At 39.2% G+C, this 72,089-nt stretch overlaps 2 protein-coding genes across 2 annotated transcripts; both read right to left on the reverse strand.

Annotated features, from left to right (window-relative positions):
• Positions 1–16,715: 16,715 nt before the first annotated feature.
• Positions 16,716–22,779, reverse strand: LOC103175294 (transmembrane protein 179). The gene is made up of 4 exons (XM_042338074.1): positions 22,397–22,779; positions 19,741–19,878; positions 19,388–19,466; positions 16,716–18,003 (listed from the first exon to the last, which is right to left on the reverse strand). Exons 1-4 carry the CDS (start codon positions 22,738–22,740, stop codon positions 17,824–17,826), a joined length of 741 nt encoding a protein of 246 aa, XP_042194008.1. The 5' UTR covers positions 22,741–22,779; the 3' UTR covers positions 16,716–17,823.
• Positions 22,780–27,082: 4,303 nt separating this feature from the next.
• LOC103175378 (kinesin-like protein KIF28P) lies at positions 27,083–53,004 on the reverse strand. The gene is made up of 24 exons (XM_042338111.1): positions 52,884–53,004; positions 52,078–52,160; positions 50,897–51,088; positions 50,459–50,665; positions 50,321–50,356; positions 49,288–49,509; positions 47,439–47,593; positions 47,115–47,226; positions 45,545–45,612; positions 44,523–44,613; positions 42,341–42,425; positions 41,845–41,905; positions 39,451–39,574; positions 38,231–38,321; positions 37,067–37,185; positions 36,233–36,340; positions 35,484–35,629; positions 35,089–35,217; positions 31,308–31,442; positions 29,873–30,039; positions 29,423–29,529; positions 29,030–29,192; positions 28,483–28,643; positions 27,083–27,393 (listed from the first exon to the last, which is right to left on the reverse strand). The coding sequence occupies exons 1-24, from the start codon at positions 53,002–53,004 to the stop codon at positions 27,226–27,228; spliced, it is 3,051 nt and encodes a 1,016-aa protein (XP_042194045.1). The 3' UTR covers positions 27,083–27,225.
• Between the last annotated feature and the right edge of the window lie 19,085 nt (positions 53,005–72,089).

Genomic DNA, 72,089 nt, shown 5'->3' on the forward strand with positions numbered 1-72,089 from the left:
TTGAGACGTCTCGAAGATGTGATGAGGCACTATATCAAATGCAAGGATTATTATTATTATGGGAACTTTGGGCTATTCATTTCAGATCCTCAGTTCATTTAGAGAGATAGTGAGAGGGTAGAAAAAACATTAACCTACGGGAGGACTGTATGCTTGCCAAAGTTTTAGATAAACCCTGCAATAGAATGTATCCTATTTTGATTATATAAATGCCAGCCATTTCTCTGTTGTACATTTTGGTCTTCAATATTTTTAACTCCTTTTGTGTCTGGAGATGTGTAACAAAGAATAGGAAGTTACGTGCAGGTGTTTATTGATTGGAGGATGGAATGAGAAGGGATAAGTCGCACATTTGTACCAGAATACGTTTGTATGAGATTTGGTCACAAAATAGCAATTCAGATTTTAAATAAAGGAAACCTTTTATTATGTACTTGCAGCAGGAGTTTCCTGACTGATGTCTCTGTAAGCAAGACAGAAAGCCTAGTATTCTACAATTTTCAAATGCACCTTGGACTTCCCTCAAATCTCAGTTCTATGGCTATTCATAAAATACATGGAACATTTCTGTAGTCAAACACTAATGTTCCATCTAAGTGGTTTGCAAATTCCTCCATTTCGAGAGAGTAAAGTGACAAGAATTTCAAGGGATGTGGGCCAATTTCTATAACACTCAAACCAACAAATTGGAATTGCAGAACTGCGTCAGCAAATAGTTCCTGCAATTTAAACAAACCCTTATACTGCATTTTCTGTGGCAATATAAGTACAGGGTGACCAAAAAGGCATGATAACAATTCAATGTCTAATAGGTCTTAAAGAAATGATTTTTTTAGACAATCAGATAGCTGAAAAATCAGACTTTTTGGTCACCCTGTATTAAACCAAAGCTAATCATACTATTCCCATGCTCCTAAGATCAGTGTGAGGAACCGTTTGATTGGCACTAGTTGTTGCAGGGTAAATGCAACAGATGTAAACCAACAGTAGTTCCTCAATACTTCATCAAAGGATCTTAGATGGTTCAATGCATGACCCAGAAGAATTCAGGGGCTTAACTACTACATTCAAGAGGTGAACAGTTGTTGAATATTGCTCAGAAGTACAAACATACTGTTTTAGTTCTTGCACTGTGGATTCCACTATGAATTTTTTTGTGGAAGAGTTTCAAATAATTGTGTATTGAAAGTCCAATAATAAGAACAAAGAGCTTGTAATTGTTCATGAAACAGAGAGAAAGAGAGACCTTTAACTGTTTCTTTTAGCTGATGTTTATCTCAAGTGGCACAATGCCAATCTTTGGGATTTTGTTTCCTTACCAGCTGAGAATATAATTCAATGACATCTTGGTTTTACAGAATCTCTGGCAACTAAACGTGGAGACAGTTGGAATTCTACCAAAGCGTCTTTGAGAGAAAGCCTGCTTTCTGAGGATTATGAGAAGATACCCACGCTTTGCATCATGAACAACAGGTAGGGGGTGGGGGGAGTATTGGCAGTCAATCTTCCATCCTGGTTGTATAGAGTGGATGTAGTACTTAATAGAGGTAGGAATACATCCTAAGGTTTAAGCTTTCTCTCTCTGATTTTTTGTTGAACTTCAGTCAAACTATTTTTACTTTTGAATATTAATATATTTACTTCTGGGTTTGTTGGATTACTGTGAAATACAGACTATTTATGCACAATTGCAAGTGAACTTGTACATATTAAAACACACACAAAATGTAGCATTACGTTTAGTTTTGATCATTTTTAAAAAATGCATTTTTAAAAAAAGTACGATAACACATTTTGCTCTCTCCTCTTGACTGATGTGTTGATTTCAGTTGCATTTTTGTCTCTGAGGAAAGTAAACTCCCTTCACATAAATAAACAAACAATCTGACAGAAGGATCTTAAAGTTCTGGGGTCTGTAATGTGTTAGCAACACTACTTAGTAGTTTTACAAATTGAAAACCAGAAGATGTTAACAGTACATAGATTCGGTCTGTCAAACCTTTGGTTAAGCCCACTGTTTAATCATATTTTCAGGGCTGAAAGGTTTTCTGAGAAGCACTTTCAAACCACAGTAATACCGTCTGTTAATCCACTTTAGCTAGCATCTCCCTGATTTTATAGTTATAAATAACCATAGAAAACTCCTACTCTTTCGCAAAGTTGATGCTTATGTGTTTTTTGGTCCTTGTCCAACCAACCCTTTAGAATAACCAGTCTCAATGTGTAGTACTTCAATTTTATTTTCTTGGGAAAGGATTTGTGCGAGACAGTGGCCAACCAAAGCACTTCACTATTCTCAAGTTGCCTTTTAAAGAATAAGCAGCATCATTGATTCAAATTGTTCAGCTTTATTAGGCATTGATGCAGCCTGACTGAGGTTTATAATTGGCATCAACTTTTCACAAATACCTTTTATGCGGTCATGAATTTTCAGCACAGGAGGAGTTCATGTGCAAACTATTTTAACCTTTTCATTGCCAAACACAGTTTTTCGCACATTTTCAAAAGCAACTTCTGTAACTTTGTAAGCAATGATAAAATACAGTCAGAAGGAAACATGGAAATGCTTGAATGTTGCTCTAACTCAAGAGTTTCATGTGAATAAATGTGACCCTAATCTCAAACAATAATAGATTGCAAATGTGACATTTGCGAAAAGAACATTCACAACCTTTCTAGTAGATCTTGTTTCAAAGTGATTTAATCTGCAATAGATTGCTGTACCACGTGCTAGTTAGTTGTTACATATATAAAATAATCGTATATTCACATAGTTGTGCACTAAATAATTTGTTTATTTAACATTGAACATTATTTAACATTCATTGCAAAAACATTTTTTGTATTAATGGCAACAATATGGATTTGTTGCGTGCATCAAGTATAGCAAACAAATGACTGATGGTACTTTCTGCAAGGCTGTTAATAGTGTGAGCGTACATTGGAATTCAGTGTTGTGCAATGCAAATGTAGTATAAGAAAATGTTTGGGGCTGATCAGAATCATGCCTCAGAGGAAATTTGCCAGCATGATTTCTGATGAGCCAGTCTTATGAGGGCAAATGATGTGAGAAAGCCCGGCATCTAAGAAAGCAACAAGATACAAAGAGAATGAGGGTCCAGGAAACCGCTGGGCTGGGCTGACTGGATTTGATGATTTGATATCACACGCTGTGATCCTGAATTAAACATTAGTTTTAGGGTAATAAATGTCAGTAACCATTACTGTAATATTGACCATGTGGACACAATTACAAATAAAAGTTAAATACTTCTCACACTCCCTCTCTTTTCTCTTTTATTACTTTATCTGCTTTTGAATAAAATCCATTTAATCGCTCCTAAATTACTTATAAATACACGGACACCACACTTGAGATGTTTTGACATTAAAGGCACTATATAAACGCAAGGATTTTTTTCTTCTCCCTGAATTGTTCAAGATTCAACCATTTAATTTACTTTACTTTTATTTCCTCCATTTCTACTCCACCCAAGTCAAGTTTAAAACATCAAAAGTCAAGGGATAACAGGTTAAAACGGGACAGAAAGAGGGAAAAAGAAAGTTCCCAGATAAATGAATTAAAGGTTTAACTCTAAACTCAAATTGTCTTTTTTATATATTCACTTTCCTAATCTGCAAGCAATTCACAACTAAGAGAAATGTTTATTTGCACTTACTTGTTCAATTTAGGTGAAATGCACACAGTGTAAACATGAAATATATGTTTATTTTGATAGTGGAAAGAATCATCTTGTAACTAAATTGTGCTACAAAAAACCCAAGGTGATATTCTGCTACATCATGTTGAAAGTGTATGCAATACATTGTTTAAATAACTGAAGATCTCTATCAGCTCGCCAGTCATCACCAGCCAGCGGTCTGACTACATTGGGGACATATGTTCAATATTGCAGAGGCTTCACTCCGCTGATACTTTAACCCCACTGAGAAGGATTCAATCTTTTATGCAGTGCAATTGCTGTTGGCTAGACACCAAGTGTCAGGTGTAGGAAAGAATGCTCTGGTATTATAAATAATTTACACAGTGCTATCACATTAAATCCTACCGACTTTCCAATGTAGAAACTAGAAATGAAATCAGAATGTTCTCGAGATCGAGAAGCCAAAGAGTTAGAACTACAGATTGCTTACACAGGAACATCAACAAGATAAACGGGCGTTGTATCTAACTCAGATTAAACTGGTTTCACGTTCACAAAACCACAGTAATTGCTACGCAGATACAACAATCAAATAAAGCTCAGAATGCCTAGCGGCTCAGTTGTAGAGCGATAGCCCAGTGTGAAACTGATGAGGAAGGTGTGTGCTTAGTTAGCGGAAATGAACCAGAGGGGCAGTCAGAAGCCTTACTAACTAGGAATACAGGCGGTGGTGGGGGGATGGAGCAGTGAGGGTTCCTTAATGGGGTGGGGGGGCAGTTTGGGTTCTCTGTCCTGGTCACTATTTAATGATCTCTTGTGTGTGTGGGGGTTGGATGAGGAGAGGATGGGGTTCACTGTTTTGGAGGCTGCCAAAAACTCTTAGAGTCACACGTGAGGAATTCTCTCTTGGGCTCATATACCAATGCGAGTCATTGCTTTAAGGAGAGTCGTTTCCAGCTTCAGTTCTGCTCTGGACACTTAGCCAACAAGAGTGCAAACCAGATTTTAATGATTAGAAAGTTAAAACGAGGCTGAATGGCTGAGTAAAACAAAACCACTGGGCTTCAGGGCTATTTATTTAAGTCCACCCTATAGCTATCAAACTATCTTACAGAGTTCAAATACTAAACCATGATGTAAAAGGATTTTTTTGGGGAAAAAAATATATCATATTTTCTCATTGTTCACCGATTTACTGGATAACCTTTTGCAAAGCACCTTATCACGTCGTCGAGACATCTCAAAACACTTCATAGCCCGCACTGTTGTGACTGTGTATTTTGTGGGTGAAACACGGCAGCCAATTGCGCACAGAGCTGGTGACATACCAGCGCTTTCCATAAGGTTTGTGGGATGGATCATGTTAAAAACATGAAGAGGACAATTTACAACTACACTGGATGGGGTTTTCGGTTCCAGTCAGCTTTTGTAGCCTCCGGCAAGTATTAATGTGGCAAGTGGGAGGTTCTGGTGCAAACGAGTGCTTCCTAGTTGAGCTGCTTATCCTCATGAAATATGTGCAGAGTCACTGAAATCTCTCAGCCGCCTCATTCACAGATATTTTGAGAAGAATGATGGTAAAACTTGCAGTAAATTAGAAACCACTGAGTGATTCTCTCGCTGGTTACTAGGATACATTATTGTAAGCAACGTGGGTAAATATTGTAATATGCTTGCACAGCTGATTTTTTTTAAAAAAGGAAAAGCTCATCGATACCATATATGGTGTATTTGCACAGTCTTTAAATGTCTTTTGAACCCACAGTTTCAAGGCGGAATTCCATTCAGTGCAGATTTAAAATGATGGAACTTGCTTAAGGTGCTGACAGAAATTGAACCAACTTAAAAAGACACCCCAGGTCACAGTATTTTTATCAACTCTGACAGGTTAAGCTCCCACTGTTCTGGAACTGGCAGTTTATTTTTTTATGTAACAACAACTTGCATTTATATAGTGCCCTTCATGCAGGGTAGCGTCCTAGAGCCCTTGACAAGCTGGCGGGCGTGGGGAGGTGACCGTAGGCATGGTCAAAGAGAGAGGTCTTCGAGCTATAAAATACAGATATATATACGACGAGGTCATTATATACCAACTGGTGACCTCGGAACTCACTGGGAACTAAAAATAGAGCACAGTAATTATTTACATCTGAGTCACAGACTGTGTGCATTCCAATGTTTTTTTTTGAAACATGGGATGGGGGATTTACCATACCAGTCATAGCTTTTGTGGCCTTTCCTCAGTCTACTGCCCTGAAGGCCTAATTGCAAGGTCACAAGCAATACTGCGACTGCACTGTATGTGCTGGCCACAGTCTCTGGAGCACACAGTTGTCAGGGACAGGAGGAATGTGTGGTATGGACCAAGCGCAGTGAACAATCGTAAATTGACCATCACATATGTTGCTGCTTGTGGCCGTTCTTTGATTTCATACTTCGCTCCCATTATCCGGTGGCCTACATCGTGCCCCTGGATCCCTTTTAGATTCTCTGCATTGTCAGGAGTTGGGTAAACATATTTTGAGCTGGTTTCCCCACTCTCTGCATTGTCAGCTGCTGTAATTAGGTCTACTTTGTGGAAGCTAATATTTGGTATTGTTTCAAACTGACCTGAAGATGGTTGTGCTTTCATGGAGGAACCCATTTTAGTGAGCTTATTTTAAGTTGCAAATTGTCATTTCATTATCATGTATTAGATTGGGTTCTTGCAGCCTTGTGTGAACGTTCTGCTGAGATTTCAAATCTATTAATAGTTTTATTTGTACTCTCATTTCAAATCATCTTACCCTTTAGGCAATACACTGTTTTGGAATACAGCAGAAAGGTACACCTGGAGTTTTGTTCACCTCTCAGCTCGGGAACAGGTAAGGAGATACTTAGCAGAACCTTTCTGCAGGGTATTGAATGCTTGGATAGAATCACTGATAGAGATTGTGTGTTGTGTGGAGAATGGACTGAGTCGTGGATTGAATTGAAATTTTCTGAGGCCTTCATCCTTTGAGAACGGCGATGTACAAGTACAAGTTGGTGTTATTATTGAATGCCCTTTTTTCAATTTTATTTTCTTGTTGGATCAGACATTGTATGCCAGTGAACAGTCAGACACGACAAAGAGCTTTGAACGTTTCACCAATGTATACAGAGAAATCAACAGAGCAAAGTATTCAGGTAAGTTTCTTTGCATCTTACTGGCTATGACAAGGCCATAAGATTCATATTAAAATATGACTTACACTTAGGACCAATATTTTCAGTTATATTTCAGTTGCAATGAAAGATGAAAGTGGTTAAGCAATGTTTTGCTTAACTCTGGTAACAGAAATTGTTCCTATATTTCCTGTACACTTATTGATCTTAAAAGCCACATCACAAATTGAAACAGTACTTTCAGGCTCAGTTGAACAGTTGCTCAATTATGTGGTAGTGAGCAGGTTACAACATTCTTTTCTTTACAATTTTTTTTAATGAGTATGTTTAAGTAATTCCAATTAATGGTGTATGATAAAAAGTAACTATAGCATTTGTGAGCATCTCACAGGATTTACAAGAATTTAGTCATTTCAAAGCACATATTACATTTACGCACTGCTATTGTTTGCTGACACTTTGTGGAATTCTCTTCAGGCTTTTATTTGAGGTTTAAAATGACTATTGGATAGTGCAGCAAGTGACATGATTTCCAGCAGTAGGGCAGTGCGGATGGGTGAATAAAGTTCCAATATATTGAATGAATCTAATGCATGTACTGGCCACGACCGGCTTAATGTGATACAAACTTGTTACAAAAGACATTTGTCTTGACAGGTTTAAAGAATGAATTAATTTTGAAATATCTGTGGGTTGTTTTTGCAAAGTAGATCTATTTGATTTGAAACAACACAAACTTGTATGTGCGCTTCACCTAAACTTCATTCAGACTATATATCTCTGCTCTCTCACAGGATTCTGCAGCTGATCAACCGCTGGACGTTTCGAATGAGATTTTGCCACAGAGGCTTGGAAACAATCCAGGTGTCAGCGTTCATAAAACACACATGTTCTCTGCAGAAACGTGCAGCACACAGGAGGTACCAGGCTTTAAAATGTCATTGCATTTTTTCTGTAATTTTTTAAAAAAAACTGTACTTGGATCAGTATCACATAACCATTATAAATTATTCTACAGTTACAGGGTTATTTCATATTTGTAGATCACTAAATAGGGATTGAACTAAATTTCTCTAGCCTGTAAGAACTTCCAAAATCTAAAAATTAGTCGAGTGAAGAGGTCACCAGAGCTTTTGTTTATTCTTAATGGACAAATGCTATTTTAGCTCCTTTTCTATACAGTAATTTCTTCCTTATTTTCTCTTCCCTGGTTTCTGTTTTCATTCTATTTCGCTGTGTTATTTTTTCCCCCTCCTTCCTGTTGTGTTTCTACTCCAAGCATTAAATTATGCGTAGGGTGAATGCTCTAGCAGATCTTTAATTGTGTGGAAAATTAGGTGCGAACGCAGTGTCATTTGTCTTTGCCTTTGTCAAATCCAAAGAAATAAATATGTATAAAACTCCATTTAACATATATATGAAACCACCATAGGATATCAGTGCCCGCAAACGTTTCATAATTCAATGCATTGGGAGGTCATAATTGCAAACAAATTGCAGTGAGAGCAAGAGGCACCTCAGTGGCACTCATCTGCAAAGCAATAGAATCCACACTTAACCCTTCGAGTTCACTTGCCCGGGCTCCACTGGACCTCAGAGCCAGATTTGCTCATTCATGACCTTTCTTCCCCCCACTCGTCCCCCACCCCCCACTCTCTCTGCAACAGACACAATTACTATCACATCTGAGATTGGCCTGGGCACATCTGCCATTATAGCCTTTGATCTTCCATTTTTTTTTAGCTTTTCATTTGTCACCACAGGGCCCTCAGTTTCCAGCTAATGAAAATCACTATCAAACGAAATTCAACTGTAACCTTCCAAAATGAATGAAGGGATCAGCAAGATAGCAGAAGGATAAAAGGATTGGTTAAGAAAACAAAACAAAAGCCAGAGAATAGGTAAAAAATAACAGTATTATTCAATAAATAAAAGTGAAATTATAAAAACTACACAGAAAATAGGGGAAAAGTGACATCGTTTTTTTAAAAAAAAAGGATCTTGAGGGCGAAAAAAAATAGGCATCAAGTGGTGTCAATTGGAGCATCAAAGTCCAAAATCGTTTGCTTGAAACTTTATGAAAACATGAAATTGGCTAAACTAGACTTGGAGAAGCTGAGCTATATGTCTGTATAAGAGAGTTAGTCGAGTGTCAGATCGCTTTTCCGGGGAAAATAATTCCTTCAAAAAAATAAATGATAATTGGTCACTCAATCCACGACTGTTTGTGGGACACTGCTGTGCACAATTGGCTGCCGCGTTTCACCCACAAAATATAGTCAGTTCACTGTACAGTGTCTTCTGTGAAGCGCTTTGGGACGTCCTCCCGACGTGAAAAGCGCTATATAAAATGCAAGGATTATTATTATTATTATTATTCTGTGAAGCGCTTTGAGATGTCTCAAAACATGCAAAGATTGTTATTATCTGTCTGGTTTTGAAACCCAGCAGCCAATTGGACTAAAATGGCCAATATCCATTCTGAGGAAAAGATCCAGCAGAACATTGTTCGAAGGGAACTGTGCATCTCTCAAGAGGAGATCTGAAAGGAGGGTTCGTTTTCGAGAATCAGATGAGATTATTTTGCCCAGTAAGTTTTGACACATTATTACCTAATTGATACATTTGGTTACGGTGTTTAGATTAAAATGTAAGAAAACAGTAATTTACTGCAGTTGAAGAACACACTTGTTATAAATAGGTCATCGTCATGATGCGCAGTAAGTAGTAACCCAGTTGTTAGTCGATTGGCAGATCGCTTTTCCAGGGATAATAATTCCTTCAAAAAAAATAAGTAATAATCGGTCACTCAATCCACGACTGTTTGTGGGACACTGCTGTGCGCAATTGGCTGCCGCATTTGGCCCACAAAATATACAGTCAGTTTGCTGTACAGTATATTGTGCGAAGCACTTTGCAAGGATTATCATCATTATTATTATTCAGAGCCCCTGTAGCGGGGATGTTGACAATATTCCAGTAAATCTTTCTTAATATTAAGGATAAAATTCTGTAACTCAATTTATCAAATGCTCAGTGCTATGGTTTCACTGATGATTACTTTAAAGAAAATGTTCCAAAATGGACAGAAAAATCCAAAACAATGCAAAAGTTAGCGTTAATTTCTTTACAACTATTTTGTTAAAGTGCCGATAAGATTCAGTACTGTTGCCCAATCAAATGAAATACTGTCTGTCTGTGTGAAAAAAAATCGCAGGGAACATAGCTCTTTATGCTTGTTCACAAGAAAGAAACGCTTCATAGCTCTAATCTTAGTTTGATTATACTATGTGCAAATTTCTAAATGGTGCAGAATTAAAGTCCATTAAATAACTTAAATTCTTTCAAATGAAATGGAGAGGAAAGAAGTTCCATCGCAATTACAGACTTCAGAAACATCTTACAGTGAGTGGCTTCACTGGCTTAGTTGATTTTCATTTGAAACAGCATCCTCGTATGGTAATCCCAAACCAATTTACTACAAAATTGTTACAAGGCAGCAAGGATTTTTGCCACGTTGAGATAGATTGTAAAATATGGGGTCAGAATATACAATCACTAAATAATAGTAAAAATAATGGTTCAAAGGAGGAAAAAAAAATCATTTTTGATTTGCGTCAGTCAACTGTTCATTGCGATAAGAATTGTTTCTGCTATGAGAATGTTACGACTCATTTCAAACTCCCCAGCTGTGTTAGTGCCCATCTCAGGCCGCTTTTCAATCTAATTTTTCACACACCCGTGGTGTGAGCTCAAGCCAGGGTAAGTGGAATCCTATCCAAATTTCTCAACCTTGCTTCCAAGGTATTGAATAGACCAAATTCTAACTTCTTGTTGCACGCGAAAGTAATGAGAATATAGATTTGTTTTGAATTGAAATAAAAATTGCAATGGCACAACAGACAATGAATGGGTGAGCATTTCTGAAGCGGGGTGTGTGTAGCCTGGCAGAATGATATTCAAATGTAAGAATAAGGAAACATTTCTGTTGTGAGATAACATTTAGAGAGATACAGTATTCGGATTATTGATTTTAATTTGGTATTTACTGATCCACAGGGGAAATTTCTACAAATTAATCTATTTCTTTGCTCCCAAGGCGAACATTATTCTTCCCTTGTCATTTTATTTTCCAATTCTTTCTCTCTCTCTTTCTTAAAAGGCTCTCCGATGCAGGCACCCAATGCATGAATCTATCTGCCTGGTCAACCCCATATCTTTCTGCTGTTAATTTTTGTCTGTAACGATGTCCGTGACTCTGCAATGCTTAAAAAAACAAACTCGCTTTCATTATGGGAGCCAGTCCAGATGGCCCAGAGCTAATATCAGAGCCAATAATCACTGCAAACTGAACAGTGTCTGCACAGTGTCATTATGCATGCAAAATAAACTGCTGAGCAGAACACTTATTTTCTCTCTGTCCCTAGAATTGCTCTGGTAGCTGCATTTGCTGGACAATCTTTCCTTTTTTGGTTCCAGCAGAATTATTTTTATGCGTTGGTGCATTTTAAACAAGCTCAATGCTTCCTACGAAGAATTTTTTAATATTCAACTCAATTCCTCATTGCTGCAGTTCAGCAAAATGTAGCGCTAATGGGTTTTATATCAGTTTAAAAATGTTTTTGAAACACTAGCCTGTCATTCAGTAGGGCCAGCTCAAGCCAAAATTGTAATTAAACCAGTTTACAATATGTAGTATCTCTTTCAGCACATTGATTAATCTACATGTTTTTGCATTTTCTCCAGTAGCTGCTAAACACATGTCTATTAAACATTTTCCAGTTTTCTGCAGGATTTACAATCAAGTGAAGGCAAGGTGGTGCTTATAATTTGCCCATTTTTACTTTTAATTTGGAGATTCACTCCTGAATTCAACAAGAATGAGTGCAGTGCAATCCAATATAGCACCTCTCACATCAGGTGCTATCCAATATAGTACCTTTCACATCAGGACTGCTTGACAGTCCTGAATTTGGGGTGGGAGTCAATGAGGGAGAGAGGCGGGTCAAAAAGGTATGTTTTGAGACGTGCATTGAATGAGGGGAGGGAGGCCATTTAAGCCCAGTTCACCAGAGAGATAAAGAATTCTCATAAAATAATAATTTTTGCATTTGACCCCTAAAAGCACGTTACAAGAATTACTGCCAAGTGCAGGATTGTGCCACCTATTGGCAAATAAGGCAGCCAATTTGCACACTCCACTGTCCTACTAAGTGAAAAAGTGCATGACCAATTTTATCTGAGGTTGGTTGGCGAGGTTACCGGAAGAATTCTTTTTGAATAATGCCATCTTTAATGTCCACCTGAACAGGCCAACAGAATTCAGTTTGTCTCAAACCCCCCAGCACTACACTGAAGAGTCAGCCTGGACTATGTAAAGGGAAGAGTAAAGAGGAATTTATTGATTATAGCATTTCAATGGGAGCTCTTTATCTTTCTACTCCCATACCCTACTTCCATTTCACATAGAACTCTGCTTTGCTGGAGGAGGCACTTGCTCAGTTACTGACCTGTGATTCTTCACTTCCAGTGTCTGTTTTTCTTTCGGGTCCTCACTTCCGACACCATGTTACCACTTTGTTTCTTACATTGTTTTCAAGACTCCAAGTCCACTCCTCCAAATAAAATATAGTGAATCTGTTCAAAACTCCTACTTGTGAGTAGCCAAGGTATGGCCAGTAGATCTTCCAATTTGCCTTACAGGCCACTCCAAACTGCTTTACTTCAATTGAAATAGTGACTCTATTAAGGGATGATCTAAAAACTCCCTAATTTGTAAGGCTTGCAAAATCACCAGGGGATTATCACCAAATCTTTAAAGGATATTTCTCCATGGAGCATGAAGAGTAGGGATTGGCACCTATTCACCTCAGACCACTCTTCATAGGACGGTGGTTAGACAGTGACAAAAGTTGTTGGATTGTCATACAAACTCAAATGCATCTCTGATGTCTCTCTGGGAAGAAAGGAAATCTGCCCACCCACCCCTGTCTGACCTGCAGTTTCTTCATGCTATGGGTTAATCTGAAACACCCTCTGAAATGGCCTAACAAGCTACTCTTGAGAGAAGATGACTAGGAGGGGAATCTCATAGAGATGTACAAGATTTTAAATGAGATTGAAAAAGTAAAACCAAATCAATACTTTAGGATGTATCAAGATAGTAGAAAAAAGGGACATAGGCTTAGAGTTTGCAAAGAGCAATTTCAGGAGAGACAGCAGGAATGTTTTCTTTACACAGAGGGTACTCAACATCTGCAACAGGTTGCCAAGAGTGGCTGTCAAGGCCAGGACACTGGACTCATTTAAAAAAACAATTGATGCAGAATGGTAGAGTGGGTGTTCTGGAGGGATGAGATCAGATGAGCCTTCTTCATCCTGACCATTCTTATGATCTGGATGAAAAGCCGTGACAGATGGCCAGTCTAAAGAGAAGGCCCATCATCTCCTTCTCAGGGTAATAAATGCGGCTCCTGCCAGTGCCACCCACACCCTGAGATGAATAATAAAATGAACATTTATACTTTATTTTAAAAAAAGGACAGAAAGATCATTTATAAAATAAAACTAAAACAGTTTCCTTCACAGGATGACAGGTGAGATTTTAAACAAGCGTGAACAGAGTAGAACTAGACTCCAGTGGTAATAAAAGGTAATTCTGTTTAAGTCATCCTTTGACATTAAACAACAAATATGTTGCATCCCATAAGTGTTGCATAAAAGGAGCTGTACTAAATACTTAACTAAGACTGCTGCATTGAACAGATACTGTGAAAATTATTCTAATATATCTTTTAAATTCCAATTCTGGATGAATCACCATGAAAAGCAAGATAATTTATCACATTGCCCTATTCCAGACAGCTCAGCATTTTTCTATTGAGTCTACGTGTAGCTGGGATATATGTCTGCATATAATGTGCAACTTTTAAGATTGTAGATCCAATTTAACTTTTAATTGTACAGTATTTTGCAATAGTTTTGTCACAACGTACAAATTCAGGCTCAATTCACTTGAAGTCTTGATCAAATAATCAATCTGCTCATGCACTCACAGAAAGCAGGCTAGCACTTTACACAAATGGCTGCAGTGCTAAACGGTTAACAGTTTTGAAGAATACAGAAGTATTTTATAGACTTCTTTCATATGACAAGAGAGGTGATTAGCAACGTTCAAATAACCAAGTCCAGATTAGTGACCAATATTAATATTTATAATGTAATTAAATTTTTCATCACAATGTTGTATTTTTTCAGCTCATGAATACTGTTCCCCCACACCATCACCATTACAGCTGTTTGTGTTCATCGTTTTGCTGAGTCTGCTGATTGTGTTACTGTATTGCAATAAGTATCCTTCCAGATCTGTGAACAACTTGGGTCAAAACTTTTTAGCTCCTATCTGGACATCAAGCATATTGCAATCAGATGCTGGAACCGATGGATGAAAAAGTAAGAGATCCACAAATATTGGGACCATCAGAACACAACTTCATTTGAATGATCCCTTTCAGCGGAGCAATCTTGGGTGATTGATGGTTACAAAGCCAAGTTGTTCAAGATCACTTAGCCACAGTCGGTGGTTAGAAACTGATTGAACAAAAGACAAAATGACAATGAACACACTGAATTTACTGCAAAGTCGTGGTTCAATTTTCCTCTACGATGTTTTTGAAACCTCTGACTTCACTCTGTTATTTTAAGATGGAATGTCAACAAAATGTTTATTCCAAATATCGGTTGCAGCATCTGACTGCAAATATTGTGGAATTTAATACTGGCTCAATTGTAGATCCACTGGCAGTGAAGACTGCAATCCAACTCCCATTTCTAATCATCAAAATCAGAATCTAATCAATCAACTGACTGGTACCATACACAAAGGATGGTACCTTCCATCTCCAGATCCTATGTTAATTCCACCCCTCCCACGCTTTACACAATATCTTTGTCCCAATCCCTTGGCTTTAATCAATTAATCACTGGTCCATATGTCTGAGGGGTATGGGACTCAAGAAAACCTGCAATCTGAACCAGGCTTGTATGGATGGCCCAATTGGGATTCACAGCTGGCTTGAGACATCAAATGCTCTACACTTCTTTTGGAGATCATTGCGATTCGCATGATCGGGAAGGAATCACTTCCTAGAACATTTCACTTTAAAAATTCAAACTAAATTCCAATGCAATATGTTGCAAACCGAATGCCACCAGTCACCAAAGGGGGTGATCATGAGTAACTGCACTATAGTAAGGTATTCTTGAAGCAAACTAACTCTGAAAGAAATGTATGTGAATCAGACTGCAGTACTTACACCAGCCTGTTTGAATGTGTAGCATTTCTGGGAGCCAACAGCCGCATGCAGTCTACATAGGAGTATTGTAATGCTATGTTAATGCTATTTGACCTATGCCCCTTATGTCCTGGTTTCAGGCAGATGTTAATATAATCAGTGATTCAGTTTCTTACTATTAACCTCAGTAGATTAGTTTTCTCACCGGATAATTGTTTTATAGAAGGCTTTCTTGCTGAAGTTGATGGGTTCAAAGAGAATCTAGATTATAGGCAGTAATTGTTGAATGGCAGGTATGGGATTGAATGCAATAAAAAGGCCAAATTAATTGTAAATCCAACATTCCTGCAATTTCCCCATACTAGTAGTCTTTCACAGCATTAACAGTTATATTAACTGCAGAATTCTTGATAACACTTACCACCTAAATTAATAATGTTAAGAAGCAATACAGTGTAACCTTTTCATTAATCTGTTGCCGCATTTTAGCTACTTGTGGAGTCCTGTAACTCAGTGGTTAGAGCACTCGCCTCACAAGCGAGAGATCTGAGTTTGATTCCCAGAAAGGTTCCTTACCCCACATGCCTGTTTACCCAGCAGTAAGTAGGAACCCAATTGTTAGTCTATTGGCGGATTGCTTTTCCGGAGGTGAAAATTCCTTCAAAAAAAAATTGGTCACTTCAATCCATGGCTGTTTGTGGGACACTGCTGTGCGCTGCTGTGTTTCGCCCACACAAATATACAGTCAATTCACTTTACAGTATACTGTTTGAAGCGTTTTGAGACGTCTAGAATATGTAATAAGGCGCTACATCAAATGCAAGGATTATTATTACTTGGCAACCATGTACATTAAGATATTGATGCTGATTATATGTTTTCTGAAATTCTAAACATTGCACAATTTATCTAGTTTTATTTTTCATATTTTATCAGGATGTGTTCAATTTAATATCAGTAGCAAGAGTGCCCAAAGGTACCACGGAATAGAGGTAATTGTATTTTAGCATTTCAGAACTTGCTTGTAATGTGAAAAAAGAGAAAACTGTGAATGCCATAAATCTGAAATAAAAACAGAAAATTATTGGAAATCCATAGCATCTGTTGAGAGTGATGGGTTTAATGTTCTTCATCTGAATTGATTCAAAAAGGTACAATAAGTGCAATAAGGATTAGGATCTTTCAAATGCATTGCCTTTTGAACGATATCTAAATGCATGCATCCTTTGCAGCAGTTTGCTGTGTGTAAATTGCCTTACTGCACATTTTCCACACTCTATAACAAGTCCCATGAACTGCTTTGATGTCATAACAAGATGCTATATCAAATTGCATGGATTATTATATTATATTGGTGAAAAAAGACAGTGCAGGTAGAACAAAAGTGGCAATGACTGTCAAAATTGAACACCTGAAGATAAGAAGGTTAGAATTTTCCTTTGCAGGATGACGAGTCGAGAACCATTTCAAGGTTTTACTTTCTGAGTAAGTTTTATAGCTGATTTACCAAGGTTCTTTGTGTTAACATGTGTGTATATAATCCTCCGTAAGCCAAATTTCTGATCTTTCCCCATACTTCATAAGCATAAAGATGGCAAAAAAGTTAAGGGACAGCAAAAGCAATTTTATATACTTATACACGTTTGTTCTTTTCTTAGTTTCTAAACCATGTTGCTGCAGTTATTGAAACATTAAGTAATGTAAATCTGAAAGTTCTTATTCGATCCCACTGACAGAAAACGCGGCCAAGCAAATGTAAACAAGCATAGGAATGAATTTAATTTAACACGTTTCCAGGAAAAAATAATAATAAAATAATAATAATACAGGACACAGTGCAATCAAGGTTAAAGAATTGACATTAATAATAAAGATCCTTGTTTATGAGCAGCATATGGCACAGTAAAAGGCTGTCACTTTCTACTACTAAGCTTCAATTGCCGCTGTTCACTTTATTAGCCTGCAGTGAAGCTGGTGATTTAAGGTAGAACATTCCGTGGTGCAAAGGAGCGGCTGCTTCTAAGGCCATAATAACCACACTTTTCTAAGCAGCGCAGATGAGATTTCCAAGACAGAAAATAATGTATTCAGCAGTCTTGAAAAATGTTCAGGAATATCCAAAATCATAGCTCCAAGCATCTTGGCTCTAACGTGCTGAGCATGAACAGAAGTATTCAGCAACACCAGCCACAAGCTACAATAATTGACACAATTTGTTCATTTGATTTCAGCACAATTCATGTAGCAGTGATAATGGCATGCTGAATAATGCAGAGTGTAACAAATTCTGAAAGTGCCTTAAATATTTCAAGACATTTCTAAGATCGGGGTGCACGAAATTCATTATTTAGTTTGATACTGTAAAACAGGATAAATTGTTCCGATCTATGGCGCTGCGGTTTTCGACGTCTAAGCAGTCACACAAAGAAAGTTTACACTGAGCCATGGCGTTACAGCAACCTTCACTTTTAGTGGCATGACATTTTAGAAAATGACTACATTCGCAGGCTAACAAAAATTAGGCACTGAAAGAATAGGAGCATTCATAGTTGTAGAGGTTCTTATGACACCCCCCACATTGAGAGGCAAATCCTGAAGAGCAACTTTCCTGTTTTACAGTACCTTTGCAGTTCCTCTTTGACAAACAATGCAGAATCGCTCTCTTCTGTTTTACCTGTTTGAAACATCCTTTCTTCAACATTTTATTGTAACTCGATTTAGATCATGCCATTTTTCTCGTCTTCCTCGGACCCTCTTGTGGAGGACCTCGCTATAAGCAACTCCTTCTCTTGGACCAGGCTGTCGAGCAGATCCTCCTGCCTGTAGTTCTGGTAAACTTTCAGGAACGCGAGAATGGTGATTCCCATCCAAACAACCCATCCGGCCCACAGACCAAACTGCAGAAGAAATGATTGGAAGTCAGTCAATGAACATTAAAAGAAAACTTCGACAACAAAACTTGCATTTATATAGGGTAAGGGGGAAAGGGGAGGTGGCCGTTAACTGCAGCCGAAAAAGGACACATTCTTTTGTTTATGGAAATAAATGATTTGAATACAATCTGGATATTAATACTTAATGTTGAATTCTGCAAACTCAACGGGGGGGGGGGGGCTAACAAAAGCATAGAATGAAACAATTCATTACCTTTGTTTTAGACAATCAACTAATTTGGCTTTGACAATCAAAACAACAGCAAAAGGGGAAATCTACCACTGTCTCAATAAATACATTTGGTTTGTCAGAAACATCGTCTCCATAAGAAACTTTTTAACACAATACCATTTTTAAAAAACTGTCCGAGCACATATTTGTGAATTTCTATATATGGTATTTTATATATGGTATCACTATATTTGGTAGTCTAAACTGAGTGCTCATTGTATGTAGCAATATTTGGTTTGCAAACAGCATATTTCTGACAGCATAGCCATTCACAATGATCTTTTATTGGCAAGAGTTTTCACATTGTGCTAAGGTATCTCAAAACTCAGTTTTTATCAGTGGACTTGATCAATTTTGAACACATGAAATCCATGGCATAAAAGCTCTGGTAAATGTGCAATGCGTAGGAAGTGATATCAGTGACAACCTGCTGACCTGGATGTCAAGCACAAGAAACCAACCAGTTTTCAATGCAGATGCACAAGCAACTGTAGATAGGGCCCTATTATAATGCAGATTACAATTTCATGGACCTCAAAGGATTCTACTGTAATTAGAAAACATTATTATAATAATAATAATCCTTGCATTTGATATAGAGCCTTATCAAGTCTTCGAGATGTCTCAAAGTGCTTCACAGAATATAATGTAAAGTGAATCGACTATATATTTTGTGGGGAAGCAGTGTCCACAAATAGTCGTGAATTGAGTGACCAATTTATCATTGTTAATGTTTTTTGAAGGAATTGTTATCCCTGGAAAAGTGATCTGCCAATCGACTAACAACCAGGTTCCTACTTACTGCTAGGTAAACAGAGGAAGGAAACTTGCCCAGTATTTTGCCCTTTCAGGAGAAAAATCCAGGTCCTTCTCTTGTGAGGCAAGTGCTCTAACCACTGAGCTACAGGACTCCACAATATAGGGTGATAACCAATACCATGTACAATCTAAATCCTTCTGTCTAACCAACTGTAAAATATACAGTTACTGCACTTTACAGTCAGTCCTGTGAAGCACTTTGAAGCATCCTCCCAAGGTGAAAGGCGCTATATCTTTATTATGTTTTTTGGTGCTACTCAACTTTTGACACATTCTCCCCCTTTCCTAAAGAGTTACCTGGATAACTGCAAACTGGTCATAGAAAGAAGAATTATCTAATTTCAGCTCCAGGTCAGTATCCTGCAGTTCTTCACAACTGTAAACAGAGGGGAAAACAGACAGTTGTAGAAGTCTCATACAAAACTGGAATCATCATTTTAGAAGTTGGTTTTGGGTGTGAGTTCTTCTCACTTTTATTTCCTAACGTCTTAGGATACTCAGATTAAAACATTAAAAGCTTTTTCATATTGAACGCACCTATTCACACCTATTAGGTTCGACGTTGATTGTTTTTCCAGTGACAATTGATACCAGCGCATTCATAACCGTTTACCTGAAAGGAAGCCAGATTTCCTGCTAAAATTGCAAACCTGTTTGGCACGCTTCCATTTTCTGTGATTGCATCACACCACATGTTGAAGCCCACGCTGACGATGGTGCTCGCTACGAAGATAAGGAAAACCACAAACGTGCTGACCAACAGGTTCAGGAATGCCGCGAAGAAAGTGCTGCAAAAATAAGGAGGAGGAGAGAAAACAAAATCACTGAAGTCAGAGATACAGCTCAGTCTGCATAAGGCTGGAGCCAGCGAGCAGTCTGCCCACACACAACATAGAGATGAAAATAAAGCCCTTAGGAACATTACGCTCCCGATGGCTTTATCTGCAAGGACAGCGCCAACACTGACGGTGACCACGAAACGCAAGACCTTTCCTCTGGGTAGCTTGAGGCAGCGTTCTGTTTCAGGGCGCTGCACCTCATGCTGGGATGGGGTGCGTCACAATCGGCTGTCGGGTTTCGCACACCCCCCCACCCCCCCGAAAACACACAGTCGATTCACTTTAAAGGGTGTGTTTCCGCGAAGGCTCTTTGAGGCAGTCGGAAGTGGTGATGAGGCGCTGTATCAAATGCAATGATTATAACCATCATCCCTTATCATCATCACAACAACAACAACATCATCATCAACTTGCACTGACACACACACACACATACCACACACACACACACACACACACGCACACCACACATACCACACACACACACACCACACACATACCACACACACACCACACACATACATACACACACACACATACACACACACACATACCACACACATACCATACACACACACACACATACCACACACACATACCACACACACACATACCACACACATACACACACATACACACACACCCACATACCGCACACACCACACATACCACACCACACACACATACCACACCACACACACACACACATACCACATACACACCCACATACCGCACACACACCACACATACCACACCACACACACACACACCACACACACATACATACCATACACACACACACCACACATACACACACATACCACACACACACATACACAAGCGACCCCCGGGGGGGTGATGGGGTGATGGTGATGGGGTGGGGGTGATGGTGATGGGGTGGGGGTGATGGTGATATGGTGATGGGGTGGGGGTGATGGGATGGGGGTGATGGTGATGATGATGATGATGATGGTAATGATGATGATGGTGAGGTGATGGGGTGGTGATGGTGGTGGTGATGGGGTGATGGTGAGGTGATGGTGTGATGGTGAGGTGATGGTGATGGGGTGATGGTGATGGTGTGATGGTGATGATGGTGATGGGGTGATGGTGAGATGGTGTGATGATGATGGTGATGGGGTGATGGTGATGGGGTGATGGTGATGGGGTGATGGTGATGATGATGGTGATGGGGTGATGGTGATGATGATGGTGTGATGGTGTGATGGTGATGATGATGGTGATGGTGATGATGATGGTGATGGGGTGATGGTGAGGTGATGGGGTGATGGTGAGGTGATGGTGATGGGGTGGTGATGGAGTGATGGGGTGATGGTGATGGGGTGGTGATGGTGATGGGGTGATGGTGATGGGGTGATGGTGATGGGGTGATGGTGATGGGGTGATGGTGATGGGGTGATGGTGATGGGGTGATGATGATGGTGATGGGGTGATGATGGTGATGGGGTGATGATGATGGTGATGGGGTGATGGTGAGGTGATGGGGTGATGGTGAGGTGATGATGATGGGGTGATGATGATGATGGTGATGGGGTGATGGGGTGATGGTGAGGTGATGGGGTGAGGTGATGGGGTGATGATGATGGTGATGGGGTGATGATGATGGTGATGGGGTGATGGTGAGGTGATGATGATGATGGTGATGGGGTGATGGTGAGGTGATGGGGTGAGGTGATGGGGTGATGGTGAGGTGATGATGATGATGGTGATGGGATGATGGTGATGGGGTGATGGTGAGGTGATGATGATGATGGTGATGGTGTGATGGTGAGGTGATGGGGTGATGATGATGGTGATGGGGTAATGGGGTGATGGTGATGGGGTGATGATGATGATGGTGATGGGGTGATGGGGTGATGGTGAGGTGATGGGGTGAGGTGATGGGGTGATGATGGTGGTGATGGGGTGATGGTGATGATGGTGATGGGGTGATGGTGATGGTGTGATGGTGACAGTGTGATGGTGATGGTGTGATGGTGACAGTGTGATGGTGATGGTGTGATGGTGACAGTGTGACGGTGATGGTGTGATGGTGATGGTGATGGTGTGATGGTGAGGTGATGATGATGATGGTGATGGGATGATGGTGATGGGGTGATGGTGAGGTGGTGATGGTGAGGTGATGGTGTGATGGTGAGGTGATGGGGTGATGGTGATGATGGTGATGGGGTGATGATGATGATGGTGATGGGGTGATGGGGTGATGGTGAGGTGATGGGGTGATGGTGAGGTGATGATGATGATGGTGATGGGGTGATGGTGATGGGGTGATGGTGATGGGGTGATGGTGATGATGATGATGGGGTGATGATGATGATGATGGTGATGGGGTGATGGTGATGGGGTGATGGTGATGATGATGATGGGGTGATGATGATGATGATGGTGATGGGATGATGGTGATGGTGATGATGGTGTGATGGTGATGGGGTGATGATGGGCTCACTCGTCGTGCCCTTTGCACAGGTAGAAGAGGAGCCTCCAGGCCTGGATGGCCGACAGGGCGAGAGCGAAGAGGCCCACGAAGCTGGTGAAGCGACAGGCGGCGGCGGGGCCCCACTCCTCCACCACGAAGCGCTGCTTCTCGGCCGTGATGTTCTCGTCCTGCCACAGCCCGCGGGTGAACAGCAGACACCGGCCCCGGAAGGCGCTGCCGTTCTCCCACAGCGGCACCACCGCCACCAAACCCGACAGGAAGGCCGCGAGGTACAGGAGGCACTGGACGAAGAGGAAGTTATTCATCGCCGTCATCTTTTTCTTCCCTCTCTCGTTCTCTCGCTGCTCCTCCATCGATGGCCAGGACCTGCCCCGCCCCTCCCCCCACACACACAGCCAACCCCCCCCCACACACACACACACACTCCCACACACACACACACACACACACAGCCAACCCCCCCCCCACACACACACACACAGCCACCCCCCCCCACACACACACACACACAGCCAACCCCCCCCCCCACACACACACACACAGCCAACCCCCCCCCACACACACACACAGCCAACCCCCCCCCCACACACACACACACTCCCACACACACACAGCCCCCCCCCCACACACACACAGCCAACCCCCCCCCCCCCCCCCCACACACACACACAGCCAACCCCCCCCCCCCACACACACACACACTCCCACACACACAGCCCCCCCCCACACACACACAGCCAACCCCCCCCCCACACACACACACAGCCAACCCCCCCCCCACACACACACACACACACAGCCAACCCCCCCCCCCCCACACACACACACACACAGCCAACCCCCCCCCCACACACACACACACACAGCCAACCCCCCCCCCCCCCCCCACACACACACACACACACAGCACCACACACCCACACCCACACACTCCCAAACACACACACCCACAATACCCCCCCCCCCCCACACACACACACACACACAGCCCCCCCCACACACAGCCCCCCCCACACACAGCCCCCCCCCCCCACACACACACCCAAAACACAGCACCACACACACCACCACCACCACACACAACACACAAACTCCAAAGTCTGCACAACACAGCACCACACACACACACACACACACCCCACACACACAACACACACACACACAACACACACACAAGCCCCAAAGTCTGCACAACACAGCACAGCACCACACGCACACAAACACACGCCTGCGCGCAAACACTCACACACACACTCTCTCTCTCCCCCTCACTGATGTCTGGTCAGCAATGACCCCTTATGACTGTGTCAAAGCATCCACCCCATCCCAGCACTACTGTGGGCAGCTGAGTCTTTTATCTGATTGTCAAAACTATATCCCTTCCCTTCCCACTCCCCCTCCCCACTCCCCCCCCCCCCCCCAAAAAAAAAATGTACATAAATATATATATATGAATAAATAGCAGTAGGGATGATTGAAGTCCATCCAGAGATTCATCAATGCATCTTAAGTGGCAACTTCATGAGCGTGTGAGAGAGAAGGAAAAAGAGGGGTGTGGGTGGGTGGGAGGGTGGGTGGGAGGTAGAATGGTTGGAAACCCACGGGGAGTATAAACACTAGCGGTTGGGCCGAACTGCCAGTTTCAGTGCTAAGCGTTACGTGCGCATAACATGTATATGTTCCTTGAAGGTCTGCAGAAAGGGTCAGGTAGAGTGTTACTTTTCAACAGCAACAACAGCGTGCATTTACATGGTGTCTTCACGTGGGGTCGCGGCTCGGAGCATGTTAAACATAATCCATAATCTGTGCTGTAATGATACTGGATGATTGTTATTATTCTGATGGTTTCATTTTGGAATATCCAGTCTTGGAAACCCAACTTGGTAATACCAATGGCTCCAAGTGATTATTGCTTAGCATCCAGTAAATAATAAGCCATAGGCTGTTTGTTTAATGTACCTACAATACTTATTCTATCCTCTAGTATTTGACAATTTAAAAAAAACCTTTTAATCATCCCTGCATTTGATATACAGCACCTTATCACATCTTAAACTATAAAGTTTAATGACTGTATTTTGTAGATGAACACAACAGCCAATTTGCATACAGAAATGTCCTACACACACTCATGAAGTGAATGACATATTACAGTATATCTGCACTAGAGTGTCAGCCTGGACCGTGAACTCAAAGTCCCAATTTACATTTGAACGCTTTACCTTAGAAAGCACAACACACCATCCCTCAGCACAACCAAAATATTCCTTGGACTAAACTTTATGAGAAATTAAAGGGACCGGTAGTAAAAATACAATTTACAATATGATTTCACTTATATAGCACCTTTCACATCGGGAGGATGTCCCAAAATGCTTAACATTTCTGGCTGAAATTGCACCTTCATATATTCTTAAATTGATGCTAAGTATTTTTAATCCCTCAAATATAGTTTCTAAAAAGTTTGCTGAAGATTGGTTTGCATTGGTGCCAATGGAAGATGTCTCCAAGTGAAATCATTTTAGTTTGTCTGGTTACCGGCAGGGCGAAACCATGGGCAAGTTCCTTACGCCACACACCTGATAATAATCCTTCAACTTGTTACCAATTTCACCGTGGGTCAGTCAGACTCCGAATGAAGACTCTTGATTGGTTTCATAGAGAAGAAATGCTGTGTGGCTGCGCCTATCTAGGATTTTTTATGATTTTTGTCATTATTTTGTCGGAGTGGTTTGTACTATCATCCGAGTGTCAAGATCTATGACAATTGTTGCGGAGTCCTGTAGCTCAGTGGATAGAGCACTCGCCTCACAAGTGAGAGACCTAGGTTTGATTCCCGGCAGGACAAAATTTCCTTACTCCACACCGGTTGTTAGTCGATTGGCGGATTTCTTTTCTGGGGATAATAATCCTTAAAAAAAAACAATAATAATTTGGTCACTCAATCATTGACTGTTTGTGGGACACTGCTGCGCACAATTGGGTGCCATGTTTCGCCCACAAAATATACAGTCTTTACAATATATTCTGTGAAGTGCTTTGAAACATCTAGAAGACGTGAAAAGCCCTACATCAAATGCAAGGATTATTTATTATTATTACTACTGTGTGGAAAAAAATAAACCATGTCAACTATGGTTTACATCGGAATATATCTGTCTATCTCTTGGGTTGTACCTCTTTTCAGACTGGAAATTGATCAGTTCTATAATTACCAAGCACAAGGAACTGTCCTCGTCCTCTATTAAGTCACTGATCCAGGATTAAATAATCCAAGTATTCACTGCATCCACTCCTTCAATCTACTGTCAGTTCAGAAGATATTGAAATCAGGGTTGTCAGACTCCTGACAACGCTTTTGTAATCATGGAATATGTGTTTGTTCAGATTGAAGACATATCTATCTGCAGTTTAAGATGATGTTGATGCTGTCACACAATTGGTTGCAATACTTTGGAACTTGACCAAAATAATCAGTTAACACAAGGTTGAATGTTGAATTGCATTAATTTGCACCAGTATCCAAATATCTGATAAGTATTTTACAAATGTTGAAACCATTCGCCCCCAAAATTTACAGTCAATTCACTTCACACTTTACTGTGAAGCGCTTTGAGATGTCTCGAAAACATGATAAGGCGCTATATCAAATGCAAGGATTATTTTTATTATAATACGATACAAGCTTCTTCTTTGCTTATTCTGTAAGGACAGTGTATAATCCATTACAACTATTGTGTCAAGCAGTCCTTGAACATGTGCGTTAAAGATAACTGTTACAGCCAGCAAATTAAATCAGCTACATTGTCAGTGGATTAGAAAATGAAATTGGTAACAAGTTGATAGGAGATGCACAATTATGTTATAACACTATCTGGTTTATGAAAGAGTAAGTTTCTGCTCTGCCAAGTGCATAAGGATTAACTGTTGCAACTTCTTATCTAAAAGCAAAGCGCTGCAAAATAAACACAGCTTCAATTTATATGATTCTAATGACTAGACGTAGCAGCTAAATGATTACATTTCACTGTCATGAAATAAGTAAATCTGAAATAGAATTAATTTGATTAGCCTCAATCCCATTTCCATGTTATCGCATAAAACTGCCCAGAATTCTGGACTACCAGTGGTTGATTCAGGAGGTGGAAATGCCCTGCTATAGAATAGACGTACTCTCCTGAGAATAGACTGTTAGGTACTGCTTTGTAAAGAATGCTTAAGCTGACATGCTTGTTGCTGACAGTGTTTACTGTCTTGTGCAGCAATGATATTCACCGCTTTGATAAATATAAAAATTCCAGTTTTTTTAAAACCCACAAATAATAACCGAAGTGGTGATTGAACTAAATAATACATACATAATCCATTGCAAGTATTCACCAAAGTTTTGGTGCAAGTGTTGAACACTAAAATTGATTTTCTTTTAATATTATCAAAGAACATGTCATGTAATATTACAAACTATCTGTTCATCGTTCCCAAGCAGGTCACTGGGTAGTACAAAAGCTTTGAGTAGACATTGGGAAATGAAATTGTTTATGGAAACACCTCCTTCAAATAATGGGATTAGGACTGTCCGAACCTTCTGCTACTGTTGGTGACAAATCCACATCAAAATTGCTGCCATAAGTAGCCAAACATGGAGTGGAAACACAACACAAGGAGCACCAGTAAAATTATCGATCACTAAATGTGCTTTTATGGGGAACAGCAGAATTTTCTAAAGGCAATAAACAATCAATGAGAAATATTCAATGAGTGGGGAAGATTGTTGGACGTTTGATTGCTTGACAGTTCACATGATGTAGCAACAACTCAATGTCAGTGGCATTTGCAGTTTAGTTCTTCACCGTTGAATCGATCTGAAGCTCTTTCTTTTTTCTGATAATTTTGGCAACATCATTCTTCAGTTTACCCACACAAGTTTCGAGCTCTCCTCCCATCTCTTTGATCAGCTCAGTTCTTTCATTTGCAAAGTACCTCAAGGAATGAATATTACCTTCATCCTTAAATTTAAAAAAAGAACTCTGATTAACTGACCTCACCAAAACGTTTTCACGTTGTGTGGTATTTGTGCCTGAAAAAGCCTTCCAGAACATTGACCTATGTCAAACCCATCAGAATGACAGAAGCAATTGAGTGCAAATGTAGTTCTGCAGTAAAAAAAGATAGGGTAAATAGCATGTGTGAATTAAGTAAAAGTTCTGAATAAAATTAACAGCAAATGTACATACAGAAATAAAGCAATTTAAAGGCTGGGTGGAAAGAACATTTCCCTTTATTTTGTGGGGCTTCAAACAAAAACTTCAAAGCACCAGTCTTGCTTGTTAATTTTGGTCCATCGCTCTAACTTCTGTGCTCACAATCTAAATCAAATAGGCTGTTCACATCTACCTTAACTATGCAACCCTGTTCGCGTAACTTGGAATCTCCTCTGAACTCTTTCCATTGCACAAATGCCCTTTGGAAAGTAGGGTGGCAAAACTCCACAGGATGTGGCTTCATGAGTGATCCAAGTAAAGCTAGAATAATAATCTGACTTTGTGGTACTGTGAAGAATTCTAAATAATGAAGAGTCATCCATTAGCAGAATCTCCTGAAATTCTGTCCCATTTACACACACTAGCATTGGAGCTAAATATACTATCCAGAGGAAAGCCAAGCCCATTTTCAAAGACCCTCAAGATGGAATCTTGTGGTTAATTATTTTTCAATTCATTATTTAATTGAAATCATTTCTGCTATAGGAGCTCTTCATCGCACGTATATCTTCACTATTTTCTGATCCAATATGCAACACAGTACTTCATACTTTTTGTTTAATTGTGTCTTGGGCTTCTATTGGGAATATTATTATATATTCAATAGCGTTTTTAGTGTTTTGACTGTATCATATTATTACTTTTGGATTGTATTTATTTTAACAACTATTTGCAACAAAGGCATTTTTGCCAACCTGAAATTATTCCTTTCAATGTTTTTTTTTTCCTGAAGACAAGAAAGTGAGGCACAAGGGACTTCAAGCAGTGCAGGGTTGCCGTTAAGCCTACGGCGCAAGGGCAGTAATAAACAGATGCAAATGAATTCTCTCTTACCAGTGGCCTGATCTCATTCAGGTGGATCAGTCTCCCTCTCGCTCCACTCATGCTGAAGTAGAACGCCTTGAGTGCTTTTGCAAACTCAGCATCCCAGTTGGGAAATGGTGACCTTTGGTTGGATCTATCGTCAGTTAATTTCGCTGCATTCCCGCACGCAACTAGGGGCACAGATTTAAGGTAATCACAAAAGGAATTAAAGAAGGGTGACAAGAATAAAATCTTTACTCAGAGAACAGTTGGGACTGCAATTCTCTGTCACAAACTATTGTCGGGGCAGAGTTCATAAATTATTCAAAAAGCAAATTACAGTAGATTGATACTTGAAAAAAGAGGAATATGAAAGAGTACGGTGTCTAAGCAATAGAGCGGGATTAGATTGCATTACTCAAGTGGAGGAAACACTAGCACAGTCATGATGGGTCAAATGGCCCTGTTTCTGTGCTGTAATATTCTGAGATTCTGTAATGAAACGTTAAGATTTAATTGAGTGCAAAAGATTGAGTAAAAGATCCAGCGCTAAGCAAAGCACGCAATTGACACTAACTGCTGCTACCGTTGTCTGAGGCAAGTCTTCTCAGTTCTCCTGCTTTCTCTCGCATTTCAAAGTTGTCACTTTTTAAGATTCGATTTGCTTCTGTCAAATTTGCAGCTTCCTGCTCCAGCGTTTCGATTTGCTCAGACAGCTCGAGTCTGTGCTCTTCGTAATCCTGCATTTTTATAGACAGCAAAGGATGTTCAATGCGTTGGATTGTGAGGGATTTTTACCCTCGCTGCCCTTTCATCAGCAGGAAAGATGTAAATCATTAATGGTATGAACGCAAACACTGGGCAACACAGCTCCAGTGTGAGCAGCCTATGTTTTGGAAAGTGAATATAAAACAAAGAGGAACAAGCTGAAAGCTACCAAATTACTTTATATTAAAGGAATTCAACATACCAGCGGCACAGATGTCTGTTGGTTTCTGTAGCACAAATCTAGTAGAACACTCCCATCACTTGATAGTGGGATGCCATCAAGTATTGTATCCATTTCTTGGCAGCCTTCTGATATAATGATGTTTGTCATCTATTAGCTTTGTGCATACACTCTCTCACCCAGAAACATTTCATTTTAAAGAGGCAACAAATCTTCATGAAAAGAAACTTGGTAAAAAGAATGGGATAAAACATGCTTTTTAAGTGTTTCTTAACCCATTGCTGTATTAATTGAGGATCACTGAAAATGTTACTCCAATATTCATAGAAATCCCAGAAATGTGTTACCTGAAAATTCTTCATCAAAAGTGTTTTTGTCTTGACAAAAAGATCCAACAACTCTTTTTTTGATAAAGTAATTGGTGTAAGTATTTTCTGTAAAACATCTGACTGTCACTGCCAATGCACATACCTTGGAGGCCCCACATTTGCAAGACGAGTGCGTGGGTTTTCAGATAGCTGAGGAAATCGGTGGTAACATGTTGAACAGTGAAGTGTATTGAATAATCCAGATCAGGGTTTGTGTTACTCCAGGCAGCAGGGGTATAGAATACTGTAGGAAGGCCATACAGCACAAATCTACAACACACAGATCATCACACTACAAGTTTGAGGGATGCCAGTGAGGGACTTTCAATGATGTTACGATAACCGTTAATTGTGATGCTTTATACATGTTTATGATGGCTTGTAAGAGAGATAGATAGATACTTGGGTATTCAGAGGTATGGTAAAAGATCTGTTGGACTGAATGGCCTTGTCCTGTTCTTATGTTGACTACTGATACTTCAGTCTCCTTCAAGTTTCTTGTAAATACTGTAGATAGTACAGGGATTTGATGTAACATCACTGAGAAATGTATGTAAGATGGAAGGTCTAATATTGTAGATTTAATACTCTACCATGCAGAGTTTTGTAGATTCTGTCAAAAATCTCAAATGTGATCATTTGTTGGACACTATAGGTTTCTGCTTATGAGTGACTTAGATCTGTAGAACTAAGATCTATCACTGTATTGCAGAGATTATATTTATATCAGAGTTTTTAACCATGATAGTTTCTGTCAAATTTCTATTTATGCAATTTTAAACATTAACCTTCCAACACAAACTGTGGAGTGTGATAAGCAGCAAATCAACACGACAGGAGAGAAAGCTACATTGATTATCAAAGCAGCAAGACTGGAGTTTTTGGAATCTTTTCCTAGGCCAGTGTTGATGTTGACAATAGTTTCAAATGAAAGCAGTGACTCAAATAGAAGCTGGATTTACAAAGAATAAAAGGTAATTCCTGGATTTAAAGCACTATTGTGTAGGCTCTACATGGTCTTTAGAAGGGTGATCTTATAGGTTGAACAGCCTTTTTTCATTCCATGTTTCCTAATATTGTTAAACAATTCTTGAAAGACTTTAAAAGTAAATGCATAGACCTTAGCTACAATAATAAATAAGCTAACAGTAATTAAATCATGAGAGATGTGCATTAATGATTCTCCATAGATTGCAACACCTCAACAGGTCAGCACGAATTGATTTACTGAGGGAAGCCATATCATTTGCAGTTCAGATTCAATTTGGTTGGGCCTTTTAGTGAACAGACCAGAAGAGGAACTTTCACATGAAAATGATCAATGGAGAATAACGGCAGACTTCCATGAAACAAATAACATCTTTCAGTTTTCTATAGTTATTACTATGTCTTCACGAGGCCAAGTGAAAGAGCGCATCATGGTGCTAACAGCTTGAGCCTGATGTTGAGTCAGCCCTGCTAATTGGATTGAAACCTCAGGTGTTCTGAGCCATTTGCAATGCCCCTGGCAGTTTGAGATAAAAGCTGGGATTTCTCACCCAATTTGAACTCCTCTACTGCTGTTCTCGCGGATCCATCTCACTCCTAAACACAGACTAATCTGCATTTGAAAGTCCATGCGTTTCCCCAGAAGATTATCAGGATCAACAACGACAGATTCCTCTCCCAATGGACTAAACAAAGAGTACACACACATCGAATTAGTTTCCTTTCCTCCTGTAATTGCAGCCTCTCGCGAGTGCTCATGTTCAAGAGACTGCAAAGGGTGTTTTCTCCACCCATATTGTTGTGAAATTGTGGTAAATAGAAACATGTTGTTGTATAACAGGCATCTTATTCACAGAAAATAGAAAGAATTATAAACATTTAATGTACTGTACACAGTACGCTATAGAATCACAAACATACAATATAAATATATACATCCTGCAGATGTACTTCATTTTATTGTGATGAATCAATTGATTTGTTTGATTTATTAGCTGGCAGAAAGTGACATTCTGCCCCACATGTAGGGGGAGAGAAATTCCACCAGGGTCTAGATTTACTTAATTTATGTAGAATTTGGCAAATTGTTGAATTCAGTTGTAACTTTCAAAAGTGCTTAGAGAAACATGACTTTATTTTAAAGCTGTAATTCAGAATTTGCCAATTTCTGGACTCTCTAAAATGCTACAAAGACTATATCTACACACCATTGGAATTTCTTCACAGAATGGCCATAAGTACAATGTCAACCTCTGTTAACTTGTCTTGATCTCGGAGTTTAGGCAACCATAAACTGATTCATTGTAATATTATTCTCACTATAATGTACTCACACAACAATTTGCTGTGTGCAAATTGGCTGCCATATTTGCCTCACAAAATACAGTCACTACACTTGCAGTAAATCCTGCCGAGTACTTTGAGATGTCCTCACAATGTGAAAAGCTCCGTATCAAATGCAAGGATTATTATTTCTTCATAACTGGTGGCCGTTACATGAATTATGTAATTTCATAAATATATTTTCAAGTTTGAATTTGGCTCAGCTTCCACAACGTATCTTAATTTGTCAGAAATGAAAATTGAAACAACAAAATATAAGGCAACATGAAACATGCAGCCAAACAGCCAAATGCGAAAATGAATAGTTCTAGTTATCATTATGACACCTACGAAGGGCTATGAACACTCTCACAGCTACAATTTTCTACCAAGTGAATACTTAGTTTGCCCTGAATACACATTTACTATATTTATAGCACACATTCACATTATCCTCTCGTTCCCATACAGCTGCTCTTATATGGATTCATAATTTAATCGTGTTTTTATGTAAATACTTAAGAAGGTTATAAATCTACAGCATATGTTTTGTACAAATGTAGGAATAGTTCTTTTATGGCCCTCCGACTCACCCTCTCCCTCCTCTCGTTCAAGGCCTGTCTCAGAACATATAGTACTTCTTTGACCGTGTTTCCTGTCACCTTCCCCTGCCCTCACACGCCCCACAGCTCCCATTCCTAGCTTGGGTGCCCTGCCTGCATTGTCAAGCACTTTGCGACATCCTCCTGATGCGAAAGGTTTTAACTAAGTTTAAACTGTATTGTATTAGTTGGGTTTCATCCTTAAGCAATGTCCTGCAGAAGGCAATATGCGTAATATGACAGGGAGTGTTCTGAAGAGGGATAAATCTATTGAGAAGAAGGTGTTTTTTTTCTTTGCAGTGAGCTTGTCTTGAGCTGCCAAATAAAGACTATACATCATGCTCTCAATCCACCTGGCCTTTCAAATGTCTTAATTTGGATTCAGGGGATCCAATTTTTTCCCTGATTGTTTGTCCCTGCAGACAACACATGATTAAAATCATGTCTAAGCTTGTTTAGGCATGCTCACAAGAGGGCCCTGGCCAGTTCAGTCTTGATTCCTATTTAAAGCATATTTTCTTTCATCCAAAGCACATTTCCCTAACAACAACAACAAGATTATATTTGTATAGCGTCTTTCACGTCGGAAGGAGGTCCCAAGACGCTGGACAATGTACAGCATTTCAGACCTGAGCTGAGGTCGGGGGAGAAGGGTGGGGAGGGGAAGAGGGGTGGCCGATGGCACGGTCGAAGAGGATCTTAAGGGGGGACTTGAAGGAGGGTAAGGGGTGGGGCGAGGCGGAGTGATTGGGAGATGGAATTCCAGAGATTGGGGGCAGAGTGGCTGAAGGCTCTCCCTCCAATGGTGGGTCGGGGATGCGCAGCTGGCCGGAGCCGGCTGAGCGAAGGAAGCAGGCGGGTTGGTAGGGGGTTAGGGTGGGGTGAGGCCATGGAGGGCTTTGTAGGTGTGGACCAGGATCTTGAACTGGATCCTCTGAAGGAGAGGGAGCCAATGGAGTCGGGCGAGAATGGGGGAGATGGGGTCACAGAGTTTGGTGCGGGAGAGAACACGGGCTGCAGAATTCTGGATTATCTGCATCCTGTGGAGGGAGGAGTTAGGAAGGCCATTTGCATAGTCGAGCCTGGAGGTGATGAAGGCATGAACAAGAGTTTCAGTGGCCTGAGGGGTGAGATAGTGGCGGAGTCGGGCAATGTTACGGAGGTGAGGGAAGGCAGAGCAGGTCATGGCTTGGATGTGGGGAAGAAAAGACAGTTGAGGGTCGAACAAGACACCTAGGTTCCTGACTGGCTTGGTGAGTTGAAGTGTGCAACCATGGAGGTTGATGCTGCCAGAACCTGAGGTGCAGAGATGAGACTGTATTTAGAATATTGCGTGCAAATTTGAGCACTCTACTTTTAGAAGGGCATTGCTGCATTGAAGATGGACAAGAGGAGACTGGAGTCTTGAGCTTAGGGAGAGACTTGCAGAACTGAATTTATTGGAAAAGTGATTCAGAGGGGAACTGTGACAGAGATATTTAAAACAATGAGAGGTAGAAATGATACAGATGTAAGCAATCATCTGACTCAAAGGAAACTGCAGAGTTGGAGGACACGGGTTCAACATGAATGTGCCTCAGACAAGATCAGATATTATTTTAAGTCACGTGTAGTGGATATGTGAAACAGACTGGCAGAAGAGCAATTGACGCTGTGATGATTAAGTCCTTCAAGAAGAGTTATATAAATATTCGTTTGGAGTAGCATTGAAGGATACATGGATGCGTTCTTGCTGAAATAATAATAATCCTTCCATTTGATATAGCGCCTTATCACATCTTCGAGAGGTCTCAAAGCGCTTCACAGAATATACTGTAAAGTGGAGTGACTGTGTATTTTGTGGGTGAAATGTGGAAGCCAATTGGCACAGCAGTGTTCCACAAACAGTCGTGGATTGAGTGACCACATTATTATTTGTTTGAAGAATGATCGAATGCTCAATGGTGTTCTGCTGCTGGAAGCAGTGAAGTTGTTGCCTTTGGAGAGCAGCAGGTCACAGGGCTTTTGGCACAGATAAATCTTCTGGAGTTTCTCTTGATTAAATTTGGTGATTGTGAAATATATGGAACAAACTTCCCCTCGGGAGACTGCGTGGCTAAAGTGGAATATCTTTCGTTGTAGGTTTCTCGTTTGCCCACAAAATACACAGTCAATCCACTTTACAGTGTACTCTGCAAAGTGATTTGATATGTCTCAACGACATGATAAGGCACTATATCAAATGCAAGCATTATTATTACATGACCGGTGAAAGGAGTAAGTTTGATGAGCCAAATCTACTTATCTTATTGCATCCTTCTGTACTTACAATCCACTTCAATACTCCTATTATTTTAAAAACATGTTCAAGCATTCACTTAACTTGAGTTAGCGCTGTTACAAATCTGAATTATAACTGTGAGCTTACTTTCCACTGGTTGTGCAGGGCATCAGTTTGATCTGTATTAATGCTTCCTCCTTTCCTTGATAATTATTTATGTCCACCTGGTCTTCATAGGTCATAGAGTAGGCCAAAGATTCCAGCCACACGTGAGCACTGCAAAACATTCACAAAAGGAGTAGAAACAGACACCGGGACTAATAATAATAATAATAAAAATTGCACTATTAACTATTTCATTGCTAATGACTTTGTCAGTTTTAACCATGCAATGCTGAAGATCTAAGTCTATAAATATTGTGTTTTCTACAACTGACAGGGTAAAAGCAGAACTAAAGAAAAAGTTTTAACTAGTAGAAATAACAGTAAATAGGTTGAAGCAGATGGTAAAACAGACTAAATTCGGATTCTCACTGATGTACCTTCCGAGGTGCAACGGCTCGACAGGGTCCCAGAATACGTCTTCTTCCAGATCAGTCTGGGTGTCTCCATTTTCAAGAAAATGTTGGTAAGTTTCTTCAATCAAAGGCATTCGATCAGTGAACTTGTTCAGTAACCAGACTTCAACCTTGAAATAAACCAACAGTTGTTTTCATGTTTCCTCGCATACACACATACATACTCTTATACATACACACTGAACACAATCTGGTCTTTTCATATTTCTAACATATTCTTTGTTTTGCCTGACACTACTCAAATCACACATTCTAGTTGAAGAAAAAGATATTAAAAGTGTGATATTGGGGGTCTAGCATACCCCCAAGCAATAACACTCGTAAATTGGGAAATCCCATGCTAAACATGCATTGAAAGGTTCACTAGTGTTAATAGGTGATATGCGGTAGATCCCATTCAGACATTAACCCTACATCCATGATTTAGTTGGACAACAGTAATGTGAATGGAGTTTATTGCTTCTCGAAAAGACAAGCAAGTTTGTTCCATTATCCTGGCTCCCAAATAAAATTGATCATGCACTTCATGTCTGATTGTGGGATCTAGCTGTGGGCAAATTGGTGCCATCTATACCAATTACAGTCATTACACTTTACAGTAAATTTTGTGTAGTGCTTTCAAATGTCTTCCCAATGTGAAAGCCGTTATATCAAATGTAAAGATCATTATTATTATTGCATGCATTAATTCCTACTGAGCTGAGCTGACTTACCTGTTTGGTTAGTTTGTTTGTTACCTTCACAATAATTTCTTTTTCTAATTCCTCTCCCCTGGCATCAGTCAGTGCCAAGTTTTTTACCTCTGGTTCAAAGATAACACCCTTTGAAAGGACATAAACACAGTGGTATTTGTTAATGCATTCAATTGCTGCCCAGTCTCTTTTATCTTTACTCTCTTCCTCACTATGTGAGCCCAAACCCCATATAAAATACCAGGAAAATGAGCTTCTTCCAGACATCTCCGAAAGACAATGTTTAGCTATAGCTTGGCACATCCCCTATGATCTAACTGATATAGGGAATTGATATGTGGAGTTACATGAACATTTCCCTGTGAATGGAAATGCACACTCTCTCCCTGGAGACACACACCCAACGTACCTAATTCCAGAGAGTACAAGGCACAAGTTGGCAAGAGCCAAGCCTTGAGGACCCCAGAGGCCATACTGCTGGAGTTTAATCAGCTAAAACCTCATAGCTTGCCACTGAAAGCTATATGGCAAGCTGCTTGTCCAACTAGGATCAGCTTGGCCTGGTTAACAGGAGACAAGTAGGAAGAAGCCCTGCCCCCAGTGATGTGTCATTGTAAATTGCCTGAGTTTAATGTTCTGAATCAGCACCAGACTCACCTCTGGGGCAGGTTTTGTTCCTACACTGAGTTCCTTGGTGCTCCCAGTGGTATTAATAGGGAAAGTGTACTTAATCTACACACACAGATTTAATTAATAAGCTTTCACCAGTACACCAGGTCTTAGCATAATCATGGCATTAACAAATTAGAGTCAAAGACCCTTTCTGAAATGATAACAAGAAATGAACAAATGTACCTTGTTAAGTTCCTCACTTATTTGGTTTGCCCAAGTCACTGAAGGCATGATTGAGATAAAATCATGGACAATTCTTGTCAAATTAGGATCCAGATTTTCTTTCTGCTTTCCAGCTGCCACTGAAAAAAATGGGAGGCATTTATTTTGTTAATAGATAAAAGCAATTATTCAACAATAATGAAAAAAAGAACAGCAAGATAATAGAGAACATTTGAAAAGATAACTGATATCTGCAACCAGAGGAAAATTAAATACAAAAAGGTAGTTTTGCTCCATGCTCTTTAGCTGGTTAGAGCCAGGAACTTCAGACATAAAATGACCAGAACAATATTTTTAATAATAATTAATCATTTTTAAAGAATATTAAAGAACACATTTCGTTATAGATTAAAAATCCAAAAGACATTGGGTAGTCAAAGGGATAGAGTTTGATTTGGTACATCAAAGGTGCTATACAAATATAATTTTGTATTGTAATTTTGTATTGTATGTTTGCAGTAGCTATAAGATAGTTTGTACTGCTCTATTACTGGTAATAGACTCTCATGTTCTGATGAAAGAGACTCTGATTCTGTGCTGAGCTAAATAGGACTGTTCAATGGGTATAAACACCAATGACTAGTTGGTCTGAATGGTCAGTTTTAATGATGTACATGTACTTTGTAATTCTATACATGTTGGCTTTTGGAATGCCACAAGGAGAGGCAGATCAGTGTTTTTTTGTCTCTGACAAAAGTAGAAACCATTTGATGTGCAACCCCCCTGGGCCAGAATCGGCAATACCCTGTTACTCAAACACAATTGTAAACTAATGATATTCCATTCACTAATATTTGGTAGGACATTGAATGCAACTGATTTTTTGAGGTGAGCCAGGTATTTCCCATTCATCCCCACTAAGCCAAATTGAACCTCATTAGGTTCCACAATTGCCTCCCCCCCAAGGCCATGCTTATCCCCACCCAAGTCTGAGTCTCTAATCATCAAAAGACAACATTGACCTGATTCCTTGCATCACGCCCATTCGAGCAAGTCAACAGATAGTAAACAAAGGAATGTGAGCTTGGTTCCATTGAAAGCTTTGTCCTTAGGAGGCTCAATATTTATTTACTTGTCTCCCTCCCACTCACCTTCCTTTATTTCTACTCTGTCATGGTTGCTCACCTCCATGAATTCTTGTTACAGCTGGCAGGGCAGCTGAACGGCCCATGGATTCTTCCATGACAGCTGACGCCAATGATGCTCTAAGACTCATCTGACAGAAAATGCAGTAACTGAGAGATGAGACAGTCAAATGTGTCAGAGTGATTTTCCCCCCATTTGGCAGACTGAAGTGTCAGCACTCGGGCCCAGAACCACAGAGCTGTGAAGCAGAGGTTTGTAATCTTTCTGGTGCTGGTGCCAACATGAGAAGTCAGAGTCTGCTTTCATTCACAGACATCACAGCCCATCACCTGTAGGTCACCAGTTACCCCATATAATGGATAACTAGCCGCATCTCGAAAGAGATTTTAAATGGATGTTGTATGGAAGTATGACAAATAAGACCATTTTAGGATCTGAATACTCATTGCAATTGTCTATTTATCTAAATCAAATAAACAAGAATGTACTTAGTAATAATAATAATAATAATAATCCTTAGAATAAGATCATAGTCAGTAGGGCTTGTTATTTGATGGTAACAAAAGCTCAAGTCTCCCAGGTTTTCAAGATAAATGACAGGACAGTATTAAAAGAATGCTCACCTATTCTTCACCTTTTAAGTTGGGTGAAATATGTTGTATTTATAAACTAAGAATGCTGTATAATGTTAATTCTTTGTTGCACTTAAAATGGAGCATACCTGGGTTCACTTGTCCAAGTCCTTCATTCGATGCAAGTTCAGAAGCAAAATATTCATAATTGTATTTGTGGATTTTATCTCTGTTCCTTCTTTCATTTGGGAAACCCACGTATAAGTAGAATGAACTGGAGCCCAATATAACTCTGTCCTATACAAAGGAAGACAGGACTGTGATCCGCTATAATAATAAACTATTACAATACTTCAGCTAACATAACTTACAAATTGCTATGTCTTCTAAAAATGTGTGCATACAGAATTGGTTGAAAATATATTATAACACTGAATAGCACGAAGATGAAAAACTTTCACATTTTAATTGAACTATAAATGAATTGGTCACCACTTATTGTGCTTCAAGTTAGTTAGTTACTCCATTGTCAATTAAACTGCCTCTACACTCTCGTAAAAATGCAAACATATGGCTCAGCAATTTCTTAGAAATATCAGACTATTTTGTTTTGAATTTAATAAAGTTGTAGAATCATGTTACATTCATGCATGAATGCATCTAAGTACATGTATGTCCATTGCTTACCAAATGCCGTAGCTGATATTTTGTTAGAAGCAGCAAGCCATTGATGATAACTCTGGCTTTGCTTTGAGGCTCAATTCCAACTTTCTGATCAGAAACTGTAAGCACTGCATGTTTATCCAGAATGCTGAAAAATACAAAGTATGAAATTTAAAGTTAAGTCAATCAACTTAGGCTCAACACACTTTGTGCGTGTGCCATATAATAATAATAATAATCCTTGCATTTGATATAGCGCTATTCACGTCAGGAGGACGTCCCAAAGTGCTTCACAGAACACACTGTAAAGTGAATTGACTGTATATTTGTGGGCGAACGTGGCAGCCAATTGCGCACAGCAATGTCCCACAAACAGTCGTAGATTGAAAATGACCAATATATTATTGTTTGGGGTTTTTTGGAGGGATTATTATGTTCTTAAAGAATCTGCAAATCTTTCACAGGAAGGTGGCTCTGTAATTTTCTGCAGTAAGTGACCTTGGATTTAATGTCAGCAGAGATGGTAAGGGAGATTCTTCTTCACAGAGAGATGGGAAACTCCAGCCCGTTAACAGTGCACAACAACTTGCACCCAAGAAAGGAACAGAAACTGGCAGAAGGCTGGAAGATGGTTACTTGTCCATAAATCTCAGGTGGGGAACAGTGTTGGGGAAAGAAAGCCATGAAGAAAACTGAAAAAAAGATTAATAAGCAAAGAACTGAAAATCAAATTGTGAGCCATTGCAAATCAATTCGTACATATATTGCTGAAGATGTGGAATTTTCTACCTAAAGTAAATTTTTTTGTCTGCATCTCTTTACTCCACAAACTGGCCAGATGGTAGACCAGCTCCCAGATCTCTGTCCATTCCACTCTGAGAGAACCCTAGGAGAGCAGCCTGTAAGGAATTCCTAGTCCATGGATTCACAGAGGTACAACTGAGATTGGTAGCTGTCCATGGTGCTAGATGAACCAGTGTCATATCATTCTAAGAAACAATATATTGGAACTTCAACCAGACACACTTGTCACAGCTGTTTAAGTGATCTGAGCTTAAGTTCTGGAAGCAATCTAGTCATGTCACTAGAAAATGGATCAATTGTCTTCTTTCCGCCTCTTAAAAAATGTTTATTCATAAAGTATAATTATATATTCAGTAAACTAAGGACGCTTCTTGTAATCAGAATTTGAAACAAAGTGAGTTCAATGCTGTAATAGCGAAACATCCTGTAGACGTTTCATTGCTCAGACCAAGCTTATTTGAATCTCAAATGAAGTTTTCCAAATTATTTAGAGCCCTCACCATCCAGCCTCCAAATGCTTGGTTCACTGCCGCTGAAACTTTTTAAATGGCAAAGATGAGAATTTTCTCACTATCAGTTAGACAGGCTGAGCAATTTAATCATTGTTTAATGAATTCAACAATAATTACACCTCTCGATCCAAAACCAACACTGATCATTCTCAGGCTTATCAGGATTCATGCAAATTTGAAATTTAACATCTACATCACAAATATTTTGTATTATCACAAGCAGTATCTCGGCTAATTTACAGTTATATTTATCCATACCAGATTCAAATAGTGAAGATAACCTGTCGTTCTTAAATTCATGCTTCAACACATACTCTCAGACCAGTCTCTTCACAGAAGCATTCAGAAGTGTCTACTTATCACAGATATATCTAGCATGCATCTGAGACATGTAGTGAGGTGTCAGAGGCACACTAAGTCAAAGGTCTCCATTCTGTGGAAGAATCATGCATTACAAAGAGAATTCTGTATGAAGTAAAGGATCATTAAACACTAGGAATAGATGGAAGTAACTTCCTACATCGCCTTTAATTGATTCGTTTTTTTATTTAATTTCATCATCTTTAAAAGTCATAGGAAATGCTGATTGACCTTGCTATGTGATTAAGGACTGGAGGGGGCAGATTTAATTGCACGTCACCATTACTTGAAAAAATGAAATGAAATGTAAATTATCAAACTTAATCAGTTACTTTAATGGACAATCATTTTTGACACATATGGAGTGCCAAATATATAAAGCTAAATAACTAAGATTAATAGCATACTCTTGGGGAGAAATCCTATTCTACTCTATTTCTGTAGCATTTCAGAGAATTTGGTAAATTGTTGAATTCAGTCTCAACTTTGATATCATTTCATCTTGTAGTGCTTAAAGAACTTACAGAAAACTGGTTTCAAAATCAAGGTTATATTTAAGAATTTTCCAAATTCCAGATAGTTTGAAATGCTACAAAAAAAGAATAACTTTGAATCTGTGTGGAAATTCTCCCAGTTGGTATCTTATTACATTTTAAATGGCTTTCTTCTGAATGTTTCTGATGAACCTGTGCTCTACAGAAAGAACAACAGATAAGAGAACCAGTAATCAGAATTCACTTACCCAAGACCTTTCAGAACAATGTCCTGCTTCACAACGGATGTTTTTCCTATTGTGCAAATGCCTGCAATATTAAAATAATGCTCTGCTTTCAATAACCAGTATTTGCAGTAGTTGTAGACCATTATAATACGCTTCATTATAAGCTTCCTGCTCAGCTCTCAGCAAGAAGCCAACTAATTCATTTGCAAATTTCACTCGGTGATATGAACCACAGGGAATACATGCAAAAATCATTGCGAATAATAAGTTGCAAATCAATGCAATTCCGTTCACTTTCTTTTAACTGTTTCAGGTATAAACCAAATGTTTCAACACAACGCACTTGCAGAGCCAAACGAGAAAGATTCAGATTTTTTCACACAAACATGGGCTTAACTCTCAGTTGCAATTCAATGGCAATGGTATAATAAGATTAGACGGTTTGAAAACTGATCAGTGTTACCCATTGCACCATTAGTCATATGTGATGGAGTCTCCCTCATTCTCTTTGTCCTACCATTTTGAATAAAGTGTCGAACTACTCCAGACAGTTGTGGGTCTTCATTGACATTCAGCAAATAGGGAAACTCCACCATCATTTTCTCTTCCTGAAAATAAAAACACTCAAGTTTACTTCACTTCTATTTCACTGGATTTTAAGCAATAAAAAGGAAAATAACATGGTTAGTTTGACAAAAGATTACTCAAGTGTAAAGCATGAAAGAAGAATGATTTGGTTTCTAAAATTAGCACTTTATTATTTAAAAGATTTTCAGGTTCATTGTCGGAATCTTATTTTTCATAACTGGCAAACGCATGTTTCTGTTTGCTTTTGAGTCACTTAAATGTTGTCTTTGGGACATTCAAACTTTATCTTGTCAGCTCAAAGTTGATTGTAAACTTTTATTGGGGTAGCAAGTGAGCTTTTGAGCAAACATATAACTGAGCAATCTTTCCTGTAACTGTACCTCTTGAAGAATTTTTAAAGCAAATTAGTTCTGTTCCACTTCACAAATTAGATTTTTTTTTAAAAAGTGCCATTTTGCATTGGATTAACATCAATTAAAAGACTGCATGACAATATTAAATGGGATTCAAACCTCCAGGGAAGAGATGGATCTAAAACACACTTAATGTAATCAAGCTGCACAATTAGGAAAAATAAATAGTAAATCATGCACTTGGTATCTTGAGCAGAAATTCTTTTTGAAGATTAAATTGCAAAAATCACTCATCTTAAGTTAATGCCTAAAGTTACATTTCCTTGGGGGGAGTTCAACAGAGCTGAGTCTCTCCCCTTCTACCAGGAGGTAAAGCACCATCAATTATCAAATACTCCTCAGGCAATGCAGGGTATTATAGGATACTGGAGTCCAGGTTAAAATTGGACGTATCTCTCAAGTCTAATGGTCGATTAGCATTCCAATAAGAACATCTTTAAAATTCATGCATTATTGGTACCGTGTTTGATCTAGAAGAGGTATTTTTAATTTGCCTGATACTCAATATTAGAGGTTGTAAAATGAAATAAACCTAGAATATCCAATAGACCATATAAATGGAAAAAAGAGAGTGAATACCTGAATGATTACCTTTATAATGCTGGAATATTGTTGTTCCCATTCCCTCTTTGCTTCTTCCAACTTCTGTTGCCATGATTTCTGCATTTCTTTTAACCGTGTTTCATTATCCGCAATTAGTCTTCTAAGAGTCTCTAATTTCAAACGACACCATAATTGCTACTCATTTTTTCTAGTACTATATTGTCATTAATGATCATCAGAATAAGATATACATGACTGACTGAAAACAATAGCTGGGATAGTATATTTAAAGTAAACCTTCAAATATGCCAATACACTTCCAAAGGATTCTGTTTCTTAATTTATCATATTAGAAATTTTATGCAGGGTAAAGTTTTCATATGTAATTTCCAGTAAGCTTAGGCGAGTACAAATCTATTAACCCAAACTATCTGCTGCTAAAGTACTGTCAGACAGATATAGTACTAAGTACTATGGCACTGTACTATAATATTATTGGCAATAATCAGGAAGAAATATTACTGGAACATTTGAACACACAGTTCTGCCCAGCAGAATCCCTTGGAAAGGACAAAAATCACTAATGCTGCAATTATACTGCATAAATAGTGGTGATTCAAGAAGGATAACTAGCGCTGAAGTCCTATCACCTGAAGGAGTTAGTTTCAGGAGCAGGACAAATGCAGAAGAAATCAACTGTATGATTAATAAATTTGAACAGCGGTAATACACTTGTCATTGTGACCACACCATTTGTTACTCCTTGTCTGAGTTTTCAATGTTGGGCATGTTGTTACTTAATTGTCAACAGAACACGTCTCACTGACATGGAGAAATAAATGAATATCATTTAGAATTGTGAAACAAGGGCAGGATTAAACATTAAGACATCACTAAATGCATCGTAAGGAGTAAAATTGCCATCAAAAGCTTTACTAGCACAGTAGGTATAAAGACATTCACTTATTTATCATTACTTATTTCATTTGGAGTATCTTCGATGCTCACTGATCCAGTAGCACAATATTTTTAATAAACTCTAAAATGTCTCCACAGTAGGTGTCTACCAATTAGCAAGATGAGTAGTAAAATAATAATCCAACCTCTCTCATCCATGCGTATGTCTCCTGCCTTCTCCAGATCTGTAATTCTTGCCTGCAGCCTAGTATTATCATCGTTCAGATCCCTGAGAAGCTGTTCAGTTAGGCTTTCATTAATCATTGCTCTGTTCTGGATACTCTTAGCTCTTGTTTTAAAAATAGAGAACACACAAATTATATCTGTATGTCATTAGCATTTACTCATGTGTCATTATAATACATAACTGTATCATTATGCATGACATAAAGTTATTTTAATATCTCCAAAGTGTCTTATTTCACAAGATAATATTGTTTTGTGGAAGATGGGCATCAGGGAGGATGCTCTGGGGAGAGATGTACCATTTCTGCTGGGAAATTAATATGGAGGAAGATGTCCGTTATCTAGATGGAAAGCACAGGTCTTCATTGTGATGACTTTTAATAAAGTGAAATGTATTTTTGTGCTTCTCCACATTAGATCGCTTCACTCATCACCTTTTCTAGTTGTATATTTTCAAACTAGATTACAGACAGAAGAGATGAGCATAGTACATGCCCCTATAATCTCGAATCTTGACCTGTTCTGTATGAGTGGAGAAACGTAGGATCTCATTACTTCTAGGGCTTAAAAAGTCTTGTTATTGCAGAAATATTTTCAGTACAGGGAGACAATATAGTATGATCTATATTTCTTTAACCACTTGAGGGGCAGTTCCCAGCTGACAATCCTTGTCTGAATAATAGATTGGATTGACTGCCATTTCAGTCATTTAACAATTGAACCACCAAGTTAATAGCCAATGCAAGAAATAATGTATTGCCTCGTCTTGGAATCAATGTAAGCATTTTAACACAAGCACCTTCTACTGACAACAATACAGTGAAATGGAAGAGGACATCTACGTTTACCAAATCAAGGGGTCTTTTTCAAACGACACTTTAAAAGACATTAGTATGTTGTGATAGATGTACTCAATTTTTTGTCAAGAAACATAGAAGCAAACAAAAATAAGTTACAGGAACTGAAGGATTCCAGTTTTATTGCAGGATCAGATAGGAAAGTTCAGAAATAAGCAGTCCTTCTTCATTCCCTACCTTTCCGCAAACCGTAATGTTGACATTGTTTCATCATAATTGATGTCCGCTGGACTTATTGTTGCGATCTGTAAATCATTTTTAAGGTAAGCAAACAAGAAATCACATAAAACAGATCTAGGGCTTACTGTGTTTATTTCAGAAGTTTAATGAAGATTTTTTAAAAAAAAACTTTCTCCTTAATTCTTATTAAGCACAACATCACGCACAAGTAAGACACAGAAGCCTCACAGGCAATTCATCCACTTTCAAATAAAATCCAACAAAGAGGAGTAAAAGAGGATGATCATTATTTGGGTGTTGAATAATGAATCTCTGAGGTCCTAGATGAGATCTGTCCAGCATCTTTGCTGTACTGAGCAAGCTTGGCACAGCAAGGGAACTGGGAAACAGTAGCAATCCCTGTCCTGTCCTAAGTCTCTTGCTCGCATTTCAAAATGTTTTCCAGTTGTCTTTGTCAATGTCTGATCATTTCAACGTTTCTGACCATTTTATTGATGCTGAATTAATAACACTTCAACAAGACTGAAGACAAAATCTGTCACAAAGCAAAAAGAAGCACGTTATGCTGTGAAGTGTCTATCTTGTAAGATATTCTTTAAGGCAGCACTTAACCTTTTATATGTAAACCTTGAATAAAAAGAGAATCTTAGTTTTTCTGTACCCAATTTTCTCTTTTTCTTTTCTCATGCTTGAGTACAGTTTCATATGAGTTGACAGCTCTCCAGTACCTCATCTAAACTTCCATTCTTCATGGATGAGCTGAGTCAGTGAGTGTAGATAAGCCATCAGATCATGGGGGACATCACAGATGATCCCAATCTCATCCAATACTCACGAACACACACACATGCACACAAACACACACACACACAGGTTCCAGAAAACAATGCTTGATACAATTGGAAGTGGGAATATGGTCTAATATTAATCCTTTCTCATTCTATATGTAGATCCCCATCATCTCTTTACTTAAGATCAGTGAATCAAGAAGGTCAGAGATTGTTAGTCTCGATGCTCTTGTATCACACTGAATGATGCAGATTATCATTGAGTTATTTTTATTTCCTTGACCTTTTAGCTTCCTGGTGATCCAGTGATTTGTCACAAACCATCTGATTTTTAAGTTCATTAGATCCATTTCCAGGTTAGCAACTAGTGGACTTCTGGGATATGTCTGTCATGATACAGTCATTAATTTGTCCCAATCCTACACACAAGAACAATGAGATACAAAGGTCTCCTTCCCTAGTGAAATCGGCTGTCCATTAAGTCCCATTGTGTTTGATATTTAAGTACAGAAATGAGGGTACAAAATCATGGCTGAAGGTGAGTGACAGACACTTACACTTTAAGACACAAACCACAGGATTCCTGTGTGCAAGATTGTGTTAGTCACTTGGGTTCACCGGAGCTGAAAGTATAAACGTAGTAATTTCCTCTGGTGTTTTCTCTTGAGTGGTTTGTAGCTTCAGGTACCATTAATGAATGCAGCTGAGAGATTTCGACTTTTGTCTTGTCTGAGTTGTAGAGAATCAGTGGATATCTCTATCAAATGATCAATACTCACCATAACAGTCTTGCTGTTCCCTCCCAGGGCTGTGCTGAGCAGTCTGGTGAGCACTGAGTTGCGGTAGGGAATATACTGAACTTTTCTTCCTACCACTTTGTCCGATAAGGCACTGTACAATACATAAGAAACAGTACACAGCTACTTTAAGAACAGGCTCATAAAGATATCAGGTGTGGCCACACAGACATTGTTTACCATTTACAGTATAAAGAGGTGTTAGTGCAGGATGCAGACATAAATATTAAAACCGCAGGCTGAACTCAAAATGCAATATCAGCTTCATTTGCTTTCCAAGGAAAGGTCAGGTTGGGTTAAGCTTACCTAATAACATTTCCAAGAGTTGTTAGACTGAGATTGATTGCTCGTGCTTCATTGAATCTGTCAGAAGTGACTCCTACGCTTCGCTGTCTCTCACTACCAGCCAAATCCACCAGATTAATTTCAGAATGCTTCATAATGGGCTGGTCTGCAAAAACCTGCTACGAATACTAAATAGCTGTTTATTTGTTTATGAAACTGGACATCGTATTAAACTGAAATACACTTGCTAAGAAGCATCACCGTAAAAAATACCACCAAATATATCACAAATAACGAAACATAAAAATTATGCAGATATGGTGAACAGGTTCTTTCAATGAATGATTATACAGTATTTGGCTAAATTTGCAAAACTGTGACTCTTAAAAGTTCAGTGAAGCATTTTAAAAGATCCTTCTATTCATTTGTTGGAGTGAAACAAGATGCTGTACTTTTCTTCAACAATATTTGATTATAATTCCAAAAGTAAGATTGGAAGGATTTCCTTTGAACGTGCAACTAAAAGTGTAGCCCTGCCAATGCCCACATGTGTCTGGTACACCAGAGCTATGTTAATGGCCCTGCAGCTACCTTATTCACCATTCCAGAAAAATATATTGCTTTTCAATAAGAAATCACAGGAAGGAATGACATGATTCTAATTTAATGTGGATATGGAATAAATTATAAAATAAGAAAAAACCTTGCAGTTGACAGTCAGTACCGTTAGGCATAAATAATGGAGTCAATGGGAGATAATTCACTCGCTTTGTGGCACAGGACAATAACAACTTGGCCTTGGACAGTTAAACCCACTCTTTTGATGGACAACCGACATTGAGGCATAAATCAGTGCTGTTACCCTTAAGAGGGGAATCATGCAAAACTCTAGTTTATACCACACAGGTTGGTTTTAGAGAGGTGATTTATGTAAGGTGGTTCCCAAGTCCCTTCACTGGCAAGTAAGACTCAAGCACCACCTTACACCTTACCACACACTGGGAAAATAAATTTACTCTATTTATATAGCATTTCAGGGCATCCAGAATTTGACAACGTCTTCAGCACGACCTTACTTTTGAAGCCGATTTTCTGTAAGATCATTTCAGAAATACAGATAACCCAATTCAAAGTTAAGTCTCAATTCAATATTTTGCTAAATTCTGGATGCTCTAAAACAATAGTGGCCAACATGTGGCCCATGAGCCGGAAGTGGCCCACAAGCACATCAAGCCCCTCCCCGAACATTCACATGAGTCTAGGCAAGTCTGTGTTCTATCAGTAGTGTGTTCACAGTTTTTTTCTTGATTGAAGAAATCTTCATGTCCATTTCTTGATTTATCGCATAAATATGGATTTGTTTACCCCCTTACAGAATTTAAGTATTATTTATTACGACGGATAAGCAACCAAATAGTCTTGACCTGTGACTTTATCCTAGAATTCCTGTCACCCTATTTCACTCTTTCTACCATTTCACTATTTCATTTATCCTTCTCTCGTTTTATCTGACCCTCTTCTTTTCATTGACTGGTTTTCTTTGTATCCCTATCTTGCTAAAAGATAGGATCAAATACCAGACTTGTTAAGTGATCCAGTATGAATTACAGTGGTATGCAAGTTGCATCAAATCGCATGAGATATTTACTTATATCTCAATACATCTTCAAATTTTACCTGACATTCTATTTGATACCTCACTGCTAGTACAGACATTGCATAATGTATTCAATTTTATGAGACATTACATTATGTTCATTAGAAGTGATACCACTGCAGGGCTTTTTACAATGGTAGTGAAGTCTAACATCAAATGTCAGAAGACTTACATACTCCTCACTGGTTTCCACTGTGGACTCACTCTTCGTACCTGTTGAAAGCGAATGGTAATCACCATATGAGACCTGCTGCTGGATGTATTCCTATTAGTAGAGGCAGTGCTTCGATTTCTAATTCCTTGTTCAAGGAAAGCCTCTAGCTGCTTATAACTAGTGCATGGAACTGACTTGAGGCACTCAACATAAAATCCATGTCTGCCTTCTCGCATACGTAAACCGCTGGGCTTTCGAACCTTGGACAAAAGGTCTTGAATCTTCAAAATCAAAATGATATTAATCATTAACGCTGTCGGGAAGAAATGTACAGTTAAGATATTTCTACAGCTGTCACTGCCCATTTAGATTTACAGCAGCCAACACCGATGGTTCCTTTGTTTGAACTATGGGCTTTAAACATCCATACTGAATATTCACAACATACAAGAGAAAAACTGTGTAATTTAATCAAATAGTATGCAAGGGATAGTCATGGTTAAAGTTCAGAGTGGTGTTATGGAGCAGCATATTGAAATATGACAGAGAGATAAGATACAAGTTATGCCCATTATTCTCCAGTGGTGAAGTATCTTTCATAGCAGAAGAAAAGAAGAGTATTTGGGTGGGTGTCACGCCCTAATATTTGCTTGTGCCCCCCAGAAGCCAATTACAGAGCGTTGCTACAAAGATCTAGAAACATGTGTTCCCACACTCCTGAGATATCATAAGTGGTGCAACAGACCCAATGAGACGAAAAATAAACAAAAACTGAGAGGCGATCATGGTGTGCATCCAAGCTATAGATTGGGATCAGAGAGGGGTTGAGGGCAAGGGGGGTGGGTGGAGGAGGGAAGATGTCCAAAGACTCAGTCAAAAAGGAAGGTCTTGAACCATACAAAAAATGATAAGCCTATAAATATTAATATAACCTTGCGAAAATAATGCTCTTCATTGTTCACATATGTTCAAATGCTTGAGCTATATGTATAATAAAAATCAAATACTAAATCTGGGTTTAGACTTGGGTAAATAGGAATCGCATATAAAACTTCCATTTGAGTAACTGCACAGAAAAATATATACACTCACTTGTTCATTGTAGATCTCAAATATACTGAAATAAACCTGCAACAGATGACACATAATCAGTAACTGACACTATGTTAGTGTTGAGCTAAATAAAATATGACTTGGATCACTCTGCAAAGATTCACTCATGCTGCTTACATGAAACTGTTTGTCCTCGTTCTGATGCAGCTTAATTCCCTGAAAGAGTTCTTCACAAATCATGGGAACAAGTCCTTTGTTTCCTCCATATCCTGTCATTGAATAGCTCTTTCCTGATCCAGTCTGTCCATAAGAAAAAAGAGTTGCATTGTACCCTTTCCACGCATTCTCCAAGAGAGCTCTCCCAAGGTCACTAAAGACACGTTCCTTTGAATAATTAATAACGAAAATAAATTCCTCTTCACATTTTCAAAAACACATCACATTGAATTTTTATTTAACTTGGGGATAAGGTTTTAATCTAAAATCTTAGCAAAGCCGCTGTAATATTTCAAGAAATTCTTTGCAGTATTTGCATGAAATCCCATGTAATTGTGAGAATTAGACAAAATGTTCACTTCAACTTTGTTTATATTGGGGGAGATTAATTGGACTGACCTGTCCCACGTATCTGCTGTTGGGTCCATCAGGCATGTAAACGCCTTGGTCGTTCTCCATATATTCATCAGTTGACCAGTAGCAATAATCAAAGAGAAATGTTTTCTTGTTGCTGAAGCTTTTGGGATCAACAATGGTCATACTGTTTCCAAGCATGGAAATGATGCATTTGCTTCTCACAGCTTTTTCTCTCTTACACAGCCATGTATAGGCAATGACAAATGTGGATGAATTCAAAGATATTTAGTGAATACCATGTCCAATTAAGGCACACAAATGATCAGCAACAAATAAGAATTAATAAGGCCCTTAGCTCACATAATCGTATACATCACCTGGAGATCAATTTTGTATCGTCGGGGCTACCGGATTATTTATCAAAGGTGCAACTACTGGACAAGCATTTGGAGCAATGTTTGAAGGCATTACGTTCACACAAAGATAGCAAGGAGTGAAAAAAAGCCCAGAGATCCATTAAGCTCCCTCCCCCCACTCCACAACCCACACAATATTCACCTACATATGCTACGATTTATCAGTTGTGCCCAATTCCTCCCCAAATAACATTGGGTATTGAGTCCATACTCTCTTTGGTTTAAACTGAGCACCCTCATCTCATCATTGCTTTTCAATTCTGAAGATAATATGTGAATGTTTAGTTTGCAATCCATACCGAGACACCTCTACCCTGATCTAAAACTCATCAACATTTGTTTTAAACAATAAAATTTAAACATTATTCAGCTGCCTGGGTTGATTTTTATTTTGGAATTTTTGGAAAAAAACATATTTGATAGTTTTGTTTCCTGCACCTTGTGTTTGCCCCCTGTAGGAAACCACAACACGATTCACAATACAGTATTCTAGTTAGTTTGATTCATTTTGTACTACTCCTGGAATGATACAGGATAATTTAAGGTTATATCCAGCTTTCAAGATTGTTTTTGCTGCTGTATTTATAATGAACGTGACTACACACATGTAAAACGTCTAATTTTTTTTAAGTAGCATTCCATCGCCAAATAGTTTTACAAATAATATAGCTCGACATTTTAATTACGAATGTTTAATTCAATTCCGTGCTGGAAAATAATCCTTCTTTTTAATACTTCTGCAGTCAGCTTGCATAATGGAATTTAATGTAAACTGCACTTTTAAATATTGAAATGGAATGCACTTACCTGATTAAATGGGCATACACGGACAGCAACTTTTATGCTATCTGCATTAAGCATTCTGAGCTTTCTCAAGACAAATGGAGTAACTGTGTCATAAAATTGCAGAATTAAAATACAGCAATGTCAGAAACTAGACTGTGAGATACAGCTATCCAGCTTCAGGCAATGTTACCCTTAATGCATTTGGCCTTGCATCCTATTGTTGTAGTGTTTTATGTGTTGCTGTCCAAAAGAGATTACCTTTCTTTGTGCGAGAATATTCAGGTATTCAAGAGTGTAATGAGAGCTTCACAGATTCTTGTCTGAAGTTGATAAGTGACCAATCAAAATTCAGGGTCTTGTTCCCTTGGTAAGTGAAGCGGCGACACAGACCGCATAAACGTCTGGTTGGCGTGAAAGACATTTTAATTTTTCATGCCTGTGAACCAGCCTTGGGAAACACAATCCTAATGACACACAATATCATTAAAATAAGAAAACAAGACTTTTACAGTTAGTTTAAATATGAAAATATTTTTAATGTTCCATTTTTGGCTTCTACGAAATTAATTAGTTGAGGTTTTAAATATTTAGGCAAGCAATTTAATTATTTAAATGTCATTAATTTTTACAAAGTTCAGCAACAATTTATTCAGAACCCTCTTGTGTCAGCCATAACACAACTTAATTTTGTGTTGAATTAAATGCAATGAGTTTTAAAAGAAAGATTTTTACATCAGATTTTTATTTTGATGCTAATATATGCTCCAGCCACACACATACTGAGTAGCAGGAAAAGAGCTTTGTCTAATAATTGATCCTTCCCTTACTTCTAGCCTCTATTCTCAACAACTCTTTCCACACGATAACCTTCCCTCTCTTTCTCCACTTCATCAGCATTAATATAGTTATTGCTTCTCTGAGCTTTTCTCTCTCAAACTCCAAATACATTACCCAATGCAATCTTCTCCCTCCTTGTATTGTAATCAAAACTCATCTGACCGGCTCCTCTAAGTCATTATTTCCCATTCTTCAGATCTGTAGAGTTCTTTACCCGCTTTAGTCTGCTTTTCTTTCTTTACTGTTCATGGTTCTTTGCTTCTCAACAAGTTGGAAGTTTGGTGGACTTCTTTCTTATGAGCTTTATCTTTTCCTGGTTCTCAATTGCAGAAAATGACTTTGGATGTTCTTTCACTGTCCACCCCCTGACTGTTCATCATAGGTATGACAGCTAGAAACATGGTTGAAAATGTAACATCGTGAAGCAGTGTCCATATGACGCAATCTCAGGCCCTTCAGTGTTTAACTGGAGCATTGGGCGGCAGTTGGTCTGGTTACCGAGGAATAACTATTAATTTATGCATTTGGTGACATTAGATAGAACAATGTTGCTTGGATGGAAAGCAACCTGAAGGGGCTGAGTGTCCTAAGGTTCTACATTATGGGGTACAAAAGTCAATTTATCTTTGGCAATCGTAGAAGTAAGTAAACATTAAGGTTATATTAAGTTCAGACCAAAGGATGAAAGCCCAAATATTCAACCATCTGAAATTAACAGTAATTCTTGGATGACAATGATGATTTATTATTCAAGCATATTGTTTGAACAAATTATTTTCACTGTCTGCTAGACTTCGGTCAACTAAAAGTCTTGTGCAAGCTTTGATGGCTTGATAGATTATAGATTCATAGACTTTGAGTATGATAATGAGCAGCTCATGTGTTTAATTGGTTTTCTGAAACATGTTAGAAAACACCCCATGTGGTTCAATGAATATTAATCAAACCCTCAAGAAAAAAATATATAAAAGGTTCCTTGTTAGAAATAACATGAAGTTGAGTGAAAGGGTCAGTAAGAAAGAATTTAACAGCCCAGGAGCCATAGCTCCTATGAGTTAGTCCAAGCAGCATTGTCCAGTTCACTATGGAGAATGGGGAAATGACTGGTATCAAGTGGCTGTCCTGTCATTCATGGTGAGTTCTTAGTTTGAAGGATAAAGAAAGTGACAGATTGCTATAGGCTTTGCACCATCAGCTGATGGGTGTCGACCCAGTTAGTCATTGATTTAGAAAATACTTATAAGGAGTCAAACGGATAGTAATGGATGTAGAGACTTGATATTATTAGGCTTCGTCAGTTTGGTATCCAATCCAGTCATTAAAGCCCTGATGCACTGAAAATTGTTAAAATATTATTTTTTTGAAGGGGTGCATATTAGCTCTAATTTTTTTGATATCTTTGAAATTGGAAGATTTATTGTGAAATAAATCATAAAACAAGTGCACAGTGCTACCATAATATGACATCAGTGCATAAAACTAGCACCCAATCTAGCTAACGATGCAATAAAAAATAATCCAAACAGAGCAGTATCTGCTGGCACCAGCAAAAGCAGCTGGCTGGCATTATTCATCTACAAATTCAATAATCTTGCACTTAACTTTGCCTGAATCTATTTTGTAAATAGTTTGAATAATCGAGAAGTTGGTTCCTCAGGAAAGAGGGAGGGAGCGAGGGAGGGAGGGAGAGGGAAGAGTTGATTTCATAAAATTTTATATGTGGCACGTTCAAGTGAAACTCAGCATTTGTCAGATGTGAATCAATTTGATCCAGATGGAACTTTACCTCATCTCGCCAAGTTGCCCGTCCTTATAGTCTATCTTGATTAAAAGTTGATGGTCAGGAATTGCACAGATGTTTTGCCTTCATCTCAATTTATTGACTGAGTGTTATACTCAGTGAGCAGACAGTGTTGTGATTGAAACTAAAGGCTGCAGTAAGATTATGGTGTCTAATATAAAAATGATTTGCACAGCAGGTTATGATGAACATGCTCAATCTAATGAAATTTCCTTATGGTGCAGTCAAACTTTTATCAATTATCCGCAAAATTGAAAAAAAAGTGCTATTTCATACATATTTACCAACTGTACACCAACTATACATCCAATTTGGTGTTTTTTTAAAAAACTGCTTACCATCATTTTCCCTCTCCCCTCACACACACACTTGCAAAACAATACAATGATTCCAATCCACTGGGAATCAGTCAAAATCCATTGATTTTGGTTGTCACCAACATACTCCTCCAATCCTATTCCTCGACCTATGCCTTTTGCTCAGCTGGCTTCAGCCCTCCACTTATCCCACATCCCCTTCAACATTGTCGAGCATGCTTCCAGCCCCAAAACTCAAACTCCCTACCTCAAAACCCTCCGCCTTGCCTCCTCTTTCCCAGTCTTCAGATCACATCTGAGGACCTTCCCCTTTGACCGTGCCTAAGGTCATCTCCCCATGTCTCACTGCTGCCATACTAATATGGAATTTGTGGGTGTTTTTTTTTAAATCTTCCTCTCTGCATAGCATCTGGAAGTAGGAGTTTTGAACTTTGAAATTAACTTTTTTACCCCGTGCTACTTGAATTTTAATCAGCGGAATTTAATCCTAAAAAAAAGTGGCAAATAACACTTTTGGTGCAGCAGGAATGACAAAAAAAAATCAATGGAATAGTAAAACCTAAACAAGCCACAAAGGAGCAGATTCAGCACAAAAGCAGACGTGAGGAAAGAAGCAATCTTATGTATTGATAAGCTGCTGATTTGCTTTTCTTTCAGCTCACCAGTGAAGGAAGATGAGTTGTCCCTAGGTAGTTGAGGAGGTGTAATTGTCCTGACATCCTGTATTTTCTGCATTTCTTTATTTAAAAGTTCCAGATGGTCTGTGGTTTTATAGAGAAATGGAAATGGCCACAGACGCTACAAACAAAGGCAATGATTTTGGCTCCTGTTCCATCCTCCTGAGTATTGCATACAAAAAAGATTTAATGTTCGCGGAAAGCTGTTAATTGTTCATAACTAGCCTCCTGCTATAGCTCTCACCACGTCAGTGCTGATCGTCCAGACCCTGAGATGGACGCAGTCATTCAAAATAAAGTTCTGAGAAATTCAAGATGATGAACGATGCACTCATTCTTTAACAGGGTAACATTCAACAATTACAATCCACAGTAAACCTCACCAGAATGCTCAATGGACCATGGTTGCAAGGTGACCCCAAGTTTAGTTGAGAAATAAATATGTATTAGATAATAGAGCTGGTCCATACATCAGTAGTAAACAGCCCACCACTCAACCACATACACAGACACAAACAGACAAAAAACTGAGCAATAAATGCAACGGCTTTTCTCCTCACTACATATGAGGCAAAATAAATGCTGGGGAAGGAATGAGAGATCCGCGAAGTAAATAATTCATCTGTGGAACAAATTATCCACTGCAAGAAAGTATGATTTGGGGTCAAGAGTTATTTGGTGGAAATCCTCAGCACTCACACACACCCACACCCCCTCCACCACCATTGACGTATAAAAGGGGAGGGGGGCATGCGAGGAACAATTCAGCCCTAGATTCTAGAGTAACCACTGCAATTTGGCAACAAGACTGTTGTTTCTTGGACAGGATTTGATTTTGATTAATGAAGAGTGTATCGCTTGTTTTGCAGTGTTAAACGTAATTTAGAACAACAGTGATATAGTGGAAAACTTATAATAAGAGACAATATTCTTCTCTTATGTTCCAGTCCCAGAAGCTACTGTTTTGAATGCATCTTTGATCATCATTCTGATCAGATGAATCCTGTCTCCATATAATTACTGTGGTGATAACAGGGCTCATGGTTTCATCACTTGACTCCAGGAACTAGATTGAAATGTCTGCAACCTTGAAAAACACAAACATCCTATCCTCAGATAGATCCAAAAACATTTCAGCAATCCCAATCATCCAATTCACATGCAGCTCATTTCAAATCTTCCTCCACCTCAAATGTTCCTACCTGCACATTAGCTCAACAACCATGGAAATTCCTCCCAGTGTAAACCAATTGATTCAATCCATCCCACCTGACTCTCAATATCTGGTCTTTTTATGAAAAGATGTCAGCGTACTAACATTCTTGATTTACTTTTTGCACACTATAGGTTTGAAATCCAGAGAGATTAAGATGATAATGGACAGTTATATCTATCCACAAAAATGAAAGACAAGGTAACATCAGACAGAACAGAGCTTTGCAGTTGTTCGGCAGCAGTGATTCAGAGGAGCTCTTGGCTGCTCAGAGATTTGCAAATCTCCCAGTTGGACGATGCCAATCAGAAATGGGCGAACGCCAGCTGAGCAATTAAAAGGAATGAGCAAGCGGTGTTCATTTTATAGACAAATTCTTGAGAAAGACCAGCAGAATACAGTTAAAAATACTGTATGTGTAAACACCTATGGGTTCCTTCCAATGTTGGACTTGGTGGAATGGGAATGCATGTTTAATATGGTGATTTTATCTGAAGGATGCTTAGAGGCAGCTTGGGGCTTGAATTTATAAAAGGCTAGAAATGGGAAATCATATTAGCTGCAGGTGAAAGGCTTCCTGCCTATTTAATTATGTCTTAATCTTAATTGCTTACTAACATATGAAATGTCCAAGAATATTTTGGACTGGCATCACAAAGCACTGAATCACTTTGTGCACATAAGCAAAGTTTACGCGGTACAAGAATGGTGTATATTATTATTATATATTATATATAATGGTGGCCATATAACACAAATGCTTGTTCATAGGGGCTTTCCAAAAACACTTTGGATTTTGGTTTAAAGAATAGAGAAAAGCAATTTTTTAAATTCTGATCTGAATAACGTACTCAAGAGCATTCAATTTGTTGCTTGTTTGTCATGTATGGGGAAAAGAGAAATGACAAGGTTTTATTCGATAGCGCTCTCCTCTCTTCAAGTCCACCAATCTAAAATCATTAGAAGCAATAATTTTTTTTTTACAGAGCTTTTGGTTATTTAACTTTAAAAAGGTAAAAAAATGTTTCAAGCGATGAGTACAAGCTTACATTACCAAAACAAAAACAGAGCTCGCTGGCAGCACTCAGCAGGTCAGACAGCATCTATGGAGAAAGGAAAGTGGGTCATCGTTTTGGGTCCATGAACCTTCGTAAAAGGGTCTTTAACTATTTTGCGTTTTACATTACCGAAATTCCTGTTGTCTGTTACAGTGTAGTTTAGATATTTTTACTATTAATTTCACAGTAGGAAATTGACAGGTGTGTACGAGATACATTTACTCTCCGCTTTGATCCACCACTACCTCCCAATAAATACTCTAAGAAATGAAACCAATGCTTCTTCCCATATCTACTTTGAGGGTTCAACTGCTTGTGCACAAAAGTCAGCACCAGGTCGATTCTTAGGACTGTGTGCTAGACGATAAGAGGAGGCGTATAGGCCTGATCAACCCCTTAAAATATCCATAATCAGACCACACACAATGATTGTAGTTGTACTGTACTACAGTACATCGATATTCCATATGAATGTTTTGGAGTGAGTTTGGCTATTTCCTTTGGGTGATTATATGAATGACTGGGACATAATAGGAATGTAAAAGTACAAACATTAGAAAAGGTTTCAATGTGTCTTTCAAATATCCTCCTCAGAAGTAATTTTCTGCTCTGTCGCTTCCATATTTAGAAGCACTGACAGCATACCTTTTTGATGGTGTACCCAAACTGTAATTCAAATTGTTGACAGTCACAGTTAAAGTATGTCCTTTTTAACAGCATTTCACCTTTTAAATACATTCCAAGGGCTTCCATAAGATTGGTAATGTTTATCCCACAAGGTAACCTGCCGTCCAAGTGGACTGACTCTATCCAGCCTCAAGCTTTCTGACAAGTCTGAACGAAGCAACGATGATTGTGGTGCAGACTTGAAATTGTAAATTAACCGGTGCAGATACAAAATACTGACACTTTAGATCTTATGCAACTAATTTCGCCCACAAATATACAGTCAATTCACTTTACAGCCTATTCTGTGAAGCGCTTTGAGACATCTAGAAGACGTGAAAAACGTTATATCAATTGCAAAGATTATTATTATTATTGATGATGTATTATGTAACTAACTTGAAAAGATAGCATAAACCCCAGCAAACTCAAACAGAACACATTATTGTTCGTGATTACCTCAATATTTGTTTCAACACAGTTTGGGAAAAGTAAACATTTTATTCATAACCAAAGGAAATATAAACAGTTTTAACTATTCACTTTGTTGATGCCTTTTGCTGTTACTGCAAAGTATGGTATAGGCAACTTTATTCATCAGGTGAAGATTGAATTGGAATTCAATTCAACTACAGAACCAACGAGGGTTGCCAGTGTCCTGTTCTTCACCCACATCAGGAGTGACTGGTATGTGATGCATCCTGAACTATCATACGTAAGGATACTTTAGGGCAGATGATGAGGTTTTGTTTACATCAGGTAGAGGGTATTAGCGGGAGGGATTGGACAGTATTTTTGTCACTCAGTATTAGGATCATAACTCTCCCAGGTCACACAATGTATCTTAGCCCCAGAGAAGCATCCATTGTTGCACTAAAATGAATATTTCCACTTGCCACACCAACCATTCTTGTTTTTGTGAAATGACAGATGTCGTACAATATTATTTACAACATGAAATATTTGTTCCTTGAAGCATCTGTGAATAAAGTCACAATCACTTCAAATCTATCAACTTGCTCTATTTTTAAAGTTTGAACATTCTTTCTTGTGGTTCCGGTTCTATCAAAAAAGTGCAAAGTAGAATTCTATTGAAATTTCACACAGAACCTCTCTAAAAAAATCTTACACAAACAAGAAAAATGAAAAAGTGACTTCATACAAACATCATATGTTCAACCTTGTGTGGCCCAAACTGTCAGTTGAACCATTCCCAAAGTTTCTTTTTAAAAATCTGTAAAGCTCTAAATGACTAGTTTAATGGAATATTTGATACAACACAAAAAGATAATCTACAAGAAGATTTATTTGCAAGGAAATAAGTACACAATGTATAAAATCCAGAGAATGTTTCTTCACGCTCGGGAAGTCATGTGTTTGCTTCAAATATCTGGGATGATGCTTGTTTGGTCATTTTCCTACGAAAAAAACTTAAGACTAGGCAGTCTTTGATGTTCAGCTGGTATTTAAAAGGATTTCTTTCTAAACACAGCTCTACTTCTGTGCAGTAAAGATCCATGGATCTAGCTTCTTCTCTATCGTCTGTACCACTGTCTTGCAATGGGTTTTCATTCCAATTGTTTGTTCTTTACGAAGCTGAAAAAGAAGCATACATTTTATTTCAAATCTGGTGGAAAATTATCACGTTACTTTTTTTTAAATATCCTGTCCAATTAATCATTTCCTTAGGTTCGGTTATTGAGTTTCCCTGCACTGGCATTGATTTAATGGTGATAATAGATGCTATTAATTTTAATGACAGATGAAAAATTGTCAGATTTAATAACACTTATTCATTTTTGTATTCTATTAAAATAAAGCACATATAGATATTAAGGCCAGACAGGTCAACTATTTTGCAGTACTCAATATGTCACATAAATTAATCAAAGCATTGTACAGATAAATGAGTGCATTTTCCTCCAGACCCTGCATTTCATCATCAAAGGAGAAATTACACTTTACAAATAGTGCCAAACTAGTTAATAAATAGCACATGTCCAACTGCGACCATACAACCAGCATAAAATAATTATATCACAATGTAATGTATTATTTCCACCATCGCTTGTTGATCTTTTAAAATGCGTTCGGTTTGCCAGTTCTTCCTGCTGCTCTGAGTGCCATCGTGTGGCAACTCTTGCAACAACACGAGAGAAAAAGGATACATAAAAAGGTTAAGTGTGACCCAGATGGACCACTGGCCAAGGGGAGACCATCGCAAAGTTCAGTGAGGTTTCTCAACACAAAAACAAAATGAAATCATTATGTCATTTGGTAGCATTTGTCTTAAACTTACCTGTAGTCTGAAGCTCCCATACGCACAGTAACTGCGCTTTACAGTAATATCCTGTATCAGGCTTTGAAACAGCCTCCCAGCATGAAAAGCGCTACACCAAATGTCAGGATTGTTATTATTAGAAATTCATGGCATTCACCACCAAAACCTACACTATGTAAAACTTGAGATATAATTGAAAGACGTGTTGCTTACTTTTACGCTGTAGGTACCTCATAGCACTGACGCTGCTCCTGTCAGTCCTGATTTCAGGAGGAGTGCTGAGTTGCTGCTGGCTCCATAGGCACAGGGACCCACCTAGAGAGGTGGCTTACATCAGCAACTCCCAAAGCAGCTTTATACTAACGTACAAATGCTGCCAGAGGCCAGGAATGCTGTTTCCACTCACTGGCCTCCGCAAAGCTTCCTCAATCACCGATAAAGTCAGGCAGACAGAAAATAAAGTGGTGATTTGTGGGACCTGTGAATGCAGCAATCAGTCAATCTACGCACAGTAATGTCCTACAAACAGTCATGGAGTGAGAACCAATTTTATCTGAAGGATTGTAGGCCAGGGAGAAACTCCCTTCACTTTCCATATCTATCTATATATATATTATATATACATATATATAATGCCGTGAGATTTTTAATATCCATCTGAAGACCCAGTACTGGCGGGTTTGGACCAAATTGCACAACCACTTCTTCAGCAGCTCCTGAATTATCGAAGCTGCTCCTTAGTAATATGAACACCCACTTAGTCAAGTGCTTCGACCTTACTTTGAAGCTGAATTTTCTATGGTTGCAAAGTCTCACCCTTAGCCAATCACTGCATGCTTGTGAAACATCCATACAGATTTGCCAACACTGCAGTCTACCCGTTGAAGTGCTTTTACTTGGTGTTCAGAGAGCAAGGTTATTCTAGAAAGTAGCTGATGAATTTTGTATTGCAATAGTTCAGAGAAGCAACAGCCGCAGGAACAAGCCCATTAAAAACTGTGGAATCAGGCCTTTGAGCATCATAATTTTATCAGTCGATTACTCTGCCTTCAGCAAAATGATGTCAGTCTCAAGCTGCCTTTGTACAGGTTTACTACAGGCACTGTTTCAACAGCAGTGCTCAATTGCATCATGTAATCAGGGGAGGTTGGGAGAACTCAGCATCAAGCAGTTTCTAAATGAGTTGCAGCACCCTGAACTCCACCACTCTTCCCGGTGACCAGATTCATCCTTTGTGTCAAAACCACTTCCTGACGTTTGTCTTAAAATTGCCTTTTCCAGCCCCGAACTTGTGCGTTTTCTGTGTCGCTGCCTCCGGTTTATCTTAAAGTACTGCTCTGGTCTTATAGTAGCAGAAGCAGCAGCAACAGAATGTTTTTTTTTAAAAAAAAGAATTTTGCCAGGAAACTAGATTAATAATGCATTAAGACAGCTGGAGGCCGGGCGATGGTCAACAGATTGAACAACCACTTCTTCAGTGGCTCCGGAATTAACAAAGCTGAGAGTTAGCATCGGGGAGGCTGTGATGCCTCAGAACGAATGGTTGATTGCTGATTTCAATACATGTGAAACAAAACTACAGGAGCTGCAAAAGAAACATGAACATACAAATGCAGTGATTTTACCATTAAAAAAATAGCATTGTTAGGAGTGCAGTTACGCTACATCACTTTTCCTTAAACGGCTGCATTAGAAAACCTCAGGATCCAGGGTGTCTCTCACACACATGCACGCGCACACACAGAGGGGTAATGTGCTCCCCAGAGGGCTTTACAAGGTAAAAGGAGAGAACAACAACTTGCACTTAGTGCTTAACAATGGTGGAGCCCGATGCTGAGCCAAGGGGAGGGGGAAGGTGACCATAGGCACGGTCGAAGACGAAGGTCTTCAGGCGCAACCTCAAAACGGGGAAAGACTACAGGGAAAGGGAAAGAAAGATACAAAAAAGAGTTCCAACTCTCCTTATTCCCCTCCCTCCATCCCCCACCCACCGAACTTTGAGAAAGATAAATAATTACAGCAGTTAGCTGAAGTACACGTTTAGATCAAGATGTAAATACTTTGTCCGCTCAGATAGATGAGATCAGATTCAGTGGTTTATACAATGAAAAGGTATGCCCTGGTGGACCAAAGAAGATGGGAAAGGTTGTCGTGCTTACAAGTGGTCTGCTCTGCCTCATTAATAAGATCTGAAATGGCACAACTTTCTGTCTCTGGTTCATATTTAATGACCCGTTATTAAATCTATTACTCACCACTCACAATCGCCTCAAGGTGATCTTCCCCATTTACTGCACACAAAATACATTCCGCTTCTTTGTCCATCCATTTGCCTCCTCTCTCCCCCCAACCCCCAAGAAAACTTTCAGTTTTAAAACTGCTTCATTTCTTAGACTGACTGCGTCTCTTTCAGAACAGCAGTTGACACTTCATCATAATTTTTAATTCAAGACTGCGTATCTGTATATTCTTAGGCAGAAAACAAATGAAAAGTCAGCCTTAAATATGCCTAATGGAATCAAAGCGGTTTGCATCATGGATTTATGTAAAGAACTGTGCCACACATTTTAACACTGCAGTAAACTTCCAGCATAAGCAACTGACTGCTCCATTTGCAGGCGTGTAATATTCAAACGTTTCTGCACTTAACGATTGAATTGTTACCTCCCCCACCTGAACAAAAATCGCCTCATTTCTGAACTGTTGCTTTTCTTTTCTGATGTAAATTCTGGGCTCTCTGGAGATTGGTAAATTTGCATCACCAGACTGCACAATCCTTGTGACACGAGAGAGAGAGAGAGAGAGAGAGAGAGAAAAAAAAGATGCAAATGGCAGGCTTTTTGCATCTAAAAAAAAAGCGAAAACCGCAAGAAAGGCGGATTGTGAGGCAGAATTTTAAAGAGCGGGCGACATTTATTTTAAGTTAATCATCCGTAAAAATGTTAATCGACTACAGCTGTACTTAATTATTAGTCAATTATCTGACTGACGATACATGGCATGAAACAGACGGAAACTGCTTTCAGGCTCCACTTACTCTTCTATCATCAATCCTTCCAGTTACTTGATTTTGGTGAAGGAAAGGACCACGTTGATGTTTGGGAGCAGTTTCCATGAATCTGGGCAGCACAGCGTGGCTTTCCGGCTGACTGTGGTGTCGTCCTCTTGCCTGCAACAGAATTAAACAGTGCATTTTTGCTGAAAGGTTCAGGGAGGAAGCAGGCCAACTGATGCTATAAATGCAGAAAAAAAAAAGCTATAGAAAGGAAATGCAATGCTCCGAACTTTTATCTAAGCGGTTTGAAAATCGAACAATAGTAATAATAATCCTTGCATTTGATATAGCCCTTTATCGTGTCTTTGAGACGTTTCAAAGCGCTTCACAGAACATACGATGAAGTAAATTGACTGTATTTTGTGGGACAAATAATGGTCAGCAAAGGAGCTCTGGGATTCGTTGGGTGGGGTGGGGGAGGCAATTGTCAAACGTTGGAGCCACAAGAGCGATTTATTATGCCTTTTTTCCCCACAACAACTTGCATTAAATAGCACCCTTCACATGGAGCAGCATCTCGGAAGCTTAACAGTAGCAGAGCCCGACCCTGAGCCGTGGGGAGGGAGGAGGTTACCATAAGCACAGTCGAAGAGGAAGGTCTTCAGTCATGATATAAAAGAGGGGAAGGAGGGGGCAAGACAGAGGGATTGAGGGAGAGAACTCTAAATCTTCAGAGTATAGCGACTGAAAGCTCGGCTGCTGTTAGGGCTACATAATAACGTATTTGACAACAATGTGACACTACAAAGTATTTAGGCTGATACCATTATACAATATTAGCCATGTTCCAAAATTGATTGTTAGATTAAACGTCACATATCGGGGGGGGGGGGGAGGAAACTGACAATAAATTCGCCACTACTGTCAATAATCTAATTGAGCATTAGTAATAATTCAGTCTCCTTTTGCTAATTCTGCGGATCACGCTTCCTCTAATCAGGAGCAATCTATTACCTTCATAATTACATTCCTGTAAAATGTTCATCTCACAGTGGGAACCAGTCGGGAACAGATTGCTTTGCAAAACAGAGGATTTCTTTCTGCTTTATATTCCGAAATGGCGAAGCCTTTCTAAAGCACTCTTGAGTGAGGTGTAACCACCCAGGATAAGAGACTGCGAATTCCCTGACTATAGATATCCTGCGAATATGTGCTCAGCAATTAATTACATTGCTCGGTAAATAACTTTTCCTTCAAAACGCGAGAAATATTGGGACATTTTCCATTAAAAAAAAATGGCTTTGCTGGCATCCAATCTGAAAAAGACAGGCTGAGGCAGACAGATCCTGCTGCCCAGTAGAATAAGGTGGACCTGATTTTGTTGCGATGTATGACAACAACTGATAAATGTCACTCTTTCCACCAGCTGAGCCCTCTCCCTCACACCCGGTGGTCTGAGAATCAAAGGGAAGCTGCACTCAACTGATATTAAACATATCCAGCTGTATCGCTGCAGAAACTCAAACCCCCACTCTTTACTCGTGATTTATTCACAATGCATTGTGCAAACATTAAGCCCAGAGAACCCTCATAGGGGAACTGTGCTGACAATGTAGGCAATGTGACAACGTCACTGTAGAAAAACCCTCTCCAGTTACAAATCGTTTCTCTCTTAAAATGAAATTGGCGAAACAAAGCTGATGGAATATTTATATGATTATTTTAAAAGATGGGAAGAGTAAAAATTGTGGATTAATTGTTTTAAATAGCCTCACTCTCCTACCACACACACACATAGCACAAGCCATTCATCATTACAAGTGGATGAATGGTTGCCGCTCGAGGGAGAATGCTTAGGATAACTTAAAAACTGAATATGCAACCTCTCTCTGACTCGCCGTCCCTTGTGATAGCTATCGTTATAGGTGGATCACCGATTCAGAGCAATAGCATACCTTCAACACTGTACATGTCACTTCAAATCCAGATGAGCCACTCTTTTCCTACGAGTTCAGATGCGCATGTACGGTTTGATAAGAAATTCAAAGATTGAAATTACAATTTGCAAGCGGTTTAATCAGATTAGTCATCCATTGCTAGGAGATTGACCAGCTCTTCAATTTACGCAACATAATAATAATAATCCTTGCATTTAATATAGCGTCTTATCACATCTTTGAGATGTCTCAAAGAGCTTCACAGGATAGACTGTAAACAACAACAACTTGCACTTATATAGTGCCCTCCATGCCGGGCAGCGTCTCAGAGCACTTAACAATGGTGGAGCCCAAGGCCGAGCCAGGGGGAGGGGGCAGATGACCGTAGGCACGGTCAAAAAGGAAGGTCTTCAGGCGCGACCTGAAGATGGGGAAGGAGGGGTGAGGCGAAGGAGTTGAGGGAGGGAGTTCCAAAGTTTTGGGGCATAGTGGTTGAAGGCATGGATGCCGATGGTGGAGGATTCGGGGGACACGGAGGAGGTCGGACCCAGGAGAGCGGAGGCAGCGGGTACTGCTGTGGGTAGAGAGGATGTTAGAGAGATAGCGAGTGCCAAGGAATGGAGGCACTTAAACACTGGAGTGAGGATCTTGAAATCGATCCGCTCTGTGACAGGGAGCCAGTGGAGTTTGGCAAGGACTGGAGTAATTGGGGTGCGGAGTTTGGTGCGGGTGAGAATGTAGGCGGCGGAGTATTGAATGAGCTGAATTTTGTGAATGTTGGAGGGGGGCAGACCGGCGAGGAGGGTGTTAGAGTAGTCCAGCCGAGAGGTAACAAAGGCATGGACAAGGGTTTCGGCAGCTTTTGGCGTGAGGTATTGTCGGAGACAGGCATTGTGGCGGAGGTGGAAGAAAGTGTTGCTGGTCAGGGACCGGATGTGGGGGAGAAAGGATAACTGGGGATCGAATCTGACGCCCTCTCCAATAAAACCCTCACTATCTATGACCTCATCCTGGATGAGCACATGGATGTTCTTGGGCTTACGGAAACCTGGCTCTCCCCCAGTCAATCCATCCCCCTAGTTGAAGCCTCCCCTCCTGGCTACACCTTCCACCACAGCCCCCGCCCTAACCAATGTGGCGGCAGGGTGGCCCTCATCTCCCAAGCTTCCCTCAGTCTATCCCCTTACTCCTCTGGCTGCTTCTCCTCATTTGAGCACCTCACCCTCTACCATCCCTCCTCTCTCTCACTCAAAATCCTCCTGGTTTATCACCCCCCAAAACCCCCTGGAATATACTGTAAAGTGAATTGACTGTATTTTGTGGGCGAAACATGGCAGCCAATTTGCGCACAGCAATATCCCACAAACATCTCAAAGTGCCTTACAATGCAGACTTTTTAATTCATCTTCAAAAGAAACAGAATTTTGTCCCCTCCAAGCTCACATCCAAGGCCGAAATTTCACCTGGGCTTAGCCTCGAATGCAATTGTACCTTTAAAATTAAAGATCTCCTCAACGTCAGGCTGGACTCAATTAGGCTGCAGCAATATCAATCATAGAAATTCAGAGTGGTGCACGTCTGGGGAGTGTTATCTGTAAGAGTGACGGATTGCAATTTCAAACTGGTCTAAAAAGATAGGACAGCGTTTATTTTTCAGATGAGATATTTACAGCTGTAACCTCTGAAACTCCCCTCATACTCTCCTTTCCCCAATACAATGGCTCTTACTGTGTATAGTGCCTCAAGCAGCCCTCCGATAACTTGCGCAAATCCAAACTATATTGAATGCTGCTGCCAACATCACCACTGCAAGACAAGCATTTAATATGTGTAGAACAAAAATATTCTGAAGTTCAGAAGAGCTTACTTAAATACTAGCGCTGTTTGTTTCAAGAAATGGAAGTGAAGAGCAAGCTTTGGGTTGGTATTGGAGTTTAAACAGTAAGTTTCAGCTTTGCAACGATCAGCCAAAGGCTTCATTCAGGGAACGATAGCCGCTGGACATGAAACATTCAGCCATCACATGCAGCGAATAAAGAGGAACTCCTGTTAGCTCTGTGGAACTCTCCACAGAATGTGTGGTGCTTTACAGATACATGGTGGTGGGGGAGAGGGAGGGAGAGAGAGTTCCTGGCAGCCATTCCTAGCAACATAGCAATTGTACATTCAGTAATGTCTTCTTTCTTTATTAAGGAGAATAATGCAGTGCTGATGATGATGATTATGTACAGTCTAATAATTTAGCTCAGGAGTTCTTAGCAGAACTGCAGGTAGAGGATAATATGGCCTCAACATGATGATGCATCTCTCAGATACCCACGGGGTCTAAACCATTTGTGTAGGATACCAGGCACTGAACGACCATTCACATTTATTACTCTGATTCGCAAACCCCCCCAAAGTCCCATTTCCTTTCCAAAAATTGGACGCAGGCACCTCTTAAAAGTAACGCTATCTAATAAGAGTCTACATGTTTTACAAATAACGTGCCTGGGAAACCAATTGCGCTCAATTTGCACAAAATTAAGCACTTCATCCACAAATCAACAGCAGATGAGCACTTAGCAAAGTGTGGTAGCATTTCTTAGAAATTTCAACACTTCACTGTTTTCACGTGCAGTGTTTTAAAGTCACCTCTGGAAATTTATAGCCAGCAGCACCAATGTTTTTCCTGACGCAACTTTAAACGTTGAACAATTAAAAAAAACACACTCAATTAAAAACAGAAAGTCTGTAAAATAACTATTAGAATATCTGAATTGGTCGTCAGTTGTTTGTGGCTGATTTTGAATTTTTTTTATTCGTTTTATTATTTTTGCTTACTTTTATGTAACTATAAAATTATGTCTCTCACAAAGTAGTGGGTTATTAAGTGAAATATCCTCATTTATTACCAACCCCCTGCTTAGAACATGCACATTAATGACAAGGATGTACATTGGTATAACTGTACAATCTATTACATTATTTTTGTACATTTTTACTGATAAAATCTTGCAAGGCCACAGAATTCTCTTTCACATCTGGTACCTGAGTCTGATTCCAGATCATATTAATGGAATTTAAATGCTGTTTACAACCTCACATCCATAAACAGAGCCTGGATGAAACTGAAAGCAACTGCTCCAGGCTAACTCTGTATTGTGTAGAAAACCACCTGCTCAGTTATATGGTGGGAGCTGAGGCTAATGTGGGAAACAATATCATTAATGTGCTTTTATGAGCTTTTCATTAAGAGACAGTGTAGGGCAGGGACACATTATTTTATTTTATTGGGGTTCACTCAGCTCAGAGATAGTCTATTACCTCATCCTCACTCCCTATCAGCTATGAGAGAGGTCCTTGCAGTTGCTGAAATTTGATTCCTACACTCAGTACAAACGTTCAACAATTACATCTGCAAAATTGATCCCAGCGTGATGTAACCCACCTTTGTGTAAGGGTCTGTGCTTTCAATCAGTTCAAAGACATTCCAGTATAAAGAGCAACTAAATTCGCAGCTGAATTTAAAAATTTATTTTCCACATACTAAGATCAATTCTTACTGCAGTAAGAAATGCACAACAATAACACCTTATTTTCACATAGCACCTTTCGTGTCAGGAGGACACCTCGCAGTGCTTCATACAGCTGACTAGCAGTCCGATATGGTGGGAGAAAGTTGAGCAAAAGGGCAATTGCAACGTTAGACCTTAAGGTAGCTTTTGAACGCCAGCATTCTGTGATGCTATTCGAGACCTCAACCTGCACCTTCCATGAAACGCTACCACATTTTAATGTCCTGTGAACTCACTGCTCTGCCTAGTTTGTCAAGGTATTTGCATTTTGCCTGCAGTCCTTAAAAACCCAGTTCACTGAACCTTATTTGCAGCCTTAAATAATTTAGCTAATCTAAGGAGATTAAGAATCTAATAAATAAGTCTATTGTGGTAGCACGATTCGCAGTGTTACATTTGCCTCAGAGCTTAATTTCCAGATGTTGTGTATATTAGCTGAATATATTTAGTGTGTACTATTATGTTAATACTCCTGGCACTTATGCAAGTTCCCAGATGCCATTTGCTATTCGCTGTAATTGGTAAAGGTGATTATGATTACTTATCGCTGTGTAAGCAATTAAAAATAATCGACAAAAATCAACATAATTTCTTGTTACATTGCACAAAAAAAATTTAAATTGAAACAATTCTCTCTACCCTTTTCCCCTTCAAAAATGAATTTTGTACTATTTTGATTTATTAAAGACATTTAATTCATGTCTGTATGTTATATTTAGGGAGAACACGATTTGTTTCATTTACTTTGTTGAAGCAAGTGAATAATAATAATCCTTGCATTTGATATAGCGCCTTATGTCTTCGACACACCTCAACTCACTTCACAGAATATATTGTAAAGTGAATTGATTGTTTATTTGTTGAGCAAGACCCAGCAGCCAATTTTGCACAGCAGAGTCCCACAAACAGTCGTGGATTGAGTGGCCAAATTATTTTTCTTTTTGAAAAGGGATTATTACCCCCAGAAAAATGATCTGCCAATGGACTAACAACTGGATTCCTACTTACTGGAAGGTAAACAGAGGCATGTGTAGAAAGGAAACTTGTCTAAGGTTTTGCCCTGTCCGGGAATCAAACTTGAGTCCTCTCGCTTGCTAGGCGAGTTCTCTAACCAATATACTCTACTGCAGGAATCTACACAAAATCTTGGCAATTCCAGAAAGAAACAGGTGAAATTGTTCAAACTCTGCCAGAATTCTGCAATATGCCAACTTATAATGTCTCAAAGGTTACTCATGATTTACTGAATTGGATATTTTGTTTTGCTTGCAGTAGTTAGCATTTTGGTTTCTTAAAAACTAATCTGAACTTGAAATGACTCCTTAAAATAATAAATAATTCATACAATTGGACAGTTGGAGCTCAAGGGGAGGAGCAGAACAAAATGATAAAAAGAGCCAATGCATTAAAGAGAGTAAAAAAGGCTTAAGCTTCTCATAGAACCAAATGATTTCTTTCGACTATTAGCAATGCAAATAGATAACTTCCCAAGGTTCAGTTAGTTGGCAAGTGGATTATTTCAGTGCTGATCATATAAAATCAAACACATACAACAACATTGCTTTCAGCATTGAAAATTCTCTATTCTGCTGGCAGGTATATAAATGGTTCAAAGTTGGAGACAGCTTTCGTTTCAAAGATGGCACAGATGATCAATAGCCAATATGATAATGAGAGTATATATTAGAAAGGGTTCTCAATCAGTATGAGTTTCGTTATTGATGTACTTGTCAGGGCCAGAGCAGTGCTAAAAAAACTGATAGGCAATTTCCTGACCCATATATTACAACTGTCCATGTCATAAAAAAGAAATGGGAAGAAATTTGTTATTTTTCCCCCAAACGGAGCAGTTCACTCCCTCATCAGAGCAGCTGAATTGTCAACCTCCATGGTATTCATCATTAAAAACCTAAACAAAAGAGGGATTTTTTAAAAATCTGTTTAAATTTCGCAACCTACTTTCCCTGTGCCAGCTATTCTGATCACTTGGTCGTTCAACCATGATCGTTCAGTCTCCAGAGAGCGAAGAAGAAAAAAAGGACCAGGCCAGGGTTGCCTTTCCTGATCACTAGGCAGAGTTTCCCGTTGGAAGGTGGGCATGTGTGGATGCTGGTTGAGGACAGTTTAAGACTTGATTGTAATGTTCCCCCACAATGAAATATCCTGCTGTTCATTACTGCCTCCCTCTCACATGAAGAAGTCACGTGAGTGAGACATCAGTGGGAACGTTTTTATACCCTGTCGAACTTTTTTAAATCAACTGTTGATATTTCCCGGTTCCTTTGCGTCTAATATCACTTATGGCTAGTTTTATTTCAAAATATTTCAGACAAAATATTAGTACGAAGAAAGATATTGTGTTGGTTTCATTATTTTCAACTTTTTACATGTTTTTCCTAAATGATCTCCCTTTATTTTTAGGTCTTCCCGGGTGCTGGACTGTTCCCTTGCTATGGGAATGAGTGGAATGAACATTTTCCCCTTCTCTCACACTCACACACACACTGCAGAAACACTCAGTAGCTTCATTCGTTACCTTGATATCTCATATCAAAGGATCGCCCATGTGGGGAAATTCCTGTGAACCTATGATTTTGTGCATGCATCACTTGCAGACCTTATTCTGAAAGTTTTCCAACCCTAGCCTCATAAAGTTTCTAAACTAGTATGCTGGTCTCCCTCCAATGTCTCCAC

The sequence above is a fragment of the Callorhinchus milii genome, unplaced genomic scaffold, assembly GCF_018977255.1.
Source record: "Callorhinchus milii isolate IMCB2004 unplaced genomic scaffold, IMCB_Cmil_1.0 Scaffold9, whole genome shotgun sequence".
NCBI classification, from domain to species: Eukaryota; Metazoa; Chordata; class Chondrichthyes; order Chimaeriformes; family Callorhinchidae; genus Callorhinchus; species Callorhinchus milii.

Excerpts from the sequence above, each read along its gene's own strand:
- LOC103175294 (XM_042338074.1), bottom strand. The coding sequence starts at position 22,740 with ATGGAGGAGCAGCGAGAGAACGAGAGAGGGAAGAAAAAGATGACGGCG. Across the intron at positions 19,879-22,396 it reads CTGTGCAAAGGGCACGACGA|CACTTTCTTCGCGGCATTCC; the intron begins GTGAGCCCATCA and ends TTATTTTTGCAG. Across the intron at positions 19,467-19,740 it reads AATGGAAGCGTGCCAAACAG|TTGTGAAGAACTGCAGGATA; the intron begins GTTTGCAATTTT and ends CTCTGTTTACAG.
- LOC103175378 (XM_042338111.1), bottom strand. The coding sequence starts at position 53,004 with ATGTATTTGGAGTTTGAGAGAGAAAAGCTCAGAGAAGCAATAACTATA. Across the intron at positions 50,666-50,896 it reads ACAGCAGATACGTGGGACAG|GAACGTGTCTTTAGTGACCT; the intron begins GTCAGTCCAATT and ends AATTATTCAAAG. Across the intron at positions 49,510-50,320 it reads TTGAGATCTACAATGAACAA|ATTCAAGACCTTTTGTCCAA; the intron begins GTGAGTGTATAT and ends TTGATTTTGAAG.